Raw genomic sequence first — 71,941 nt, 5'->3', positions numbered from 1 at the left:
CATCACACATGAAAGGAGCCTTGATTTCCTTCATGGCACTCCAGAGAAACCCCAAGAACACTGTTTCAAGGCTAGAGGGATCCTGAGGTCACTGTAGCAACACGAAAGAGCTCCGTGGGCCAAAAATCAACTCGAGATGAGAGGTTAGTCCCTGGCTTCGACTCCAGAGGAATACCACCTTACCACAAGCACCTCAAGAGGAGGCTTCTCTCAGCTCTAGGTATGTGAGAGGGACCCTGAGTTTGCGGCCTCAAGTGGAATGGACACCGCAATGCCCTGACGCGAAATAAGGCTGGATATCCCTGCAGTGACTTGAATGCAGGCTCGTCTTGCATCTCCCAAGATGAAAGGATGTCTGAATCCCCTGTGGAGACCACAGAGAAAGACCTAGTTCCCCACCTCATCGCGACCGGAGGCCTCACATCCTTTGAAAACTCCAGAGGTACGCGGAGATCAGTGCCTCCAAAGGAGACGATCCCTGACTCCTCGTGAAACTTGATAGGAATCCCAGGATTCCTGTGGCACGTGGAAAGGGACCCTTGGTCTCCCGCCTCAGCTGGAGAGGCGTCCCAATTGCCTTGCCAAGCCTCGAGGAGAATCCCGAGTTGTCCCTCGCAACTAGGCAGGAGTCCTGACGTGGCTGAACAAACACATGTGTGGAAGGGCCATCCCCGTCGTAACTCGAGAATATACCCCAGGTTCCCACCGCAACTCGAGAAAAACCATGAGACTTCCCCCTCGCCACGAGATGAGGCCCGATTCCCCTGCACTGCATGCAGAGCAATTCTGTGTTGCACATCACACATGAAAGGAGCCTTGATTTCCTTCATGGCACTCCAGAGAAACCCCAAGAACACTGTTTCAAGGCTAGAGGGATCCTGAGGTCACTGTAGCAACACGAAAGAGCTCCGTGGACCAAAAATCAACTCGAGATGAGAGGTTAGTCCCTGGCTTCGACTCCAGAGGAATAACACCTTACCACAAGCACCTCAAGAGGAGGCTTCTCTCAGCTCTAGGTATGTGAGAGGGACCCTGAGTTTGCGGCCTCAAGTGGAATGGACACCGTGAAGCCCTGACTCGAAATAAGGTCGGATATCCCTGCAGTGACTGGAATGCAGGATCGTCTTGCATCTCCCAAGACGAAAGGGTGTCTGAATCCCCTGTGGAGACCACAGAGAAAGACGTAGTTCCCCACCTCATCGCGACAGGAGGCCTTAAATCCTTTGAAAACTCCAGAGGTACGCGGAGATCAGTGCCTCCAAAGGAGACGATGCCTGACTCCTCGTGAAACTTGATAGAAGACCCAGGATTCCTGTGGCACGTGGAAAGGGACCCTTGGTCTCCCGTCTCAGCTGGAGAGGCGTCCCAATTGCCCTGCCAAGCCTCGAGGAGAATCCCGAGTTGTCCCTCGCAACTAGGCAGGAGTCCTGACATGGCTGAACACACACGTGTGTGGAAGGGCCATCCCCGTCGTAACTCGAGAATATACCCCAGGTTCCCGCCGCAACTCGAGAAAAACCATGAGACTTCCCCCTCGCCGCGAGATGAGGCCCGATTCCCCTGCACTGCGTGCAGAGCAATTCCGTGTTGCACATCACACATGAAAGGAGCCTTGATTTCCTTGATGGCACTCCAGAGAAACCCCAAGAACACTGTTTCAAGGCTAGAGGGATCCTGAGGTCACTGTAGCAACACGAAAGAGCTCCGTGGACCAAGAATCAACACGAGATGAGAGGTTAGTCCCTGGCTTCGACTCCTGAGGAATACCACCTTACCACAAGCACCTCAAGAGGAGGCTTCTCTCAGCTCTAGGTATGTGAGAGGCATCCTGAGTTTGCGGCCTCAAGTGGAATGGACACCGCGATGCCCTGACTCGAAATAAGGTCGGATATCCCTGCAGTGACTTGAATGCAGGCTCGTCTTGCATCTCCCAAGAAGAAAGGATGTCTGAATCCCCTGTGGAGACCACAGAGAAACACCTAGTTCCCCACCTCATCGCGACCGGAGGCCTCACATCCTTTGAAAACTCCAGAGGTACGCGGAGATCAGTGCCTCCAAAGGAGACGATGCCTGACTCCTCGTGAAACTTGATAGGAGTCCCAGGATTCTTGTGGCACGTGGAAAGGGACCCTTGGTCTCCCGCCTCAGCTGGAGAGGCGTTCCAATTGCCCTGCCAAGCCTCGAGGAGAATCCCGAGTTGTCCCTCGCAACTAGGCAGGAATCCTGACGTGGCTGAACAAACACGTGGGTGGAAGGGCCATCCCCGTCGTAACTCGAGAATATACCCCAGGTTCCCGCCGCAACTCGAGAAAAACCATGAGACTTCCCCCTCGATGCGAGATGAGGCCCGATTCCCCTGTACTGCGTGCAGAGCAATTCCGTCTTGCACATCACACATGAAAGGAGCCTTGATTTCCTTGATGGCACTCCAGAGAAACCCCAAGAACACTGTTTCAAGGCTAGAGGGATCCTGAGGTCACTGTAGCAACACGAAAGAACTCTGTGGACCAAAAATCAACTCGAAAAGAGAGGTTAGTCCCTGGACTCGTCTCCAGAGGAATACCACCTTGCCACAAGCACCTCAAGAGGAGGCTTCTCTCAGCTCTAGGTATGTGAGAGGGACCCTGAGTTTGCGGCCTCAAGTGGAATGGACACCGCGATGCCCTGACTCGAAATAAGGCCGGATATCCCTGCAGTGACTTCAATGCAGGCTCGTCTTGCATCTCCCAGGACGAAAGGATGTCTGAATCCCCTGTGGAAAGCACAGAGAAAGACTTAGTTCCCCACCTCATCGCGACCGATAGCCTCACATCCTTTGAAAACTCCAGAGGTACGCGGAGATCAGTGCCTCCACAGGAGACGATGCCTGACTCCTCGTGAAACTTGATAGGAGTCCCAGGATTCCTGTGGCACTTGGAAAGGGACACTTGGTCTCCCGCCTCAGCTGGAGAGGCGTCCCAATTGCCCTGCCAAGCCTCGAGGAGAATCCAGAGTTGTCCCTCGCAACTAGGCAGGAGTCCTGACGTGGCTGAAGAAACACGTGGGTGGAAGGGCCATCCCCGTCGTAACTCGAGAATATACCCCAGGTTCCCGCCGCAACTCGAGAAAAACCATGAGACTTCCCCCTCGATGCGAGATGAGGCCCGATTCCCCTGCACTGCGTGCAGAGCAATTCCGTGTTGCACATCACACATGAAAGGAGCCTTGATTTCCTTCATGGCACTCCAGAGAAACCCCAAGAACACTGTTTCAAGGCTAGAGGGATCCTGAGGTCACTGTAGCAACACGAAAGAGCTCCGTGGGCCAAAAATCAACTCGAGATGAGAGGTTAGTCCCTGGCTTCGACTCCAGAGGAATACCACCTTACCACAAGCACCTCAAGAGGAGGCTTCTCTCAGCTCTAGGTATGTGAGAGGGACCCTGAGTTTGCGGCCTCAAGTGGAATGGACACCGCAATGCCCTGACGCGAAATAAGGCTGGATATCCCTGCAGTGACTTGAATGCAGGCTCGTCTTGCATCTCCCAAGATGAAAGGATGTCTGAATCCCCTGTGGAGACCACAGAGAAAGACCTAGTTCCCCACCTCATCGCGACCGGAGGCCTCACATCCTTTGAAAACTCCAGAGGTACGCGGAGATCAGTGCCTCCAAAGGAGACGATCCCTGACTCCTCGTGAAACTTGATAGGAATCCCAGGATTCCTGTGGCACGTGGAAAGGGACCCTTGGTCTCCCGCCTCAGCTGGAGAGGCGTCCCAATTGCCTTGCCAAGCCTCGAGGAGAATCCCGAGTTGTCCCTCGCAACTAGGCAGGAGTCCTGACGTGGCTGAACAAACACATGTGTGGAAGGGCCATCCCCGTCGTAACTCGAGAATATACCCCAGGTTCCCACCGCAACTCGAGAAAAACCATGAGACTTCCCCCTCGCCACGAGATGAGGCCCGATTCCCCTGCACTGCATGCAGAGCAATTCTGTGTTGCACATCACACATGAAAGGAGCCTTGATTTCCTTCATGGCACTCCAGAGAAACCCCAAGAACACTGTTTCAAGCCTAGAGGGATCCTGAGGTCACTGTAGCAACACGAAAGAGCTCCGTGGACCAAAAATCAACTCGAGATGAGAGGTTAGTCCCTGGCTTCGACTCCAGAGGAATAACACCTTACCACAAGCACCTCAAGAGGAGGCTTCTCTCAGCTCTAGGTATGTGAGAGGGACCCTGAGTTTGCGGCCTCAAGTGGAATGGACACCGCGAAGCCCTGACTCGAAATAAGGTCGGATATCCCTGCAGTGACTGGAATGCAGGATCGTCTTGCATCTCCCAAGACGAAAGGGTGTCTGAATCCCCTGTGGAGACCACAGAGAAAGACCTAGTTCCCCACCTCATCGCGACAGGAGGCCTTAAATCCTTTGAAAACTCCAGAGATATGCGGAGATCAGTGCCTCCAAAGGAGACGATGCCTGACTCCTCGTGAAACTTGATAGAAGACCCAGGATTCCTGTGGCACGTGGAAAGGGACCCTTGGTCTCCCGTCTCAGCTGGAGAGGCGTCCCAATTGCCCTGCCAAACCTCGAGGAGAATCCCGAGTTGTCCCTCGCAACTAGGCAGGAGTCCTGACATGGCTGAACACACACGTGTGTGGAAGGGCCATCCCCGTCGTAACTCGAGAATATACCCCAGGTTCCCGCCGCAACTCGAGAAAAACCATGAGACTTCCCCCTCGCCACGAGATGAGGCCCGATTCCCCTGCACTGCGTGCAGAGCAATTCCGTGTTGCACATCACACATGAAAGGAGCCTTGATTTCCTTGATGGCACTCCAGAGAAACCCCAAGAACACTGTTTCAAGGCTAGAGGGATCCTGAGGTCACTGTAGCAACACGAAAGAGCTCCGTGGACCAAGAATCAACACGAGATGAGAGGTTAGTCCCTGGCTTCGACTCCTGAGGAATACCACCTTACCACAAGCACCTCAAGAGGAGGCTTCTCTCAGCTCTAGGTATGTGAGAGGCATCCTGAGTTTGCGGCCTCAAGTGGAATGGACACCGCGATGCCCTGACTCGAAATAAGGTCGGATATCCCTGCAGTGACTTGAATGCAGGCTCGTCTTGCATCTCCCAAGAAGAAAGGATGTCTGAATCCCCTGTGGAGACCACAGAGAAACACCTAGTTCCCCACCTCATCGCGACCGGAGGCCTCACATCCTTTGAAAACTCCAGAGGTACGCGGAGATCAGTGCCTCCAAAGGAGACGATGCCTGACTCATCGTGAAACTTGATAGGAGTCCCAGGATTCTTGTGGCACGTGGAAAGGGACCCTTGGTCTCCCGCCTCAGCTGGAGAGGCGTTCCAATTGCCCTGCCAAGCCTCGAGGAGAATCCAGAGTTGTCCCTCGCAACTAGGCAGGAGTCCTGACGTGGCTGAACAAACACGTGGGTGGAAGGGCCATCCCCGTCGTAACTCGAGAATATACCCCAGGTTCCCGCCGCAACTCGAGAAAAACCATGAGACTTCCCCCTCGCCGCGAGATGAGGCCCGATTCCCCTGCACTGCGTGCAGAGCAATTCTGTGTTGCACATCACACATGAAAGGAGCCTTGATTTCCTTCATGGCACTCCAGAGAAAACCCAAGAACACTGTTTCAAGGCTAGAGGGATCCTGAGGTCACTGTAGCAACACGAAAGAGCTCCGTGGACCAAAAATCAACTCGAGATGAGAGGGTAGTCCCTGGCTTCGACTCCAGAGGAATACCACCTTACCACAAGCACCTCAAGAGGAGGCTTCTCTCAGCTCTAGGTATGTGAGAGGGACCCTGAGTTTGCGGCCTCAAGTGGAATGGACACCGCGATGCCCTGACTCGAAATAAGGCCGGATATCCCTGCAGTGACTGGAATGCAGGCTCGTCTTGCATCTCCCAAGACGAAAGGGTGTCTGAATCCCCTGTGGAGACCACAGAGAAAGACCTAGTTCCCCACCTCATCGCGACAGGAGGCCTCAAATCCTTTGAAAACTCCAGAGGTATGCGGAGATCAGTGCCTCCAAAGGAGACGATGCCTGACTCCTCGTGAAACTTGATAGGAGACCCAGGATTCCTGTGGCACGTGGAAAGGGACCCTTGGTCTCCCGTCTCAGCTGGAGAGGCGTCCCAATTGCCCTGCAAAGCCTCGAGGAGAATCCCGAGTTGTCCCTCGCAACTAGGCAGGAGTCCTGACATGGCTGAACACACACGTGTGGGGAAGGGCCATCCCCGTCGTAACTCGAGAATATACCCCAGGTTCCCGCCGCAACTCGAGAAAAACCATGAGACTTCCCCCTCGCCGCGAGATGAGGCCCGATTCCCCTGCACTGCATGCAGAGTAATTCCGTGTTGCACATCACACATGAAAGGAGCCTTGATTTCCTTGATGGCACTCCAGAGAAACCCCAAGAACACTGTTTCAAGGCTAGAGGGATCCTGAGGTCACTGTAGCAACACGAAAGAGCTCCGTGGACCAAGAATCAACACGAGATGAGAGGTTAGTCCCTGGCTTCGACTCCTGAGGAATACCACCTTACCACAAGCACCTCAAGAGGAGGCTTCTCTCAGCTCTAGGTATGTGAGAGGGATCCTGAGTTTGCGGCCTCAAGTGGAATGGACACCGCGATGCCCTGACTCGAAATAAGGCCGGATATCCCTGCAGTGACTTGAATGCAGGCTCGTCTTGCATCTCCCAAGAAGAAAGGATGTCTGAATCCCCTGTGGAGACCACAGAGAAACACCTAGTTCCCCACCTCATCGCGACCGGAGGCCTCACATCCTTTGAAAACTCCAGAGGTACGCGGAGATCAGTGCCTCCAAAGGAGACGATGCCTGACTCCTCGTGAAACTTGATAGGAGTCCCAGGATTCTTGTGGCACGTGGAAAGGGACCCTTGGTCTCCCGCCTCAGCTGGAGAGGCGTTCCAATTGCCCTGCCAAGCCTCGAGGAGAATCCCGAGTTGTCCCTCGCAACTAGGCAGGAATCCTGACGTGGCTGAACAAACACGTGGGTGGAAGGGCCATCCCCGTCGTAACTCGAGAATATACCCCAGGTTCCCGCCGCAACTTGAGAAAAACCATGAGACTTCCCCCTCGATGCGAGATGAGGCCCGATTCCCCTGTACTGCGTGCAGAGCAATTCCGTGTTGCACATCACACATGAAAGGAGCCTTGATTTCCTTGATGGCACTCCAGAGAAACCCCAAGAACACTGTTTCACGGATAGAGGGATCCTGAGGTCACTGTAGCAACACGAAAGAACTCTGTGGACCAAAAATCAACTCGAAAAGAGAGGTTAGTCCCTGGATTCGTCTCCAGAGGAATACCACCTTACCACAAGCACCTCAAGAGGAGGCTTCTCTCAGCTCTAGGTATGTGAGAGGCATCCTGAGTTTGCGGCCTCAAGTGGAATGGACACCGCGATGCCCTGACTCGAAATAAGGTCGGATATCCCTGCAGTGACTTGAATGCAGGCTCGTCTTGCATCTCCCAAGAAGAAAGGATGTCTGAATCCCCTGTGGAGACCACAGAGAAACACCTAGTTCCCCACCTCATCGCGACCGGAGGCCTCACATCCTTTGAAAACTCCAGAGGTACGCGGAGATCAGTGCCTCCAAAGGAGACGATGCCTGACTCATCGTGAAACTTGATAGGAGTCCCAGGATTCTTGTGGCACGTGGAAAGGGACCCTTGGTCTCCCGCCTCAGCTGGAGAGGCGTTCCAATTGCCCTGCCAAGCCTCGAGGAGAATCCAGAGTTGTCCCTCGCAACTAGGCAGGAGTCCTGACGTGGCTGAACAAACACGTGGGTGGAAGGGCCATCCCCGTCGTAACTCGAGAATATACCCCAGGTTCCCGCCGCAACTCGAGAAAAACCATGAGACTTCCCCCTCGCCGCGAGATGAGGCCCGATTCCCCTGCACTGCGTGCAGAGCAATTCTGTGTTGCACATCACACATGAAAGGAGCCTTGATTTCCTTCATGGCACTCCAGAGAAAACCCTAGAACACTGTTTCAAGGCTAGAGGGATCCTGAGGTCACTGTAGCAACACGAAAGAGCTCCGTGGACCAAAAATCAACTCGAGATGAGAGGGTAGTCCCTGGCTTCGACTCCAGAGGAATACCACCTTACCACAAGCACCTCAAGAGGAGGCTTCTCTCAGCTCTAGGTATGTGAGAGGGACCCTGAGTTTGCGGCCTCAAGTGGAATGGACACCGCGATGCCCTGACTCGAAATAAGGCCGGATATCCCTGCAGTGACTGGAATGCAGGCTCGTCTTGCATCTCCCAAGACGAAAGGGTGTCTGAATCCCCTGTGGAGACCACAGAGAAAGACCTAGTTCCCCACCTCATCGCGACAGGAGGCCTCAAATCCTTTGAAAACTCCAGAGGTATGCGGAGATCAGTGCCTCCAAAGGAGACGATGCCTGACTCCTCGTGAAACTTGATAGGAGACCCAGGATTCCTGTGGCACGTGGAAAGGGACCCTTGGTCTCCCGTCTCAGCTGGAGAGGCGTCCCAATTGCCCTGCAAAGCCTCGAGGAGAATCCCGAGTTGTCCCTCGCAACTAGGCAGGAGTCCTGACATGGCTGAACACACACGTGTGTGGAAGGGCCATCCCCGTCGTAACTCGAGAATATACCCCAGGTTCCCGCCGCAACTCGAGAAAAACCATGAGACTTCCCCCTCGCCGCGAGATGAGGCCCGATTCCCCTGCACTGCATGCAGAGTAATTCCGTGTTGCACATCACACATGAAAGGAGCCTTGATTTCCTTGATGGCACTCCAGAGAAACCCCAAGAACACTGTTTCAAGGCTAGAGGGATCCTGAGGTCACTGTAGCAACACGAAAGAGCTCCGTGGACCAAGAATCAACACGAGATGAGAGGTTAGTCCCTGGCTTCGACTCCTGAGGAATACCACCTTACCACAAGCACCTCAAGAGGAGGCTTCTCTCAGCTCTAGGTATGTGAGAGGGATCCTGAGTTTGCGGCCTCAAGTGGAATGGACACCGCGATGCCCTGACTCGAAATAAGGCCGGATATCCCTGCAGTGACTTGAATGCAGGCTCGTCTTGCATCTCCCAAGAAGAAAGGATGTCTGAATCCCCTGTGGAGACCACAGAGAAACACCTAGTTCTCCACCTCATCGCGACCGGAGGCCTCACATCCTTTGAAAACTCCAGAGGTACGCGGAGATCAGTGCCTCCAAAGGAGACGATGCCTGACTCCTCGTGAAACTTGATAGGAGTCCCAGGATTCTTGTGGCACGTGGAAAGGGACCCTTGGTCTCCCGCCTCAGCTGGAGAGGCGTTCCAATTGCCCTGCCAAGCCTCGAGGAGAATCCCGAGTTGTCCCTCGCAACTAGGCAGGAATCCTGACGTGGCTGAACAAACACGTGGGTGGAAGGGCCATCCCCGTCGTAACTCGAGAATATACCCCAGGTTCCCGCCGCAACTTGAGAAAAACCATGAGACTTCCCCCTCGATGCGAGATGAGGCCCGATTCCCCTGTACTGCGTGCAGAGCAATTCCGTGTTGCACATCACACATGAAAGGAGCCTTGATTTCCTTGATGGCACTCCAGAGAAACCCCAAGAACACTGTTTCACGGATAGAGGGATCCTGAGGTCACTGTAGCAACACGAAAGAACTCTGTGGACCAAAAATCAACTCGAAAAGAGAGGTTAGTCCCTGGATTCGTCTCCAGAGGAATACCACCTTACCACAAGCACCTCAAGAGGAGGCTTCTCTCAGCTCTAGGTATGTGAGAGGGACCCTGAGTTTGCGGCCTCAAGTGGAATGGACACCGCGATGCCCTGACTCGAAATAAGGCCGGATATCCCTGCAGTGACTTCAATGCAGGCTCGTCTTGCATCTCCCAGGACGAAAGGATGTCTGAATCCCCTGGGGAAAGCACAGAGAAAGACTTAGTTCCCCACCTCATCGCGACCGATAGCCTCACATCCTTTGAAAACTCCAGAGGTACGCGGAGATCAGTGCCTCCAAAGGAGACGATGCCTGACTCCTCGTGAAACTTGATAGGAGTCCCAGGATTCCTGTGGCACTTGGAAAGGGACACTTGGTCTCCCGCCTCAGCTGGAGAGGCGTCCCAATTGCCCTGCCAAGCCTCGAGGAGAATCCAGATTTGTCCCTCGCAACTAGGCAGGAGTCCTGACGTCGCTGAAGAAACACGTGGGTGGAAGGGCCATCCCCGTCGTAACTCGAGAATATACCCCAGGTTCCCGCCGCAACTCGAGAAAAACCATGAGACTTCCCCCTCGCCGCGAGATGAGGCCCGATTCCCCTGCACTGCGTGCAGAGCAATTCCGTGTTGCACATCACACATGAAAGGAGCCTTGATTTCCTTGATGGTACTCCAGAGAAACCCCAAGAACACTGTTTCAAGGCTAGAGGGATCCTGAGGTCACTGTAGCAACACGAAAGAGCTCCATGGGCCAAAAATCAACTCGAGATGAGAGGTTAGTCCCTGGCTTCGACTCCAGAGGAATACCACCTTACCACAAGCACCTCAAGAGGAGGCTTCTCTCAGCTCTAGGTATGTGAGAGGGACCCTGAGTTTGCGGCCTCAAGTGGAATGGACACCGCGATGCCCTGACTCGAAATAAGGCTGGATATCCCTGCAGTGACTTGAATGCAGGCTCGTCTTGCATCTCCCAAGATGAAAGGATGTCTGAATCCCCTGTGGAGACCACAGAGAAAGACCTAGTTCCCCACCTCATCGCGACCGGAGGCCTCACATCCTTTGAAAACTCCAGAGGTACGCGGAGATCAGTGCCTCCAAAGGAGACGATGCCTGACTCCTCGTGAAACTTGATAGGAGTCCCAGGATTCCTGTGGCACGTGGAAAGGGACCCTTGGTCTCCCGCCTCAGCTGGAGAGGCGTCCCAATTGCCTTGCCAAGCCTCGAGGAGAATCCCGAGTTGTGTCTCGCAACTAGGCAAGAGTCCTGACGTGGCTGAACAAACACATGTGTGGAAGGGCCATCCCCGTCGTAACTCGAGAATATACCCCAGGTTCCCGCCGCAACTCGAGAAAAACCATGAGACTTCCCCTTCGCCGCGAGATGAGGCCCGATTCCCCTGCACTGCGTGCAGAGCAATTCTGTGTTGCACATCACACATGAAAGGAGCCTTGATTTCCTTCATGGCACTCCAGAGAAAACCCAAGAACACTGTTTCAAGGCTAGAGGGATCCTGAGGTCACTGTAGCAACACGAAAGAACTCTGTGGACCAAAAATCAACTCGAAAAGAGAGGGTAGTCCCTGGCTTCGACTCCAGAGGAATACCACCTTACCACAAGCACCTCAAGAGGAGGCTTCTCTCAGCTCTAGGTATGTGAGAGGGACCCTGAGTTTGCGGCCTCAAGTGGAATGGACACCGCGATGCCCTGACTCGAAATAAGGCCGGATATCCCTGCAGTGACTGGAATGCAGGCTCGTCTTGCATCTCCCAAGACGAAAGGGTGTCTGAATCCCCTGTGGAGACCACAGAGAAAGACCTAGTTCCCCACCTCATCGCGACAGGAGGCCTCAAATCCTTTGAAAACTCCAGAGGTATGCGGAGATCAGTGCCTCCAAAGGAGACGATGCCTGACTCCTCGTGAAACTTGATAGGAGACCCAGGATTCCTGTGGCACGTGGAAAGGGACCCTTGGTCTCCCGTCTCAGCTGGAGAGGCGTCCCAATTGCCCTGCAAAGCCTCGAGGAGAATCCCGAGTTGTCCCTCGCAACTAGGCAGGAGTCCTGACATGGCTGAACACACACGTGTGGGGAAGGGCCATCCCCGTCGTAACTCGAGAATATACCCCAGGTTCCCGCCGCAACTCGAGAAAAACCATGAGACTTCCCCCTCGCCGCGAGATGAGGCCCGATTCCCCTGCACTGCATGCAGAGTAATTCCGTGTTGCACATCACACATGAAAGGAGCCTTGATTTCCTTGATGGCACTCCAGAGAAACCCCAAGAACACTGTTTCAAGGCTAGAGGGATCCTGAGGTCACTGTAGCAACACGAAAGAGCTCCGTGGACCAAGAATCAACACGAGATGAGAGGTTAGTCCCTGGCTTCGACTCCTGAGGAATACCACCTTACCACAAGCACCTCAAGAGGAGGCTTCTCTCAGCTCTAGGTATGTGAGAGGGATCCTGAGTTTGCGGCCTCAAGTGGAATGGACACCGCGATGCCCTGACTCGAAATAAGGCCGGATATCCCTGCAGTGACTTGAATGCAGGCTCGTCTTGCATCTCCCAAGAAGAAAGGATGTCTGAATCCCCTGTGGAGACCACAGAGAAACACCTAGTTCTCCACCTCATCGCGACCGGAGGCCTCACATCCTTTGAAAACTCCAGAGGTACGCGGAGATCAGTGCCTCCAAAGGAGACGATGCCTGACTCCTCGTGAAACTTGATAGGAGTCCCAGGATTCTTGTGGCACGTGGAAAGGGACCCTTGGTCTCCCGCCTCAGCTGGAGAGGCGTCCCAATTGCCTTGCCAAGCCTCGAGGAGAATCCCGAGTTGTGTCTCGTAACTAGGCAGGAATCCTGACGTGGCTGAACAAACACGTGGGTGGAAGGGCCATCCCCGTCGTAACTCGAGAATATACCCCAGGTTCCCGCCGCAACTCGAGAAAAACCATGAGACTTCCCCCTCGATGCGAGATGAGGCCCGATTCCCCTGTACTGCGTGCAGAGCAATTCCGTGTTGCACATCACACATGAAAGGAGCCTTGATTTCCTTGATGGCACTCCAGAGAAACCCCAAGAACACTGTTTCACGGATAGAGGGATCCTGAGGTCACTGTAGCAACACGAAAGAACTCTGTGGACCAAAAATCAACTCGAAAAGAGAGGTTAGTCCCTGGATTCGTCTCCAGAGGAATACCACCTTACCACAAGCACCTCAAGAGGAGGCTTCTCTCAGCTCTAGGTATGTGAGAGGGACCCTGAGTTTGCGGCCTCAAGTGGAATGGACACCGCGATGCCCTGACTCGAAATAAGGCCGGATATCCCTGCAGTGACTTCAATGCAGGCTCGTCTTGCATCTCCCAGGATGAAAGGATGTCTGAATCCCCTGGGGAAAGCACAGAGAAAGACTTAGTTCCCCACCTCATCGCGACCGATAGCCTCACATCCTTTGAAAACTCCAGAGGTACGCGGAGATCAGTGCCTCCAAAGGAGACGATGCCTGACTCCTCGTGAAACTTGATAGGAGTCCCAGGATTCCTGTGGCACTTGGAAAGGGACACTTGGTCTCCCGCCTCAGCTGGAGAGGCGTCCCAATTGCCCTGCCAAGCCTCGAGGAGAATCCAGATTTGTCCCTCGCAACTAGGCAGGAGTCCTGACGTCGCTGAAGAAACACGTGGGTGGAAGGGCCATCCCCGTCGTAACTCGAGAATATACCCCAGGTTCCCGCCGCAACTCGAGAAAAACCATGAGACTTCCCCCTCGCTGCGAGATGAGGCCCGATTCCCCTGCACTGCGTGCAGAGCAATTCCGTGTTGCACATCACACATGAAAGGAGCCTTGATTTCCTTGATGGCACTCCAGAGAAACCCCAAGAACACTGTTTCAAGGCTAGAGGGATCCTGAGGTCACTGTAGCAACACGAAAGAGCTCCGTGGGCCAAAAATCAACTCGAGATGAGAGGTTAGTCCCTGGCTTCGACTCCAGAGGAATACCACCTTACCACAAGCACCTCAAGAGGAGGCTTCTCTCAGCTCTAGGTATGTGAGAGGGACCCTGAGTTTGCGGCCTCAAGTGGAATGGACACCGCGATGCCCTGACTCGAAATAAGGCTGGATATCCCTGCAGTGACTTGAATGCAGGCTCGTCTTGCATCTCCCAAGATGAAAGGATGTCTGAATCCCCTGTGGAGACCACAGAGAAAGACCTAGTTCCCCACCTCATCGCGACCGGAGGCCTCACATCCTTTGAAAACTCCAGAGGTACGCGGAGATCAGTGCCTCCAAAGGAGACGATGCCTGACTCCTCGTGAAACTTGATAGGAGTCCCAGGATTCCTGTGGCACGTGGAAAGGGACCCTTGGTCTCCCGCCTCAGCTGGAGAGGCGTCCCAATTGCCTTGCCAAGCCTCGAGGAGAATCCCGAGTTGTGTCTCGCAACTAGCAAGAGTCCTGACGTGGCTGAACAAACACATGTGTGGAAGGGCCATCCCCGTCGTAACTCGAGAATATACCCCAGGTTCCCGCCGCAACTCGAGAAAAACCATGAGACTTCCCCGTCGCCGCGAGATGAGGCCCGATTCCCCTGCACTGCGTGCAGAGCAATTCTGTGTTGCACATCACACATGAAAGGAGCCTTGATTTCCTTGATGGCACTCCAGAGAAACCCCAAGAACACTGTTTCAAGGCTAGAGGGATCCTGAGGTCACTGTAGCAACAAGAAAGAGCTCCGTGGACCAAAAATCAACTCGAGATGAGAGGTTAGTCCCTGGCTTCGACTCCAGAGGAATACCACCTTACCACAAGCACCTCAAGAGGAGGCTTCTCTCAGCTCTAGGTATGTGAGAGGGACCCTGAGTTTGCGGCCTCAAGTGGAATGGACACCGCGATGCCCTGACTCGAAATAAGGCCGGATATCCCTGCAGTGACTGGAATGCAGGCTCGTCTTGCATCTCCCAAGACGAAAGGGTGTCTGAATCCCCTGTGGAGACCACAGAGAAAGACCTAGTTCCCCACCTCATCGCGACAGGAGGCCTCAAATCCTTTGAAAACTCCAGAGGTATGCGGAGATCAGTGCCTCCAAAGGAGAGGATGCCTGACTCCTCGTGAAACTTGATAGGAGACCCAGGATTCCTGTGGCACGTGGAAAGGGACCCTTGGTCTTCCGTCTCAGCTGGAGAGGCGTCCCAATTGCCCTGCAAAACCTCGAGGAGAATCCCGAGTTGTCCCTCGCAACTAGGCAGGAGGCCTGACATGGCTGAACACACACGTGTGTGGAAGGGCCATCCCCGTCGTAACTCGAGAATATACCCCAGGTTCCCGCCGCAACTCGAGAAAAACCATGAGACTTCCCCCTCGCCGCGAGATGAGGCCCGATTCCCCTGCACTGCGTGCAGAGCAATTCCGTGTTGCACATCACACATGAAAGGAGCCTTGATTTCCTTGATGGCACTCCAGAGAAACCCCAAGAACACTCTTTCAAGGCTAGAGGGATCCTGAAGTCACTGTAGCAACACGAAAGAGCTCCGTGGACCAAAAATCAACTCGAGATGAGAGGTTAGTCCCTGGCTTCGACTCCTGAGGAATACCACCTTACCACAAGCACCTCAAGAGGAGGCTTCTCTCAGCTCTAGGTATGTGAGAGGGATCCTGAGTTTGCGGCCTCAAGTGGAATGGACACCGCGATGCCCTGACTCGAAATAAGGCCGGATATCCCTGCAGTGATTGAATGCAGGCTCGTCTTGCATCTCCCAAGATGAAAGGATGTCTGAATCCCCTGTGGAGACCACAGAGAAAGACCTAGTTCCCCACCTCATCGCGACCGGAGGCCTCACATCCTTTGAAAACTCCAGAGGTACACGGAGATCAGTGCCTCCAAAGGAGACGATGCCTGACTCCTCGTGAAACTTGATAGGAGTCCCAGGATTCCTGTGGCACGTGGAAAGGGACCCTTGGTCTCCCGCCTCAGCTGGAGAGGCGTCCCAATTGCCTTGCCAAGCCTCGAGGAGAATCCCGAGTTGTGTCTCGCAACTAGGCAAGAGTCCTGACGTGGCTGAACAAACACGTGTGTGGAAGGGCCATCCCCGTCGTAACTCGAGAATATACCCCAGGTTCCCGCCGCAACTCGAGAAAAACCATGAGACTTCCCCCTCGCCGCGAGATGAGGCCCGATTCCCCTGCACTGCGTGCAGAGCAATTCCGTGTTGCACATCACACATGAAAGGAGCCTTGATTTCCTTGATGGCACTCCAGAGAAACCCCAAGAACACTGTTTCAAGGCTAGAGGGATCCTGAGGTCACTGTAGCAACACGAAAGAGCTCCGTGGACCCAAAATCAACTCGAGATGAGAGGTTAGTCCCTGGCTTCGACTCCAGAGGAATACCACCTTACCACAAGCACCTCAAGAGGAGGCTTCTCTCAGCTCTAGGTATGTGAGAGGGACCCTGAGTTTGCGGCCTCAAGTGGAATGGACACCGCGATGCCCTGACTCGAAATAAGGCTGGATATCCCTGCAGTGACTGGAATGCAGGCTCGTCTTGCATCTCCCAAGACGAAAGGGTGTCTGAATCCCCTGTGGAGACCACAGAGAAAGACCTAGTTCCCCACCTCATCGCGACAGGAGGCCTCATATTCTTGGAAAACTCCAGAGGTACGCGGAGATCAGTGCCTCCAAAGGAGACGATGCCTGACTCCTCGTGAAACTTGATAGGAGTCCCAGGATTCCTGTGGCACGTGGAAAGGGACCCTTGGTCTCCCGCCTCAGCTGGAGAGGCGTTCCAATTGCCCTGCCAAGCCTCGAGGAGAATCCCGAGTTGTCCCTCGCAACTAGGCAGGAGTCCTGACGTGGCTGAACAAACACGTGGGTGGAAGGGCCATCCCCGTCGAAACTCGAGAATATACCCCAGGTTCCCACCGCAACTCGAGAAAAACCATGAGACTTCCCCCTCGCCGCGAGATGAGGCCCGATTCCCCTGCACTGCGTGCAGAGCAATTCCGTGTTGCACATCACACATGAAAGGAGCCTTGATTTCCTTGATGGCACTCCAGAGAAACCCCAAGAACACTGTTTCAAGGATAGAGGGATCCTGAGGTCACTGTAGCAACACGAAAAAGCTCCGTGGGCCAAAAATCAACTCGAGATGAGAGGTTAGTCCCTGGCTTCGACTCCAGAGGAATACCACCTTATCACAAGCACCTCAAGAGGAGGCTTCTCTCAGCTCTAGGTATGTGAGAGGGACCCTGAGTTTGCGGCCTCAAGTGGAATGGACACCGCGATGCCCTGACGCGAAATAAGGATGGATATCCATGCAGTGACTTGAATGCAGGCTCGTCTTGCATCTCCCAAGATGAAAGGATGTCTGAATCCCCTGTGGAGACCACAGAGAAAGACCTAGTTCCCCACCTCATCGCGACCAGAGGCCTCACATCGTTTGAAAACTCCAGAGGTACGCGGAGATCAGTGCCTCCAAAGGAGACGATGCCTGACTCCTCGTGAAACTTGATAGGAGTGCCAGGATTCCTGTGGCACGTGGAAAGGGACCCTTGGTCTCCCGCCTCAGCTGGAGAGGCGTTCCAATTGCCGTGCCAAGCCTCGAGGAGAATCCCGAGTTGTCCCTCGCAACTAGGCAGGAGTCCTGACGTGGCTGAACAAACACGTGGGTGGAAGGGCCATCCCCGTCGTAACTCGAGAATATACCCCAGGTTCCCGCCGCAACTCGAGAAAAACCATGAGACTTCCCCCTCGATGCGAGATGAGGCCCGATTCCCCTGTACTGCGTGCAGAGCAATTCCGTCTTGCACATCACACATGAAAGGAGCCTTGATTTCCTTGATGGCACTCCAGAGAAACCCCAAGAACACTGTTTCAAGGATAGAGGGATCCTGAGGTCACTGTAGCAACACGAAAGAACTCTGTGGACCAAAAATCAACTCGAAAAGAGAGGTTAGTCCCTGGATTCGTCTCCAGAGGAATACCACCTTACCACAAGCACCTGAAGAGGAGGCTTCTCTCAGCTCTAGGTATGTGAGAGGGACCCTGAGTTTGCGGCCTCAAGTGGAATGGACACCGCGATGCCCTGACTCGAAATAAGGCCGGATATCCCTGCAGTGACTTCAATGCAGGCTCGTCTTGCATCTCCCAGGACGAAAGGATGTCTGAATCCCCTGTGGAAAGCACAGAGAAAGACTTAGTTCCCCACCTCATCGCGACCGATAGCCTCACATCCTTTGAAAACTCCAGAGGTACGCGGAGATCAGTGCCTCCAAAGGAGACGATGCCTGACTCCTCGTGAAACTTGATAGGAGTCCCAGGATTCCTGTGGCACTTGGAAAGGGACACTTGGTCTCCCGCCTCAGCTGGAGAGGCGTCCCAATTGCCCTGCCAAGCCTCGAGAAGAATCCAGAGTTGTCCCTCGCAACTAGGCAGGAGTCCTGACGTCGCTGAAGAAACACGTGGGTGGAAGGGCCATCCCCGTCGTAACTCGAGAATATACCCCAGGTTCCCGCCGCAACTCGAGAAAAACCATGAGACTTCCCCCTCGATGAGAGATGAGGCCCGATTCCCCTGCACTGCGTGCAGAGCAATTCCGTGTTGCACATCACACATGAAAGGAGCCTTGATTTCCTTGATGGCACTCCAGAGAAACCCCAAGAACACTGTTTCAAGGCTAGAGGGATCCTGAGGTCACTGTAGAAACACGAAAGAGCTCCTTGGGCCAAAAATCAACTCGAGATGCGAGGTTAGTCCCTGGCTTCGACTCCAGAGGAATACCACCTTACCACAAGCACCTCAAGAGGAGGCTTCTCTCAGCTCTAGGTATGTGAGAGGGACCCTGAGTTTGCGGCCTCAAGTGGAATGGACACCGCGATGCCCTGACTCGAAATAAGGCCGGATATCCCTGCAGTGACTGGAATGCAGGCTCGTCTTGCATCTCCCAAGACGAAAGGGTGTCTGAATCCCCTGTGGAGTCCACAGAGAAAGACCTAGTTCCCCACCTCATCGCGACAGGAGGCCTCAAATCCTTTGAAAACTCCAGAGGTATGCGGAGATCAGTGCCTCCAAAGGAGACGATGCCTGACTCCTCGTGAAACTTGATAGGAGACCCAGGATTCCTGTGGCACGTGGAAAGGTACACTTGGTCTCCCGTCTCAGCTGGAGAGGCGTCCCAATTGCCCTGCAAAGCCTCGAGGAGAATCCCGAGTTGTCCCTCCCAACTAGGCAGGAGTCCTGACATGGCTGAACACACACGTGTGTGGAAGGGCCATCCCCGTCGTAACTCGAGAATATACCCCAGGTTCCCGTCACAACTCGAGAAAAACCATGAGACTTCCCCCTCGCCGCGAGATGAGGCCCGATTCCCCTGCACTGCGTGCAGAGCAATTCCGTGTTGCACATCACACATGAAAGGAGCCTTGATTTCCTTGATGGCACTCCAGAGAAACCCCAAGAACACTGTTTCAAGGCTAGAGGGATCCTGAGGTCACTGTAGCAACACGAAAGAGCTCCGTGGACCAAGAATCAACACGAGATGAGAGGTTAGTCCCTGGCTTCGACTCCGTAGGAATACCACCTTACCACAAGCACCTCAAGAGGAGGCTTCTCTCAGCTCTAGGTATGTGAGAGGTATCCTGAGTTTGCGGGCTCAAGTGGAATGGACACCGCGATGCCCTGACTCGAAATAAGGCCGGATATCCCTGCAGTGACTGGAATGCAGGCTCGTCTTGCATCTCCCAAGACGAAAGGGTGTCTGAATCCCCTGTGGAGACCACAGAGAAAGACCTAGTTCCCCACCTCATCGCGACAGGAGGCCTCATATTCTTTGAAAACTCCAGAGGTACGCGGAGATCAGTGCCTCCAAAGGAGACGATGCCTGACTCCTCGTGAAACTTGATAGGAGTCCCAGGATTCTTGTGGCACGTGGAAAGGGACCCTTGGTCTCCCGCCTCAGCTGGAGAGGCGTTCCAATTGCCCTGCCAAGCCTCGAGGTGAATCCCGAGTTGTCCCTCGCAACTAGGCAGGAGTCCTGACGTGGCTGAACAAACACGTGGGTGGAAGGGCCATCCCCGTCGTAACTCGAGAATATACCCCAGGTTCCCACCGCAACTCGAGAAAAACCATGAGACTTCCCCCTCGCCGCGAGATGAGGCCCGATTCCCCTGCACTGCGTGCAGAGCAATTCCGTGTTGCACATCACACATGAAAGGAGCCTTGATTTCCTTGATGGCACTCCAGAGAAACCCCAAGAACACTGTTTCAAGGATAGAGGGATCCTGAGGTCACTGTAGCAACACGAAAAATCTCCGTGGGCCAAAAATCAACTCAAGATGAGAGGTTAGTCCCTGGCTTCGACTCCAGAGGAATACCACCTTACCACCAGCAGCTCAAGAGGAGGCTTCTCTCAGCTCTAGGTATGTGAGAGGGACCCTGAGTTTGCGGCCTCAAGTGGAATGGACACCGCGATGCCCTGACGCGAAATAAGGCTGGATATCCATGCAGTGACTTGAATGCAGGCTCGTCTTGCATCTCCCAAGATGAAAGGATGTCTGAATCCCCTGTAGAGACCACAGAGAAAGACCTAGTTCCCCACCTCATCGCGACAGGAGGCCTCACATCCTTTGAAAACTCCAGAGGTACGCGGAGATCAGTGCCTCCAAAGGAGACGATGCCTGACTCCTCGTGAAACTTGATAGGAGTCCCAGGATTCCTGTGGCACGTGGAAAGGGACCCTTGGTCTCCCGCCTCAGCTGGAGAGGCGTCCCAATTGCCTTGCCAAGCCTCGAGGAGAATCCCGAGTTGTGTCTCGCAACTAGGCAAGAGTCCTGACGTGGCTGAACAAACACGTGTGTGGAAGGGCCATCCCCGTCGGAACTCGAGAATATACCCCAGGTTCCCGCCGCAACTCGAGAAAAACCATGAGACTTCCCCCTCGCCGCGAGATGAGGCCCGATTCCCCTGCACTGCGTGCAGAGCAATTCTGTGTTGCACATCACACATGAAAGGAGCCTTGATTTCCTTCATGGCACTCCAGAGAAACCCCAAGAACACTGTTTCAAGGCTAGAGGGATCCTGAGGTCACTGTAGCAACACGAAAGAGCTCCGTGGACCAAAAATCAACTCGAGATGAGAGATTAGTCCCTGGCTTCGACTCCAGAGGAATACCACCTTACCACAAGCACCTCAAGAGGAGGCTTCTCTCAGCTCTAGGTATGTGAGAGGGACCCTGAGTTTGCGGCCTCAAGTGGAATGGACACCGCGATGCCCTGACTCGAAATAAGGCCGGATATCCCTGCAGTGACTGGAATGCAGCCTCGTCTTGCATCTCCCAAGACGAAAGGGTGTCTGAATCCCCTGTGGAGACCACAGAGAAAGACCTAGTTCCCCACCTCATCGCGACAGGAGGCCTCAAATCCTTTGAAAACTCCAGAGGTATGCGGAGATCAGTGCCTCCAAAGGAGACGATGCCTGACTCCTCGTGAAACTTGATAGGAGACCCAGGATTCCTGTGGCACGTGGAAAGGGACGCTTGGTCTCCCATCTCAGCTGGAGAGGCGTCCCAATTGCCCTGCAAAGCCTCGAGGAGAATCCCGAGTTGTCCCTCGCAACTAGGCAGGAGTCCTGACATGGCTGAACACACACGTGTGTGGAAGGGCCATCCCCGTCGTAACTCGAGAATATACCCCAGGTTCCCGCCGCAACTCGAGAAAAACCATGAGACTTCCCCCTCGCCGCGAGATGAGGCCCGATTCCCCTGCACTGCGTGCAGAGCAATTCCGTGTTGCACATCACACATGAAAGGAGCCTTGATTTCCTTGATGGCACTCCAGAGAAACCCCAAGAACACTGTTTCAAGGCTAGAGGGATCATGAGGTCACTGTAGCAACACGAAAGAGCTCGGTGGACGAAGAATCAACACGAGATGAGAGGTTAGTCCCTGGCTTCGACTCCAGAGGAATACCACCTTACCACAAGCACCTCAAGAGGAGGCTTCTCTCAGCTCTAGGTATGTGAGAGGGATCCTGAGTTTGCGGCCTCAAGTGGAATGGACACCGCGATGCCCTGACTCGAAATAAGGCCGGATATCCCTGCAGTGACTTGAATGCAGGCTCATCTTTCATCTCCCAAGAAGAAAGGATGTCTGAATCCCCTGTGGAGACCACAGAGAAACACCTAGTTCCCCACCTCATCGCGACCGGAGGCCTCACATCCTTTGAAAACTCCAGAGGTACGCGGGGATCAGTGCCTCCAAAGGAGACGATGCCTGACTCCTCGTGAAACTTGATAGGAGTCCCAGAATTCCTGTGGCACGTGGAAAGGGACCCTTGGTCTCCCGCCTCAGCTGGAGAGGCGTTCCAATTGCCCTGCCAAGCCTCGAGGAGAATCCAGAGTAGTCCCTCGCAACTAGGCAGGAGTCCTGACGTGGCTGAACAAACACGTGGGTGGAAGGGCCATCCTCGTCGTAACTCGAGAATATACCCCAGGTTCCCGCCGCAACTCGAGAAAAACCATGAGACTTCCCCCTCGATGCGAGATGAGGCCCGATTCCCCTGCACTGCGTGCAGAGCAATTCCGTGTTGCACATCACACATGAAAGGAGCCTTGATTTCCTTGATGGCACTCCAGAGAAACCCCAAGAACACTGTTTCAAGGCTAGAAGGATCCTGAGGTCACTGTAGCAACACGAAAGAGCTCCGTGGACCAAAAATCAACTCGAGATGAGAGGTTAGTCCCTGGCTTCGACTCCTGAGGAATACCACCTTACCACAAGCACCTCAAGAGGAGGCTTCTCTCAGCTCTAGGTATGTGAGAGGGACCCTGAGTTTGCGGCCTCAAGTGGAATGGACACCGCGATGCCCTGACTCGAAATAAGGCCGGATATCCCTGCAGTGACTGGAATGCAGCCTCGTCTTGCATCTCCCAAGACGAAAGGGTGTCTGAATCCCCTGTGGAGACCACAGAGAAAGACCTAGTTCCCCACCTCATCGCGACCGATAGCCTCACATTCTTTAAAAACTCCAGAGGTACGCGGAGATCAGTGCCTCCAAAGGAGACGATGCCTGACTCCTCGTGAAACTTGATAGGAGACCCAGGATTCCTGTGGCACGTGGAAAGGGACCCTTGGTCTCCCGTCTCAGCTGGAGAGGTGTCCCAATTGCCCTGCAAAGCCTCGAGGAGAATCCCGAGTTGTCCCTCGCAACTAGGCAGGAGTCCTGACATGGCTGAACACACACGTGTGTTTAAGGGCCATCCCCGTCGTAACTCGAGAATATACCCCAGGTTCCCGCCGTAACTCGAGAAAAACCATGAGACTTCCCCCTCGCCGCGAGATGAGGCCCGATTCCCCTGCACTGCGTGCAGAGCAATTCCGTGTTGCACATCACACATGAAAGGAGCCTTGATTTCCTTGATGGCACTCCAGAGAAACCCCAAGAACACTGTTTCAAGGCTAGAAGGATCCTGAGGTCAGTGTAGCAACACGAAAGAGCTCCGTGGACCAAAAATCAACTCGAGATGAGAGGTTAGTCCCTGGCTTCGACTCCTGAGGAATACCACCTTACCACAAGCACCTCAAGAGGAGGCTTCTCTCAGCTCTAGGTATGTGAGAGGGACCCTGAGTTTGCGGCCTCAAGTGGAATGGACACCGCGATGCCCTGACTCGAAATAAGGCCGGATATCCCTGCAGTGACTGGAATGCAGCCTCGTCTTGCATCTCCCAAGACGAAAGGGTGTCTGAATCCCCTGTGGAGACCACAGAGAAAGACCTAGTTCCCCACCTCATCGCGACAGGAGGCCTCAAATCCTTTGAAAACTCCAGAGGTATGCGGAGATCAGTGCCTCCAAAGGAGACGATGCCTGACTCCTCGTGAAACTTGATAGGAGACCCAGGATTCCTGTGGCACGTGGAAAGGGACCCTTGGTCTCCCGTCTCAGCTGGAGAGGTGTCCCAATTGCCCTGCAAAGCCTCGAGGAGAATCCCGAGTTGTCCCTCACAACTAGGCAGGAGTCCTGACATGGCTGAACACACACGTGTGTGGAAGGGCCATCCCCGTCGTAACTCGAGAATATACCCCAGGTTCCCGCCGCAACTCGAGAAAAACCATGAGACTTCCCCCTCGCCGCGAGATGAGGCCCGATTCCCCTGCACTGCGTGCAGAGCAATTCCGTGTTGCACATCACACATGAAAGGAGCCTTGATTTCCTTGATGTCACTCCATAGAAACCCCAAGAACACTGTTTCAAGGCTAGAGGGATCCTGAGGTCACTGTAGCAACACGAAAGAGCTCCGTGGACCAAGAATCAACATGAGATGAGAGGTTAGTCCCTGGGTTCGACTCCTGAGGAATACCACCTTACCACAAGCACCTCAAGAGGAGGCTTCTCTCAGCTCTAGGTATGTGAGAGGGACCCTGAGTTTGCGGCCTCAAGTGGAATGGACACCGCGATGTCCTGACTCGAAATAAGGCCGGATATCCCTGCAGTGACTGGAATGCAGGCTCGTCTTGCCTCTCCCAGGGCGAAAGGATGTCTGAATCCTCTGTGGAGACCACAGAGAAAGACTTAGTTCCCCACCTCATCGCGACCGATAGCCTCACATTCTTTAAAAACTCCAGAGGTACGCGGAGATCAGTGCCTCCAAAGGAGACGATGCCTGACTCCTCGTGAAACTTGATAGGAGTCCCAGGATTCCTGTGGCACGTGGAAAGGGACCCTTGGTCTCCCGCCTCAGCTGGAGAGGCGTTCCAATTGCCCTGCCAAGCCTCGAGGAGAATCCCGAGCTGTCCCTGGCAACTAGGCAGGAGTCCTGACGTGCCTGAACAAACACGTGTGTGGAAGGGCCATCCCCGTCGTAACTCGAGAATATACCCCAGGTTCCCGCCGCAACTCGAGAAAAACCATGAGACTTCCCCCTCGATGCGAGATGAGGCCCGATTCCCCTGTACTGCGTGCAGAGCAATTCCGTCTTGCACATCACACATGAAAGGAGCCTTGATTTCCTTGATGGCACTCCAGAGAAACCCCAAGAACACTGTTTCAAGGATAAAGGGATCCTGAGGTCACTGTAGCAACACGAAAGAACTCTGTGGACCAAAAATCAACTCGAAAAGAGAGGTTAGTCCCTGGATTCGTCTCCAGAGGAATACCACCTTACCACAAGCACCTCAAGAGGAGGCTTCTCTCAGCTCTAGGTATGTGAGAGGGACCCTGAGTTTGCGGCCTCAAGTGGAATGGACACCGCGATGCCCTGACTCGAAATAAGGCCGGATATCCCTGCAGTGACTGGAATGCAGGCTCGTCTTGCATCTCCCAGGACGAAAGGATGTCTGAATCCCCTGTGGAAAGCACAGAGAAAGACTTAGTTCCCCAACTCATCGCGACCGATAGCCTCACATCCTTTGAAAACTCCAGAGGTACACGGAGATCAGTGCCTCCAAAGGAGACGATGCCTGACTCCTCGTGAAACTTGATAGGAGTCCCAGGATTCCTGTGGCACGTGGAAAGGGACCCTTGGTCTCCCGCCTCAGCTGGAGAGGCGTCCCAATTGCCCTGCCAAGCCTCGAGGAGAATCCCGAGTTGTCCCTCGCAACTAGGCAGGAGTCCTGACGTCTCTGAAGAAATACGTGGGTGGAAGGGCCATCCCCGTCGTAACTCGAGAATATACCCCAGGTTCCCGCCGCAACTCGAGAAAAACCATGAGACTTCCCCCTCGCCGCGAGATGAGGCCCGATTCCCCTGCACTGCGTGCAGAGCAATTCCGTGTTGCACATCACACATGAAAGGAGCCTTGATTTCCTTGATGGCACTCCAGAGAAACCCCAAGAACACTGTTTCAAGGCTAGAGGGATCCTGAGGTCACTGTAGCAACAAGAAAGAGCTCCGTGGGCCAAAAATCAACTCGAGATGAGAGGTTAGTCCCTGGCTTCGACTCCAGAGGAATACCACCTTACCACAAGCACCTCAAGAGGAGGCTTCTCTCAGCTCTAGGTATGGGAGAGGGACCCTGAGTTTGCGGCCTCAAGTGGAATGGACACCGCGATGCCCTGACGCGAAATAAGGCTGGATATCCCTGCAGTGACTTGAATGCAGGCTCGTCTTGCATCTCCCAAGATGAAAGGATGTCTGAATCCCCTGTGGAGACCACAGAGAAAGACCTAGTTCCCCACCTCATCGCGACCGGAGGCCTCACATCCTTTGAAAACTCCAGAGGTACGCGGAGATCAGTGCCTCCAAAGGAGAGGATGCCTGACTCCTCGGGAAACTTGATAGGAGTCCCAGGATTCCTGTGGCACGTGGAAAGGGACCCTTGGTCTCCCGCCTCAGCTGGAGAGGCGTCCCAATTGCCTTGCCAAGCCTCGAGGAGAATCCCGAGTTGTGTCTCGCAACTAGGCAAGAGTCCTGACGTGGCTGGAGAAACACGTGTGTGGAAGGGCCATCCCAGTCGTAACTCGAGAATATACCCCAGGTTCCCGCCGCAACTCGAGAAAAACCATGAGACTTCCCCCTCGCCGCGAGATGAGGCCCGATTCCCCTGCACTGCGTGCAGAGCAATTCTGTGTTGCACATCACACATGAAAGGAGCCTTGATTTCCTTGATGGCACTCCAGAGAAACCCCAAGAACACTGTTTCAAGGCTAGAGGGATCCTGAGGTCACTGTAGCAACACGAAAGAGCTCCGTGGGCCAAAAATCAACTCGAGATGAGAGGTTAGTCCCTGGCTTCGACTCCTGAGGAATACCACCTTACCACAAGCACCTCAAGAGGAGGCTTCTCTCAGCTCTAGGTATGTGAGAGGGACCCTGAGTTTGCGGCCTCAAGTGGAATGGACACCGCGATGCCCTGACTCGAAATAAGGCCGAATATCCCTGCAGTGACTGGAATGCAGGCTCGTCTTGCATCTCCCAAGACGAAAGGGTGTCTGAATCCCCTGTGGAGACCACAGAGAAAGACCTAGTTCCCCACTTCATTGCGACAGGAGGCCTCAAATCCTTTGAAAACTCCAGAGGTATGCGGAGATCAGTGCCTCCAAAGGAGACGATGCCTGACTCCTCGTGAAACTTGATAGGAGACCCAGGATTCCTGTGGCACGTGGAAAGGGACCCTTGGTCTCCCGTCTCAGCTGGAGAGGCGTCCCAATTGCCCTGCAAAGCCTCGAGGAGAATCCCGAGTTGTCCCTCGCAACTAGGCAGGAGTCCTGACATGGCTGAACACACACGTGTGTTTAAGGGCCATCCCCGTCGTAACTCGAGAATATACCCCAGGTTCCCGCCGTAACTCGAGAAAAACCATGAGACTTCCCCCTCGCCGCGAGATGAGGCCCGATTCCCCTGCACTGCGTGCAGAGCAATTCCGTGTTGCACATCACACATGAAAGGAGCCTTGATTTCCTTGATGGCACTCCAGAGAAACCCCAAGAACACTGTTTCAAGGCTAGAGGGATCCTGAGGTCACTGTAGCAACACGAAAGAGCTCCGTGGACCAAGAATCAACACGAGATGAGAGGTTAGTCCCTGGCTTCGACTCCTGAGGAATACCACTTTACAACAAGCACTTCAAGAGGAGGCTTCTCTCAGCTCTAGGTATGTGAGAGGGATCCTGAGTTTGCGGCCTAAAGTGGAATGGACACCGCGATGCCCTGACTCGAAATAAGGCCGGATATCCCTGCAGTGACTTCAATGCAGGCTCGTCTTGCCTCTCCCAGCATGAAAAGATGTCTGAATCCCCTGTGGAAAGCACAGAGAAAGACTTAGTTCCCCACCTCATCGCGACCGGAGGCCTCACATCCTTTGAAAACTCCAGAGGTACGCGGAGATCAGTGCCTCCAAAGGAGACGATGCCTGACTCCTCGTGAAACTTGATAGGAGTCCCAGGATTCCTGTGGCACGTGGAAAGGGACCCTTGGTCTCCCGCCTCAGCTGGAGAGGCGTCCCAATTGCCCTGCCAAGCCTCGAGGAGAATCCAGAGTTGTCCCTCGCAACTAGGCAGGAGTCCTGACGTCGCTGAAGAAACACGTGGGTGGAAGGGCCATCCCCGTCGTAACTCGAGAATATACCCCAGGTTCCCGCCGCAACTCGAGAAAAACCATGAGACTTCCCCCTTGCCGCGAGATGAGGCCCGATTCCCCTGCACTGCGTGCAGAGCAATTCCGTGTTGCACATCACACATGAAAGGAGCCTTGATTTCTTTGATGGCACTCCAGAGAAACCCCAAGAACACTGTTTCAAGGCTAGAGGGATCCTGAGGTCGTAGCAACACGAAAGAGCTCCGTGGGCCAAAAATCAACTCGAGATGAGAGGTTAGTACCTGGCTTCGACTCCAGAGGAATACCACCTTACCACAAGCACCTCAAGAGGAGGCTTCTCTCAGCTCTAGGTATGTGAGAGGGACCCTGAGTTTGCGCCCTCAAGTGGAATGGACACCGCGATGCCCTGACGCGAAATAAGGCTGGATATCCCTGCAGTGACTTGAATGCAGGCTCGTCTTGCATCTCCCAAGATGAAAGGATGTCTGAATCCCCTGTGGAGACCACAGAGAAAGACCTAGTTCCCCACCTCATCGCGACCGGAGGCCTCACATCCTTTGAAAACTCCAGAGGTACGCGGAGATCAGTGCCTCCAAAGGAGACGATGCCTGACTCCTCGTGAAACTTGATAGGAGTCCCAGGATTCCTGTGGCACGTGGAAAGGGACCCTTGGTCTCCCGCCTCAGCTGGAGAGGCGTCCCAATTGCCTTGCCAAGCCTCGAGGAGAATCCCGAGTTGTCCCTCGCAACTAGGCAGGAGTCCTGACGTGGCTGAACAAACACGTGTGTGGAAGGGCCATCCCCGTCGTAACTCGAGAATATACCCCAGGTTCCCGCCGCAACTCGAGAAAAACCATGAGACTTCCCCCTCGATGCGAGATGAGGCCCGATTCCCCTGTACTGCGTGCAGAGCAATTCCGTCTTGCACATCACACATGAAAGGAGCCTTGATTTCCTTGATGGCACTCCAGAGAAACCCCAAGAACACTGTTTCAAGGATAGAGGGATCCTGAGGTCACTGTAGCAACACGAAAGAACTCTGTGGACCAAAAATCACCTCGAAATGAGAGGTTAGTCCCTGGATTCGTCTCCAGAGGAATACCACCTTACCACAAGCACCTCAAGAGGAGGCTTCTCTCAGCTCTAGGTATGTGAGAGGGACCCTGAGTTTGCGGCCTCAAGTGGAATGGACACCGCGATGCCCTGACTCGAAATAAGGCCGGATATCCCTGCAGTGACTTCAATGCAGGCTCGTCTTGCATCTCCCAGGATGAAAGGATGTCTGAATCCCCTGTGGAAAGCACAGAGAAAGACTTAGTTCCCCACCTCATTGCGACCGATAGCCTCACATCCTTTGAAAACTCCAGAGGTACGCGGAGATCAGTGCCTCCAAAGGAGACGATGCCTGACTCCTCGTGAAACTTGATAGGAGTCCCAGGATTCCTGTGGCACGTGGAAAGGGACACTTGGTCTCCCGCCTCAGCTGGAGAGGCGTCACAATTGCCCTGCCAAGCCTCGAGGAGAATCCAGAGTTGTCCCTCGCAACTAGGCAGGAGTCCTGACGTCGCTGAAGAAACACGTGGGTGGAAGGGCCATCCCCGTCGTAACTCGAGAATATACCCCAGGTTCCCGCCGCAACTCGAGAAAAACCATGAGACTTCCCCCTCGCCGCGAGATGAGGCCCCATTCCCCTGCACTGCGTGCAGAGCAATTCCGTGTTGCACATCACACATGAAAGGAGCCTTGATTTCCTTGATGGCACTCCAGAGAAACCCCAAGAACACTGTTTCAAGGCTAGAGGGATCCTGAGGTCACTGTAGCAACAAGAAAGAGCTCCGTGGGCCAAAAATCAACTCGAGATGAGAGGTTAGTCCCTGGCTTCGACTCCAGAGGAATACCACCTTACCACAAACACCTCAAGAGGAGGCTTCTCTCAGCTCTAGGTATGTGAGAGGGACCCTGAGTTTGCGGCCTCAAGTGGAATGGACACCGCGATGCCCTGACGCGAAATAAGGCTGGATATCCCTGCAGTGACTTGAATGCAGGCTCGTCTTGCATCTCCCAAGATGAAAGGATGTCTGAATCCCCTGTGGAGACCACAGAGAAAGACCTAGTTCCCCACCTCATCGCGACCGGAGGCCTCACATCCTTTGAAAACTCCAGAGGTACGCGGAGATCAGTGCCTCCAAAGGAGAGGATGCCTGACTCCTCTTGAAACTTGATAGGAGTCCCAGGATTCCTGTGGCACGTGGAAAGGGACCCTTGGTCTCCCGCCTCAGCTGGAGAGGCGTCCCAATTGCCTTGCCAAGCCTCGAGGAGAATCCCGAGTTGTGTCTCGCAACTAGGCAAGAGTCCTGACGTGGCTGAACAAACACGTGTGTGGAAGGGCCATCCCAGTCGTAACTCGAGAATATACCCCAGGTTCCCGCCGCAACTCGAGAAAAACCATGAGACTTCCCCCTCGCCGCGAGATGAGGCCCGATTCCCCTGCACTGCGTGCAGAGCAATTCTGTGTTGCACATCACACATGAAAGGAGCCTTGATTTCCTTGATGGCACTCCAGAGAAACCCCAAGAACACTGTTTCAAGGCTAGAGGGATCCTGAGGTCACTGTAGCAACACGAAAGAGCTCCGTGGGCCAAAAATCAACTCGAGATGAGAGGTTAGTCCCTGGCTTCGACTCCAGAGGAATACCACCTTACCACAAGCACCTCAAGAGGAGGCTTCTCTCAGCTCTAGGTATGTGAGAGGGACCCTGAGTTTGCGGCCTCAAGTGGAATGGACACCGCGATGCCCTGACTCGAAATAAGGCCGAATATCCCTGCAGTGACTAGAATGCAGGCTCGTCTTGCATTTCCCAAGACGAAAGGGTGTCTCAATCCCCTGTGGAGACCACAGAGAAAGACCTAGTTCCCCACTTCATTGCGACAGGAGGCCTCAAATCCTTTGAAAACTCCAGAGGTATGCGGAGATCAGTGCCTCCAAAGGAGACGATGCCTGACTCCTCGTGAAACTTGATAGGAGACCCAGGATTCCTGTGGCACGTGGAAAGGGACCCTTGGTCTCCCGTCTCAGCTGGAGAGGCGTCCCAATTGCCCTGCAAAGCCTCGAGGAGAATCCCGAGTTGTCCCTCGCAACTAGGCAGGAGTCCTGACATGGCTGAACACACACGTGTGTGGAAGGGCCATCCCCGTCGTAACTCGAGAATATACCCCAGGTTCCCGCCGCAACTCGAGAAAAACCATGAGACTTCCCCCTCGCCGCGAGATGAGGCCCGATTCCCCTGCACTGCGTGCAGAGCAATTCCGTGTTGCACATCACACATGAAAGGAGCCTTGATTTCCTTGATGGCACTCCAGAGAAACCCCAAGAACACTGTTTCAAGGCTAGAGGGATCCTGAGGTCACTGTAGCAACACGAAAGAGCTCCGTGGACCAAGAATCAACACGAGATGAGAGGTTAGTCCCTGGCTTCGACTCCTGAGGAATACCACTTTACAACAAGCACTTCAAGAGGAGGCTTCTCTCAGCTCTAGGTATGTGAGAGGGATCCTGAGTTTGCGGCCTCAAGTGGAATGGACACCGCGATGCCCTGACTCGAAATAAGGCCGGATATCCCTGCAGTGACTTCAATGCAGTCTGGTCTTGCATCTCCCAAGAAGAAAGGATGTCTGAATCCCCTGTGGAGACCACAGAGAAACACCTAGTTCCCCACCTCATCGCGATCGGAGGCCTCACATCCTTTGAAAACTCCAGAGGTACGCGGAGATCAGTGCCTCCAAAGGAGACGATGCCTGACTCCTCGTGAAACTTGATAGGAGTCCCAGGATTCTTGTGGCACGTGGAAAGGGACCCTTGGTCTCCCGCCTCAGCTGGAGAGGCGTTCCAATTGCCCTGCCAAGCCTCGAGGAGAATCCCGAGTTGTCCCTCGCAACTAGGCAGGAGTCCTGACGTGGCTGAAGAAACACGTGGGTGGAAGGGCCATCCCCCTCGTAACTCGAGAATATACCCCAGGTTCCCGCCGCAACTCGAGAAAAACCATGAGACTTCCCATTCGATGCGAGATGAGGCCCGATTCCCCTGTACTGCGTGCAGAGCAATTCCGTCTTGCACATCACACATGAAAGGAGCCTTGATTTCCTTGATGGCACTCCAGAGAAACCCCAAGAACACTGTTTCAAGGATAGAGGGATCCTGAGGTCACTGTAGCAACACCAAAGAACTCTGTGGACCAAAAATCAACTCGAAAAGAGAGGTTAGTCCCTGGATTCGTCTCCAGAGGAATACCACCTTACCACAAGCACCTCAAGAGGAGGCTTCTCTCAGCTCTAGGTATGTGAGAGGGACCCTGAGTTTGCGGCCTCAAGTGGAATGGACACCGCGATGCCCTGACTCGAAATAAGGCCGGATATCCCTGCAGTGACTTCAATGCAGGCTCGTCTTGCATCTCCCAGGACGAAAGGATGTCTGAATCCCCTGTGGAAAGCACAGAGAAAGACTTAGTTCCCCACCTCATCGCGACCGATAGCCTCACATCCTTTGAAAACTCCAGAGGTACGCGGAGATCAGTGCCTCCAAACGAGACGATGCCTGACTCCTCGTGAAACTTGATAGGAGTCCCAGGATTCCTGTGGCACTTGGAAAGGGACACTTGGTCTCCCGCCTCAGCGGGAGAGGCGTCCCAATTGCCTTGCCAAGCCTCGAGGAGAATCCCGAGTTGTCCCTCGCAACTAGGCAGGAGTCCTGACGTCGCTGAAGAAACACGTGGGTGGAAGGGCCATCCCCGTCGTAACTCGAGAATATACCCCAGGTTCCCGCCGCAACTCGAGAAAAACGATGAGACCACCCCCTCACCGCGAGATGAGGCGCGATTCCCCTGCACTGCGTGCAGAGCAATTCCGTGTTGCAAATCACACATGAAAGGAGCCTTGATTTCCTTGATGGCACTCCAGAGAAACCCCAAGAACACTGTTTCAAGGCTAGAGGGATCATGAGGTCACTGTAGCAACACGAAAGAGCTCCGTGGACCAAGAATCAACACGAGATGAGAGGTTAGTCCCTAGCTTCGACTCATGAGGAATACCACCTTACCACAAGCACCTCAAGAGGAGGCTTCTCTCAGCTCTAGGTATGTGAGAGGGATCCTGAGATTGCGGCCTCAAGTGGAATGGACACCGTGATGCCCTGACGCGAAATAAGGCCGGATATCCCTGCAGTGACTTGAATGCAGGCTCGTCTTGCATCTCCCAAGATGAAAGGATGTCTGAATCCCCTGTGGAGACCACAGAGAAAGACCTAGTTCCCCACCTCATCGCGACCGGAGGCCTCACATCCTTTGAAAACTCCAGAGGTACGCGGAGATCAGTGCCTCCAAAGGAGACGATGCCTGACTCCTCGTGAAACTTGATAGGAGTCCCAGGATTCCTGTGGCACGTGGAAAGGGACACTTGGTCTCCCGCCTCAGCTGGAGAGGCGTTCCAATTGCCCTGCCAAGCGTCGAGGAGAATCCCGAGTTGTCCCTCGCAACTAGGCAGGAGTCCTGACGTGGCTGAAGAAACACGTGTGTGGAAGGGCCATCCCCGTCGTAACTCGAGAATATACCCCAGGTTCCCGCCGCAACTCGAGAAAAACCATGAGACTTCCCCCTCGATGCGAGATGAGGCCCGATTCCCCTGTACTGCGTGCAGAGCAATTCCGTCTTGCACATCACACATGAAAGGAGCCTTGATTTCCTTGATGGCACTCCAGAGAAACCCCAAGAACACTGTTTCAAGGATAGAGGAATCCTGAGGTCACTGTAGCAATACGAAAGAACTCCGTGGACCAAAAATCAACTCGAAAAGAGAGGTTAGTCCCTGGATTCGTCTCCAGAGGAATACCACCTTACCGCAAGCACCTCAAGAGGAGGCTTCTCTCAGCTCTAGGTATGTGAGAGGGACCCTGAGTTTGCGGCCTCAAGTGGAATGGACACCGCGATGCCCTGACTCGAAATAAGGCCGGATATCCCTGCAGTGACTTCAATGCAGGCTCGTCTTGCATCTCCCAAGAAGAAAGGATGTCTGAACCCCCTGTGGAAAGCACAGAGAAAGACTTAGTTCCCCACCTCATCGCGACCGATAGCCTCACATCCTTTGAAAACTCCAGAGGTACGCGGAGATCAGTGCCTCCAAAGGAGACGATGCCTGACTCCTCGTGAAACTTGATAGGAGTCCCAGGATTCCTGTGGCACTTGGAAAGGGACACTTGGTCTCCCGCCTGAGCTGGAGAGGCGTCCCAATTGCCCTGCCAAGCCTCGAGGAGAATCCAGAGTTGTCCCTCGCAACTAGGCAGGAGTCCTGACGTCGCTGAAGAAACACGTGGGTGGAAGGGCCATCCCCGTCGTAACTCGAGAATATACCCCAGGTTCCCGCCGCAACTCGAGAAAAACCATGAGACTTCCCCCTCGCCGCGAGATGAGGCCCGATTCCCCTGCACTGCGTGCAGAGCAATTCCGTGTTGCACATCACACATGAAAGGAGCCTTGATTTCCTTGATGGCACTCCAGAGAAACACCAAGAACACTGTTTCAAGGCTAGAGGGATCCTGAGGTCACTGTAGCAACAGGAAAGTGCTCCGTGGACCAAGAATCAACACGAGATGAGAGGTTAGTCCCTGGCTTCGACTCCTGAGGAATACCACCTTACCACAAGCACCTCAAGAGGAGGCTTCTCTCAGCTCTCGGTATGTGAGAGGGATCCTGAGTTTGCGGCCTCAAGTGGAATGGACACCGCGATGCCCTGACGCGAAATAAGGCCGGATATCCCTGCAGTGACTTGAATGCAGGCTCGTCTTGCATCTCCCAAGAAGAAAGGATGTCTGAATCCCCTGTGGAGACCACAGAGAAAGACCTAGTTCCCCACCTCATCGCGACCGGAGGCCTCACATCCTTTGAAAACTCCAGAGGTACGTGGAGATCAGTGCCTCCAAAGGAGACGATGCCTGACTCCTCGTGAAACTTGATAGGAGTCCCAGGATTCTTGTGGCACGTGGAAAGGGACCCTTGGTCTCCCGCCTCAGCTGGAGAGGCGTCCCAATTGCCCTGCCAAGCCTCGAGGAGAATCCCGAGTTGTCCCTCGCAACTAGGCAGGAGTCCTGACGTGGCTGAAGAAACACGTGGGTGGAAGGGCCATCCCCGTCGTAACTCGAGAATATACCCCAGGATTCCGCCGCAACTCGAGAAAAACCATGAGACTTCCCCCTCGATGCGAGATGAGGCCCGATTCCCCTGTACTGCGTGCAGAGCAATTCCGTCTTGCACATCACACATGAAAGGAGCCTTGATTTCCTTGATGGCACTCCAGAGAAACCCCAAGAACACTGTTTCAAGGATAGAGGGATCCTGAGGTCACTGTAGCAACACGAAAGAACTCTGTGGACCAAAAATCAACTCGAAAAGAGAGGTTAGTCCCTGGCTTCGTCTCCAGAGGAATACCACCTTACCACAAGCACCTCAAGAGGAGGCTTCTCTCAGCTCTAGGTATGTGAGAGGGACCCTGAGTTTGCGGCCTCAAGTGGAATGGACACCGCGATGCCCTGACTCGAAATAATGCCGGATATCCCTGCAGTGACTTGAATGCAGGCTCGTCTTGCATCTCCCAGGACGAAAGGATGTCTGAATCCCCTGTGGAAAGCACAGAGAAAGACTTAGTTCCCCACCTCATCGCGACCGATAGCCTCACATCCTTTGAAAACTCCAGAGGTACGCGGACATCAGTGCCTCCAAAGGAGACGATGCCTGACTCCTCGTGAAACTTGATAGGAGTCCCAGGATTCCTGTGGCACTTGGAAAGGGACACTTGGTCTCCCGCCTCAGCTGGAGAGGCGTCCCAATTGCCCTGCCAAGCCTCGAGGAGAATCCAGAGTTGTCCCTCGCAACTAGGCAGGAGTCCTGACGTCGCTGAAGAAACACGTGGGTGGAAGGGCCATCCCCGTCGTAACTCGAGAATATACCCCAGGTTCCCGCCGCAACTCGAGAAAAACCATGAGACTTCCCCCTCGCCGCGAGATGAGGCCCGATTCCCCTGCACTGCGTGCAGAGCAATTCCGTGTTGCACATCACACATGAAAGGAGCCTTGATTTCCTTGATGGCACTCCAGAGAAACCCCAAGAACACTGCTTCAAGGCTAGAGGGATCCTGAGGTCACTGTAGCAACACGAAAGAGCTCCGTGGGCCAAAAATCAACTCGAGATGAGAGGTTAGTCCCTGGCTTTGACTCCAGAGGAATACCACCTTACCACAAGCATCTCAAGAGGAGGCTTCTCTCAGCTCTAGGTATGTGAGAGGGACCCTGAGTTTGCGGCCTCAAGTGGAATGGACACCGCGATGCCCTGACTCGAAATAAGGCCGAATATCCCTGCAGTGACTAGAATGCAGGCTCGTCTTGCATTTCCCAAGACGAAAGGGTGTCTGAATCCCCTGTGGAGACCACAGAGAAAGACCTAGTTCCCCACTTCATTGCGACAGGAGGCCTCAAATCCTTTGAAAACTCCAGAGGTATGCAGAGATCAGTGCCTCCAAAGGAGACGATGCCTGACTCCTCGTGAAACTTGATAGGAGTCCCAGGATTCTTGTGGCACGTGGAAAGGGACCCTTGGTCTCCCGCCTCAGCTGGAGAGGCGTCCCAATTGCCCTGCCAAGCCTCGAGGAGAATCCCGAGTTGTCCCTCGCAACTAGGCAGGAGTCCTGACGTGGCTGAAGAAACACGTGGGTGGAAGGGCCATCCCCATCGTAACTCGAGAATATACCCCAGGATTCCGCCGCAACTCGAGAAAAACCATGAGACTTCCCCCTCGATGCGAGATGAGGCCCGATTCCCCTGTACTGCGTGCAGAGCAATTCCGTCTTGCACATCACACATGAAAGGAGCCTTGATTTCCTTGATGGCACTCCAGAGAAACCCCAAGAACACTGTTTCAAGGATAGAGGGATCCTGAGGTCACTGTAGCAACACGAAAGAACTCTGTGGACCAAAAATCAACTCGAAAAGAGAGGTTAGTCCCTGGCTTCGTCTCCAGAGGAATACCACCTTACCACAAGCACCTCAAGAGGAGGCTTCTCTCAGCTCTAGGTATGTGAGAGGGACCCTGAGTTTGCGGCCTCAAGTGGAATGGACACCGCGATGCCCTGACTCGAAATAATGCCGGATATCCCTGCAGTGACTTGAATGCAGGCTCGTCTTGCATCTCCCAGGACGAAAGGATGTCTGAATCCCCTGTGGAAAGCACAGAGAAAGACTTAGTTCCCCACCTCATCGCGACCGATAGCCTCACATCCTTTGAAAACTCCAGAGGTACGCGGAGATCAGTGCCTCCAAAGGAGACGATGCCTGACTCCTCGTGAAACTTGATAGGAGTCCCAGGATTCCTGTGGCACTTGGAAAGGGACACTTGGTCTCCCGCCTCAGCTGGAGAGGCGTCCCAATTGCCCTGCCAAGCCTCGAGGAGAATCCAGAGTTGTCCCTCGCAACTAGGCAGGAGTCCTGACGTCGCTGAAGAAACACGTGGGTGGAAGGGCCATCCCCGTCGTAACTCGAGAATATACCCCAGGTTCCCGCCGCAACTCGAGAAAAACCATGAGACTTCCCCCTCGCCGCGAGATGAGGCCCGATTCCCCTGCACTGCGTGCAGAGCAATTCCGTGTTGCACATCACACATGAAAGGAGCCTTGATTTCCTTGATGGCACTCCAGAGAAACCCCAAGAACACTGCTTCAAGGCTAGAGGGATCCTGAGGTCACTGTAGCAACACGAAAGAGCTCCGTGGGCCAAAAATCAACTCGAGATGAGAGGTTAGTCCCTGGCTTTGACTCCAGAGGAATACCACCTTACCACAAGCATCTCAAGAGGAGGCTTCTCTCAGCTCTAGGTATGTGAGAGGGACCCTGAGTTTGCGGCCTCAAGTGGAATGGACACCGCGATGCCCTGACTCGAAATAAGGCCGAATATCCCTGCAGTGACTAGAATGCAGGCTCGTCTTGCATTTCCCAAGACGAAAGGGTGTCTGAATCCCCTGTGGAGACCACAGAGAAAGACCTAGTTCCCCACTTCATTGCGACAGGAGGCCTCAAATCCTTTGAAAACTCCAGAGGTATGCGGAGATCAGTGCCTCCAAAGGAGACGATGCCTGACTCCTCGTGAAACTTGATAGGAGACCCAGGATTCCTGTGGCACGTGGAAAGGGACCCTTGGTCTCCCGTCTCAGCTGGAGAGGCGTCCCAATTGCCCTGCAAAGCCTCGAGGAGAATCCCGAGTTGTCCCTCGCAACTAGGCAGGAGTCCTGACATGGCTGAACACACACGTGTGTGGAAGGGCCATCCCCGTCGTAACTCGAGAATATACCCCAGGTTCCCGCCGCAACTCGAGAAAAACCATGAGACTTCCCCCTCGCCGCGAGATGAGGCCCGATTCCCCTGCACTGCGTGCAGAGCAATTCCGTGTTGCACATCACACATGAAAGGAGCCTTGATTTCCTTGATGGCACTCCAGAGAAACCCCAAGAACACTGTTTCAAGGCTAGAGGGATCCTGAGGTCACTGTAGCAACACGAAAGAGCTCCGTGGACCAAGAATCAACACGAGATGAGAGGTTAGTCCCTGGCTTCGACTCCTGAGGAATACCACTTTACAACAAGCACTTCAAGAGGAGGCTTCTCTCAGCTCTAGGTATGTGAGAGGGATCCTGAGTTTGCGGGCTCAAGTGGAATGGACACCGCGATGCCCTGACTCGAAATAAGGCCGGATATCCCTGCAGTGACTTCAATGCAGTCTCGTCTTGCATCTCCCAAGAAGAAAGGATGTCTGAATCCCCTGTGGAGACCACAGAGAAACACCTAGTTCCCCACCTCATCGCGACCGGAGGCCTCACATCCTTTGAAAACTCCAGAGGTACGCGGAGATCAGTGCCTCCAAAGGAGACGATGCCTGACTCCTCGTGAAACTTGATAGGAGTCCCAGGATTCTTGTGGCACGTGGAAAGGGACCCTTGGTCTCCCGCCTCAGCTGGAGAGGCGTTCCAATTGCCCTGCAAAGCCTCGAGGAGAATCCCGAGTTGTCCCTCGCAACTAGGCAGGAGTCCTGACGTGGCTGAAGAAACACGTGGGTGGAAGGGCCATCCCCCTCGTAACTCGAGAATATACCCCAGGTTCCCGCCGCAACTCGAGAAAAACCATGAGACTTCCCCCTCGATGCGAGATGAGGCCCGATTCCCCTGTACTGCGTGCAGAGCAATTCCGTCTTGCACATCACACATGAAAGGAGCCTTGATTTCCTTGATGGCACTCCAGAGAAACCCCAAGAACACTGTTTCAAGGATAGAGGGATCCTGAGGTCACTGTAGCAACACGAAAGAACTCTGTGGACCAAAAATCAACTCGAAAAGAGAGGTTAGTCCCTGGATTCGTCTCCAGAGGAATACCACCTTACCACAAGCACCTCAAGAGGAGGCTTCTCTCAGCTCTAGGTATGTGAGAGGGACCCTGAGTTTGCGGCCTCAAGTGGAATGGACACCGCGATGCCCTGACTCGAAATAAGGCCGGATATCCCTGCAGTGACTTCAATGCAGGCTCGTCTTGCATCTCGCAGGACGAAAGGATGTCTGAATCCCCTGTGGAAAGCACAGAGAAAGACTTAGTTCCCCACCTCATCGCGACCGATAGCCTCACATCCTTTGAAAACTCCAGAGGTACGCGGAGATCAGTGCCTCCAAAGGAGACGATGCCTGACTCCTCGTGAAACTTGATAGGAGTCCCAGGATTCCTGTGGCACTTGGAAAGGGACACTTGGTCTCCCGCCTGAGCTGGAGAGGCGTCCCAATTGCCTTGCCAAGCCTCGAGGAGAATCCCGAGTTGTCCCTCGCAACTAGGCAGGAGTCCTGACGTCGCTGAAGAAACACGTGGGTGGAAGGGCCATCCCCGTCGTAACTCGAGAATATACCCCAGGTTCCCGCCGCAACTCGAGAAAAACGATGAGACCACCCCCTCACCGCGAGATGAGGCCCGATTCCCCTGCACTGCGTGCAGAGCAATTCCGTGTTGCACATCACACATGAAAGGAGCCTTGATTTCCTTGATGGCACTCCAGAGAAACCCCAAGAACACTGTTTCAAGGCTAGAGGGATCATGAGGTCACTGTAGCAACACGAAAGAGCTCCGTGGACCAAGAATTAACACGAGATGAGAGGTTAGTCCCTAGCTTCGACTCATGAGGAATACCACCTTACCACAAGCACCTCAAGAGGAGGCTTCTCTCAGCTCTAGGTATGTGAGAGGGATCCTGAGATTGCGGCCTCAAGTGGAATGGACACCGTGATGCCCTGACGCGAAATAAGGCCGGATATCCCTGCAGTGACTTGAATGCAGGCTCGTCTTGCATCTCCCAAGATGAAAGGATGTCTGAATCCCCTGTGGAGACCACAGAGAAAGACCTAGTTCCCCACCTCATCGCGACCGGAGGCCTCACATCCTTTGAAAACTCCAGAGGTACGCGGAGATCAGTGCCTCCAAAGGAGACGATGCCTGACTCCTCTTGAAACTTGATAGGAGTCCCAGGATTCCTGTGGCACGTGGAAAGGGACACTTGGTCTCCCGCCTCAGCTGGAGAGGCGTTCCAATTGCCCTGCCAAGCCTCGAGGAGAATCCCGAGTTGTCCCTCGCAACTAGGCAGGAGTCCTGACGTGGCTGAAGAAACACGTGTGTGGAAGGGCCATCCCCGTCGTAACTCGAGAATATACCCCAGGTTCCCGCCGCAACTCGAGAAAAACCATGAGACTTCCCCCTCGATGCGAGATGAGGCCCGATTCCCCTGTACTGCGTGCAGAGCAATTCCGTCTTGCACATCACACATGAAAGGAGCCTTGATTTCCTTGATGGCACTCCAGAGAAACCCCAAGAACACTGTTTCAAGGATAGAGGAATCCTGAGGTCACTGTAGCAATACGAAAGAACTCCGTGGACCAAAAATCAACTCGAAAAGAGAGGTTAGTCCCTGGATTCGTCTCCAGAGGAATACCACCTTACCACAAGCACCTCAAGAGGAGGCTTCTCTCAGCTCTAGGTATGTGAGAGGGACCCTGAGTTTGCGGCCTCAAGTGGAATGGACACCGCGATGCCCTGACTCGAAATAAGGCCGGATATCCCTGCAGTGACTTCAATGCAGGCTCGTCTTGCATCTCCCAAGAAGAAAGGATGTCTGAACCCCCTGTGGAAAGCACAGAGAAAGACTTAGTTCCCCACCTCATCGCGACCGGAGGCCTCACATCCTTTGAAAACTCCAGAGGTACGCGGAGATCAGTGCCTCCAAAGGAGACGATGCCTGACTCCTCGTGAAACTTGATAGGAGTCCCAGGATTCCTGTGGCACTTGGAAAGGGACACTTGGTCTCCGGCCTCAGCTGGAGAGGCATCCCAATTGCCCTGCCAAGCCTCGAGGAGAATCCAGAGTTGTCCCTCGCAACTAGGCAGGAGTCCTGACGTCGCTGAAGAAACACGTGGGTGGAAGGGCCATCCCCGTCGTAACTCGAGAATATACCCCAGGTTCCCGCCGCAACTCGAGAAAAACCATGAGACTTCCCCCTCGCCGCGAGATGAGGCCCGATTCCCCTGCACTGCGTGCAGAGCAATTCCGTGTTGCACATCACACATGAAAGGAGCCTTGATTTCCTTGATGGCACTCCAGAGAAACACCAAGAACACTGTTTCAAGGCTAGAGGGATCCTGAGGTCACTGTAGCAACACGAAAGTGCTCCGTGGACCAAGAATCAACACGAGATGAGAGGTTAGTCCCTGGCTTCGACTCCTGAGGAATACCACCTTACCACAAGCACCTCAAGAGGAGGCTTCTCTCAGCTCTAGGTATGTGAGAGGGATCCTGAGTTTGCGGCCTCAAGTGGAATGGACACCGCGATGCCCTGACGCGAAATAAGGCCGGATATCCCTGCAGTGACTTGAATGCAGGCTCGTCTTGCATCTCCCAAGAAGAAAGGATGTCTGAATCCCCTGTGGAGACCACAGAGAAAGACCTAGTTCCCCACCTCATCGCGACCGGAGGCCTCACATCCTTTGAAAACTCCAGAGGTACGTGGAGATCAGTGCCTCCAAAGGAGACGATGCCTGACTCCTCGTGAAACTTGATAGGAGTCCCAGGATTCTTGTGGCACGTGGAAAGGGACCCTTGGTCTCCCGCCTCAGCTGGAGAGGCGTCCCAATTGCCCTGCCAAGCCTCGAGGAGAATCCCGAGTTGTCCCTCGCAACTAGGCAGGAGTCCTGACGTGGCTGAAGAAACACGTGGGTGGAAGGGCCATCCCCGTCGTAACTCGAGAATATACCCCAGGTTTCCGCCGCAACTCGAGAAAAACCATGAGACTTCCCCCTCGATGCGAGATGAGGCCCGATTCCCCTGTACTGCGTGCAGAGCAATTCCGTCTTGCACATCACACATGAAAGGAGCCTTGATTTCCTTGATGGCACTCCAGAGAAACCCCAAGAACACTGTTTCAAGGATAGAGGGATCCTGAGGTCACTGTAGCAACACGAAAGAACTCTGTGGACCAAAAATCAACTCGAAAAGAGAGGTTAGTCCCTGGATTCGTCTCCAGAGGAATACCACCTTACCACAAGCACCTCAAGAGGAGGCTTCTCTCAGCTCTAGGTATGTGAGAGGGACCCTGAGTTTGCGGCCTCAAGTGGAATGGACACCGCGATGCCCTGACTCGAAATAAGGCCGGATATCCCTGCAGTGACTTGAATGCAGGCTCGTCTTGCATCTCCCAGGACGAAAGGATGTCTGAATCCCCTGTGGAAAGCACAGAGAAAGACTTAGTTCCCCACCTCATCGCGACCGGAGGCCTCACATCCTTTGAAAACTCCAGAGGTACGCGGAGATCAGTGCGTCCAAAGGAGACGATGCCTGACTCCTCGTGAAACTTGATAGGAGTCCCAGGATTCCTGTGGCACTTGGAAAGGGACACTTGGTCTCCCGCCTCAGCGGGAGAGGCGTCCCAATTGCCTTGCCAAGCCTCGAGGAGAATCCCGAGTTGTCCCTCGCAACTAGGCAGGAGTCCTGACGTCGCTGAAGAAACACGTGGGTGGAAGGGCCATCCCCGTCGTAACTCGAGAATATACCCCAGGTTCCCGCCGCAACTCGAGAAAAACGATGAGACCACCCCCTCACCGCGAGATGAGGCCCGATTCCCCTGCACTGCGTGCAGAGCAATTCCGTGTTGCACATCACACATGAAAGGAGCCTTGATTTCCTTGATGGCACTCCAGAGAAACCCCAAGAACACTGTTTCAAGGCTAGAGGGATCATGAGGTCACTGTAGCAACACGAAAGAGCTCTGTGGACCAAGAATCAACACGAGATGAGAGGTTAGTCCCTAGCTTCGACTCATGAGGAATACCACCTTACCACAAGCACCTCAAGAGGAGGCTTCTCTCAGCTCTAGGTATGTGAGAGGGATCCTGAGATTGCGGCCTCAAGTGGAATGGACACCGTGATGCCCTGACGCGAAATAAGGCCGGATATCCCTGCAGTGACTTGAATGCAGGCTCGTCTTGCATCTCCCAAGATGAAAGGATGTCTGAATCCCCTGTGGAGACCACAGAGAAAGACCTAGTTCCCCACCTCATCGCGACCGGAGGCCTCACATCCTTTGAAAACTCCAGAGGTACGCGGAGATCAGTGCCTCCAAAGGAGACGATGCCTGACTCCTCGTGAAACTTGATAGGAGTCCCAGGATTCCTGTGGCACGTGGAAAGGGACACTTGGTCTCCCGCCACAGCTGGAGAGGCGTTCCAATTGCCCTGCCAAGCCTCGAGGAGAATCCCGAGTTGTCCCTCGCAACTAGGCAGGAGTCCTGACGTGGCTGAAGAAACACGTGTGTGGAAGGGCCATCCCCGTCGTAACTCGAGAATATACCCCAGGTTCCCGCCGCAACTCGAGAAAAACCATGAGACTTCCCCCTCGATGCGAGATGAGGCCCGATTCCCCTGTACTGCGTGCAGAGCAATTCCGTCTTGCACATCACACATGAAAGGAGCCTTGATTTCCTTGATGGCACTCCAGAGAAACCCCAAGAACACTGTTTCAAGGATAGAGGAATCCTGAGGTCACTGTAGCAATACGAAAGAACTCCGTGGACCAAAAATCAACTCGAAAAGAGAGGTTAGTCCCTGGATTCGTCTCCAGAGGAATACCACCTTACCACAAGCACCTCAAGAGGAGGCTTCTCTCAGCTCTAGGTATGTGAGAGGGACCCTGAGTTTGCGGCCTCAAGTGGAATGGACACCGCGATGCCCTGACTCGAAATAAGGCCGGATATCCCTGCAGTGACTTCAATGCAGGCTCGTCTTGCATCTCCCAAGAAGAAAGGATGTCTGAACCCCCTGTGGAAAGCACAGAGAAAGACTTAGTTCCCCACCTCATCGCGACCGATAGCCTCACATCCTTTGAAAACTCCAGAGGTACGCGGAGATCAGTGCCTCCAAAGGAGACGATGCCTGACTCCTCGTGAAACTTGATAGGAGTCCCAGGATTCCTGTGGCACTTGGAAAGGGACACTTGGTCTCCCGCCTCAGCTGGAGAGGCGTCCCAATTGCCCTGCCAAGCCTCGAGGAGAATCCAGAGTTGTCCCTCGCAACTAGGCAGGAGTCCTTACGTCGCTGAAGAAACACGTGGGTGGAAGGGCCATCCCCGTCGTAACTCGAGAATATACCCCAGGTTCCCGCCGCAACTCGAGAAAAACCATGAGACTTCCCCCTCGCCGCGAGATGAGGCCCGATTCCCCTGCACTGCGTGCAGAGCAATTCCGTGTTGCACATCACACATGAAAGGAGCCTTGATTTCCTTGATGGCACTCCAGAGAAACCCCAAGAACACTGTTTCAAGGCTAGAGGGATCCTGAGGTCACTGTAGCAACACGAAAGAGCTCCGTGGACCAAGAATCAACACGAGATGAGAGGTTAGTCCCTGGCTTCGACTCCTGAGGAATACCACCTTACCAGAAGCACCTCACGAAGAGGCTTCTCTCAGCTCTAGGTATGTGAGAGGGATCCTGAGTTTGCGGCCTCAAGTGGAATGGACACCGCGATGCCCTGACTCGAAATAAGGCTGGATATCCCTGCAGTGACTTGAATGCAGGCTTGTCTTGCATCTCCCAAGAAGAAAGGATGTCTGAATCCCCTGTGGAGACCACAGAGAAAGACCTAGTTCCCCACCTCATCGCGACCGGAGGCCTCACATCCTTTGAAAACTCCAGAGGTACGTGGAGATCAGTGCCTCCAAAGGAGACGATGCCTGACTCCTCGTGAAACTTGATAGGAGTCCCAGGATTCTTGTGGCACGTGGAAAGGGACCCTTGGTCTCCCGCCTCAGCTGGAGAGGCGTCCCAATTGCCCTGCCAAGCCTCGAGGAGAATCCCGAGTTGTCCCTCGCAACTAGGCAGGAGTCCTGACGTGGCTGAAGAAACACGTGGGTGGAAGGGCCATCCCCGTCGTAACTCGAGAATATACCCCAGGTTTCCGCCGCAACTCGAGAAAAACCATGAGACTTCCCCCTCGATGCGAGATGAGGCCCGATTCCCCTGTACTGCGTGCAGAGCAATTCCGTCTTGCACATCACACATGAAAGGAGCCTTGATTTCCTTGATGGCACTCCAGAGAAACCCCAAGAACACTGTTTCAAGGATAGAGGGATCCTGAGGTCACTGTAGCAACACGAAAGAACTCTGTGGACCAAAAATCAACTCGAAAAGAGAGGTTAGTCCCTGGATTCGTCTCCAGAGGAATACCACCTTACCACAAGCACCTCAAGAGGAGGCTTCTCTCAGCTCTAGGTATGTGAGAGGGACCCTGAGTTTGCGGCCTCAAGTGGAATGGACACCGCGATGCCCTGACTCGAAATAACGCTGGATATCCCTGCAGTGACTTGAATGCAGGCTCGTCTTGTATCTCCCAAGAAGAAAGGATGTCTGAATCCCCTGTGGAGACCACAGAGAAACACCTAGTTCCCCACCTCATCGCGACAGGAGGCCTCACATCCTTTGAAAACTCCAGAGGTACGCGGAGATCAGTGCCTCCAAAGGAGACGATGAATGACTCCTCGTGAAACTTGATAGGAGTCCCAGGATTCCTGTGGCACGTGGAAAGGGACCCTTGCTCTCCCGCCTCAGCTGGAGAGGCGTTCCAATTGGCCTGCCAAGCCTCGAGGAGAATCCCGAGTTGTCCCTCGCAACTAGGCAGGAGTCCTGACGTGGCTGAACAAACACGTGGGTGGAAGGGCCATCCCCGTCGTAACTCGAGAATATACCCCAGGTTCCCGCCGCAACTCGAGAAAAACCATGAGACTTCCCCCTCGATGCGAGATGAGGCCCGATTCCCCTGTACTGCATGCAGAGCAATTCCGTCTTGCACATCACACATGAAAGGAGCCTTGATTTCCTTGATGGCACTCCAGAGAACCCCCAAGAACACTGTTTCAAGGATAGAGGGATCCTGAGGTCACTGTAGCAACACGAAAGAACTCTGTGGACCAAAAATCAACTCGAAAAGAGAGGTTAGTCCCTGGATTCGTCTCCAGAGGTATACCACCTTACCACAAGCACCTCAAGAGGAGGCTTCTCTCAGCTCTAGGTATGTGAGAGGGACCCTGAGTTTGCGGCCTCAAGTGGAATGGACACCGCGATGCCCTGACGCGAAATAAGGCCGGATATCCCTGCAGTGACTTGAATGCAGCCTCGTCTTGCATCTCCCAAGATGAAAGGATGTCTGAATCCCCTGTGGAGACCACAGAGAAAGACCTAGTTCCCCACCTCATCGCGACCGGAGGCCTCACATCCTTTGAAAACTCCAGAGGTACGCGGAGATCAGTGCCTCCAAAGAAGACGATGCCTGACTCCTCGTGAAACTTGATAGGAGTCCCAGGATTCCTGTGGCACGTGGAAAGGGACCCTTGGTCTCCCGCCTCAGCTGGAGAGGCGTCCCAATTGCCTTGCCAAGCCTCGAGGAGAATCCCGAGTTGTGTCTCGTAACTAGGCAAGAGTCCTGACGTGGCTGAACAAACACGTGTGTGGAAGGGCCATCCCCGTCGTAACTCGAGAATATACCCCAGGTTCCCGCCGCAACTCGAGAAAAACCATGAGACTTCCCCCTCGCCGCGAGATGAGGCCCGATTCCCCTGCACTGCGTGCACAGCAATTCTGTGTTGCACATCACACATGAAAGGAGCCTTGATTTCCTTCATGGCACTCCAGAGAAACCCCAAGAACACTGTTTCAAGGCTAGAGGGATCCTGAGGTCACTGTAGCAACACGAAAGAGCTCCGTGGACGAAAAATCAACTCGAAAAGAGAGGTTAGTCCCTGGCTTCGACTCCAGAGGAATACCACCTTACCACAAGCACCTCAAGAGGAGGCTTCTCTCAGCTCTAGGTATGTGAGAGGGACCCTGAGTTTGCGGTCTCAAGTGGAATGGACACCGCGATGCCCTGACTCGAAATAAGGCCGGATATCCCTGCAGTGACTTCAATGCAGGCTCGTCTTGCATCTCCCAAGACGAAAGGGTGTCTGAATCCCCTGTGGAGACCACAGAGAAAGACCTAGTTCCCCACCTCATCGCGACAGGAGGCCTCAAATCCTTTGAAAACTCCAGAGGTATGCGGAGATCAGTGCCTCCAAAGGAGACGATGCCTGACTCCTCGTGAAACTTGATAGGAGACCCAGGATTCCTGTGGCACGTGGAAAGGGACCCTTGGTCTCCCGCCTCAGCTGGAGAGGCGTCCCAATTGCCCTGCAAAGCCTCGAGGAGAATCCCGAGTTGTCCCTCGCAACTAGGCAGGAGTCCTGACATGGCTGAACACACACGTGTGTGGAAGGGCCATCCCCGTCGTAACTCGAGAATATACCCCAGGTTCCCGCCGCAACTCGAGAAAAACCATGAGACTTCCCCCTCGCCGCGAGATGAGGCCCGATTCCCTTGCACTGCGTGCAGAGCAATTCTGTGTTGCACATCACACATGAAAGAAGCCTTGATTTCCTTGATGGCACTCCAGAGAAACCCCAAGAACACTGTTTCAAGGCTAGAGGGATCCTGAGGTCACTGTAGCAAGACGAAAGAGCTCCGTGGACCAAAAATCAACTCGAAAAGAGAGGTTAGTCCCTGGATTCGTCTCCAGAGGAATACCACCTTACCACAAGCACCTCAAGAGGAGGCTTCTCTCAGCTCTAGGTATGTGAGAGGGACCCTGAGTTTGCGGCCTCAAGTGGAATGGACACCGCGATGCCCTGACTCGAAATAAGGCCGGATATCCCTGCAGTGACTTCAATGCAGGCTCGTCTTGCATCTCCCAAGAAGAAAGGATGTCTGAACCCCCTGTGGAAAGCACAGAGAAAGACTTAGTTCCCCACCTCATCGCGACCGGAGGCCTCACATCCTTTGAAAACTCCAGAGGTACGCGGAGATCAGTGCCTCCAAAGGAGACGATGCCTGACTCCTCGTGAAACTTGATAGGAGTCCCAGGATTCCTGTGGCACTTGGAAAGGGACACTTGGTCTCCGGCCTCAGCTGGAGAGGCATCCCAATTGCCCTGCCAAGCCTCGAGGAGAATCCAGAGTTGTCCCTCGCAACTAGGCAGGAGTCCTGACGTCGCTGAAGAAACACGTGGGTGGAAGGGCCATCCCCGTCGTAACTCGAGAATATACCCCAGGTTCCCGCCGCAACTCGAGAAAAACCATGAGACTTCCCCCTCGCCGCGAGATGAGGCCCGATTCCCCTGCACTGCGTGCAGAGCAATTCCGTGTTGCACATCACACATGAAAGGAGCCTTGATTTCCTTGATGGCACTCCAGAGAAACACCAAGAACACTGTTTCAAGGCTAGAGGGATCCTGAGGTCACTGTAGCAACACGAAAGTGCTCCGTGGACCAAGAATCAACACGAGATGAGAGGTTAGTCCCTGGCTTCGACTCCTGAGGAATACCACCTTACCACAAGCACCTCAAGAGGAGGCTTCTCTCAGCTCTAGGTATGTGAGAGGGATCCTGAGTTTGCGGCCTCAAGTGGAATGGACACCGCGATGCCCTGACGCGAAATAAGGCCGGATATCCCTGCAGTGACTTGAATGCAGGCTCGTCTTGCATCTCCCAAGAAGAAAGGATGTCTGAATCCCCTGTGGAGACCACAGAGAAAGACCTAGTTCCCCACCTCATCGCGACCGGAGGCCTCACATCCTTTGAAAACTCCAGAGGTACGTGGAGATCAGTGCCTCCAAAGGAGACGATGCCTGACTCCTCGTGAAACTTGATAGGAGTCCCAGGATTCTTGTGGCACGTGGAAAGGGACCCTTGGTCTCCCGCCTCAGCTGGAGAGGCGTCCCAATTGCCCTGCCAAGCCTCGAGGAGAATCCCGAGTTGTCCCTCGCAACTAGGCAGGAGTCCTGACGTGGCTGAAGAAACACGTGGGTGGAAGGGCCATCCCCGTCGTAACTCGAGAATATACCCCAGGTTTCCGCCGCAACTCGAGAAAAACCATGAGACTTCCCCCTCGATGCGAGATGAGGCCCGATTCCCCTGTACTGCGTGCAGAGCAATTCCGTCTTGCACATCACACATGAAAGGAGCCTTGATTTCCTTGATGGCACTCCAGAGAAACCCCAAGAACACTGTTTCAAGGATAGAGGGATCCTGAGGTCACTGTAGCAACACGAAAGAACTCTGTGGACCAAAAATCAACTCGAAAAGAGAGGTTAGTCCCTGGATTCGTCTCCAGAGGAATACCACCTTACCACAAGCACCTCAAGAGGAGGCTTCTCTCAGCTCTAGGTATGTGAGAGGGACCCTGAGTTTGCGGCCTCAAGTGGAATGGACACCGCGATGCCCTGACTCGAAATAAGGCCGGATATCCCTGCAGTGACTTGAATGCAGGCTCGTCTTGCATCTCCCAGGACGAAAGGATGTCTGAATCCCCTGTGGAAAGCACAGAGAAAGACTTAGTTCCCCACCTCATCGCGACCGATAGCCTCACATCCTTTGAAAACTCCAGAGGTACGCGGAGATCAGTGCGTCCAAAGGAGACGATGCCTGACTCCTCGTGAAACTTGATAGGAGTCCCAGGATTCCTGTGGCACTTGGAAAGGGACACTTGGTCTCCCGCCTCAGCGGGAGAGGCGTCCCAATTGCCTTGCCAAGCCTCGAGGAGAATCCCGAGTTGTCCCTCGCAACTAGGCAGGAGTCCTGACGTCGCTGAAGAAACACGTGGGTGGAAGGGCCATCCCCGTCGTAACTCGAGAATATACCCCAGGTTCCCGCCGCAACTCGAGAAAAACGATGAGACCACCCCCTCACCGCGAGATGAGGCCCGATTCCCCTGCACTGCGTGCAGAGCAATTCCGTGTTGCACATCACACATGAAAGGAGCCTTGATTTCCTTGATGGCACTCCAGAGAAACCCCAAGAACACTGTTTCAAGGCTAGAGGGATCATGAGGTCACTGTAGCAACACGAAAGAGCTCCGTGGACCAAGAATCAACACGAGATGAGAGGTTAGTCCCTAGCTTCGACTCATGAGGAATACCACCTTACCACAAGCACCTCAAGAGGAGGCTTCTCTCAGCTCTAGGTATGTGAGAGGGATCCTGAGATTGCGGCCTCAAGTGGAATGGACACCGTGATGCCCTGACGCGAAATAAGGCCGGATATCCCTGCAGTGACTTGAATGCAGGCTCGTCTTGCATCTCCCAAGATGAAAGGATGTCTGAATCCCCTGTGGAGACCACAGAGAAAGACCTAGTTCCCCACCTCATCGCGACCGGAGGCCTCACATCCTTTGAAAACTCCAGAGGTACGCGGAGATCAGTGCCTCCAAAGGAGACGATGCCTGACTCCTCGTGAAACTTGATAGGAGTCCCAGGATTCCTGTGGCACGTGGAAAGGGACACTTGGTCTCCCGCCACAGCTGGAGAGGCGTTCCAATTGCCCTGCCAAGCCTCGAGGAGAATCCCGAGTTGTCCCTCGCAACTAGGCAGGAGTCCTGACGTGGCTGAAGAAACACGTGTGTGGAAGGGCCATCCCCGTCGTAACTCGAGAATATACCCCAGGTTCCCGCCGCAACTCGAGAAAAACCATGAGACTTCCCCCTCGATGCGAGATGAGGCCCGATTCCCCTGTACTGCGTGCAGAGCAATTCCGTCTTGCACATCACACATGAAAGGAGCCTTGATTTCCTTGATGGCACTCCAGAGAAACCCCAAGAACACTGTTTCAAGGATAGAGGAATCCTGAGGTCACTGTAGCAATACGAAAGAACTCCGTGGACCAAAAATCAACTCGAAAAGAGAGGTTAGTCCCTGGATTCGTCTCCAGAGGAATACCACCTTACCACAAGCACCTCAAGAGGAGGCTTCTCTCAGCTCTAGGTATGTGAGAGGGACCCTGAGTTTGCGGCCTCAAGTGGAATGGACACCGCGATGCCCTGACTCGAAATAAGGCCGGATATCCCTGCAGTGACTTCAATGCAGGCTCGTCTTGCATCTCCCAAGAAGAAAGGATGTCTGAACCCCCTGTGGAAAGCACAGAGAAAGACTTAGTTCCCCACCTCATCGCGACCGATAGCCTCACATCCTTTGAAAACTCCAGAGGTACGCGGAGATCAGTGCCTCCAAAGGAGACGATGAATGACTCCTCGTGAAACTTGATAGGAGTCCCAGGATTCCTGTGGCACGTGGAAAGGGACCCTTGCTCTCCCACCTCTGCTGGAGAGGCGTTCCAATTGGCCTGCCAAGCCTCGAGGAGAATCCCGAGTTGTCCCTCGCAACTAGGCAGGAGTCCTGACGTGGCTGAACAAACACGTGGGTGGAAGGGCCATCCCCGTCGTAACTCGAGAATATACCCCAGGTTCCCGCCGCAACTCGAGAAAAACCATGAGACTTCCCCCTCGATGCGAGATGAGGCCCGATTCCCCTGTACTGCATGCAGAGCAATTCCGTCTTGCACATCACACATGAAAGGAGCCTTGATTTCCTTGATGGCACTCCAGAGAACCCCCAAGAACACTGTTTCAAGGATAGAGGGATCCTGAGGTCACTGTAGCAACACGAAAGAACTCTGTGGACCAAAAATCAACTCGAAAAGAGAGGTTAGTCCCTGGATTCGTCTCCAGAGGTATACCACCTTACCACAAGCACCTCAAGAGGAGGCTTCTCTCAGCTCTAGGTATGTGAGAGGGACCCTGAGTTTGCGGCCTCAAGTGGAATGGACACCGCGATGCCCTGACGCGAAATAAGGCCGGATATCCCTGCAGTGACTTGAATGCAGCCTCGTCTTGCATCTCCCAAGATGAAAGGATGTCTGAATCCCCTGTGGAGACCACAGAGAAAGACCTAGTTCCCCACCTCATCGCGACCGGAGGCCTCACATCCTTTGAAAACTCCAGAGGTACGCGGAGATCAGTGCCTCCAAAGAAGACGATGCCTGACTCCTCGTGAAACTTGATAGGAGTCCCAGGATTCCTGTGGCACGTGGAAAGGGACCATTGGTCTCCCGCCTCAGCTGGAGAGGCGTCCCAATTGCCTTGCCAAGCCTCGAGGAGAATCCCGAGTTGTGTCTCGTAACTAGGCAAGAGTCCTGACGTCGCTGAAGAAACACGTGTGTGGAAGGGCCATCCCCGTCGTAACTCGAGAATATACCCCAGGTTCCCGCCGCAACTCGAGAAAAACCATGAGACTTCCCCCTCGCCGCGAGATGAGGCCCGATTCCCCTGCACTGCGTGCACAGCAATTCTGTGTTGCACATCACACATGAAAGGAGCCTTGATTTCCTTCATGGCACTCCAGAGAAACCCCAAGAACACTGTTTCAAGGCTAGAGGGATCCTGAGGTCACTGTAGCAACACGAAAGAGCTCCGTGGACGAAAAATCAACTCGAAAAGAGAGGTTAGTCCCTGGCTTCGACTCCAGAGGAATACCACCTTACCACAAGCACCTCAAGAGGAGGCTTCTCTCAGCTCTAGGTATGTGAGAGGGACCCTGAGTTTGCGGTCTCAAGTGGAATGGACACCGCGATGCCCTGACTCGAAATAAGGCCGGATATCCCTGCAGTGACTTCAATGCAGGCTCGTCTTGCATCTCCCAAGACGAAAGGGTGTCTGAATCCCCTGTGGAGACCACAGAGAAAGACCTAGTTCCCCACCTCATCGCGACAGGAGGCCTCAAATCCTTTGAAAACTCCAGAGGTATGCGGAGATCAGTGCCTCCAAAGGAGACGATGCCTGACTCCTCGTGAAACTTGATAGGAGACCCAGGATTCCTGTGGCACGTGGAAAGGGACCCTTGGTCTCCCGCCTCAGCTGGAGAGGCGTCCCAATTGCCCTGCAAAGCCTCGAGGAGAATCCCGAGTTGTCCCTCGCAACTAGGCAGGAGTCCTGACATGGCTGAACACACACGTGTGTGGAAGGGCCATCCCCGTCGTAACTCGAGAATATACCCCAGGTTCCCGCCGCAACTCGAGAAAAACCATGAGACTTCCCCCTCGCCGCGAGATGAGGCCCGATTCCCTTGCACTGCGTGCAGAGCAATTCTGTGTTGCACATCACACATGAAAGAAGCCTTGATTTCCTTGATGGCACTCCAGAGAAACCCCAAGAACACTGTTTCAAGGCTAGAGGGATCCTGAGGTCACTGTAGCAAGAGGAAAGAGCTCCGTGGACCAAAAATCAACTCGAAAAGAGAGGTTAGTCCCTGGATTCGTCTCCAGAGGAATACCACCTTACCACAAGCACCTCAAGAGGAGGCTTCTCTCAGCTCTAGGTATGTGAGAGGGACCCTGAGTTTGCGGCCTCAAGTGGAATGGACACCGCGATGCCCTGACTCGAAATAAGGCCGGATATCCCTGCAGTGACTTCAATGCAGGCTCGTCTTGCATCTCCCAAGAAGAAAGGATGTCTGAACCCCCTGTGGAAAGCACAGAGAAAGACTTAGTTCCCCACCTCATCGCGACCGGAGGCCTCACATCCTTTGAAAACTCCAGAGGTACGCGGAGATCAGTGCCTCCAAAGGAGACGATGCCTGACTCCTCGTGAAACTTGATAGGAGTCCCAGGATTCCTGTGGCACTTGGAAAGGGACACTTGGTCTCCGGCCTCAGCTGGAGAGGCATCCCAATTGCCCTGCCAAGCCTCGAGGAGAATCCAGAGTTGTCCCTCGCAACTAGGCAGGAGTCCTGACGTCGCTGAAGAAACACGTGGGTGGAAGGGCCATCCCCGTCGTAACTCGAGAATATACCCCAGGTTCCCGCCGCAACTCGAGAAAAACCATGAGACTTCCCCCTCGCCGCGAGATGAGGCCCGATTCCCCTGCACTGCGTGCAGAGCAATTCCGTGTTGCACATCACACATGAAAGGAGCCTTGATTTCCTTGATGGCACTCCAGAGAAACACCAAGAACACTGTTTCAAGGCTAGAGGGATCCTGAGGTCACTGTAGCAACACGAAAGTGCTCCGTGGACCAAGAATCAACACGAGATGAGAGGTTAGTCCCTGGCTTCGACTCCTGAGGAATACCACCTTACCACAAGCACCTCAAGAGGAGGCTTCTCTCAGCTCTAGGTATGTGAGAGGGATCCTGAGTTTGCGGCCTCAAGTGGAATGGACACCGCGATGCCCTGACGCGAAATAAGGCCGGATATCCCTGCAGTGACTTGAATGCAGGCTCGTCTTGCATCTCCCAAGAAGAAAGGATGTCTGAATCCCCTGTGGAGACCACAGAGAAAGACCTAGTTCCCCACCTCATCGCGACCGGAGGCCTCACATCCTTTGAAAACTCCAGAGGTACGTGGAGATCAGTGCCTCCAAAGGAGACGATGCCTGACTCCTCGTGAAACTTGATAGGAGTCCCAGGATTCTTGTGGCACGTGGAAAGGGACCCTTGGTCTCCCGCCTCAGCTGGAGAGGCGTCCCAATTGCCCTGCCAAGCCTCGAGGAGAATCCCGAGTTGTCCCTCGCAACTAGGCAGGAGTCCTGACGTGGCTGAAGAAACACGTGGGTGGAAGGGCCATCCCCGTCGTAACTCGAGAATATACCCCAGGTTTCCGCCGCAACTCGAGAAAAACCATGAGACTTCCCCCTCGATGCGAGATGAGGCCCGATTCCCCTGTACTGCGTGCAGAGCAATTCCGTCTTGCACATCACACATGAAAGGAGCCTTGATTTCCTTGATGGCACTCCAGAGAAACCCCAAGAACACTGTTTCAAGGATAGAGGGATCCTGAGGTCACTGTAGCAACACGAAAGAACTCTGTGGACCAAAAATCAACTCGAAAAGAGAGGTTAGTCCCTGGATTCGTCTCCAGAGGAATACCACCTTACCACAAGCACCTCAAGAGGAGGCTTCTCTCAGCTCTAGGTATGTGAGAGGGACCCTGAGTTTGCGGCCTCAAGTGGAATGGACACCGCGATGCCCTGACTCGAAATAAGGCCGGATATCCCTGCAGTGACTTGAATGCAGGCTCGTCTTGCATCTCCCAGGACGAAAGGATGTCTGAATCCCCTGTGGAAAGCACAGAGAAAGACTTAGTTCCCCACCTCATCCCGACCGATAGCCTCACATCCTTTGAAAACTCCAGAGGTACGCGGAGATCAGTGCGTCCAAAGGAGACGATGCCTGACTCCTCGTGAAACTTGATAGGAGTCCCAGGATTCCTGTGGCACTTGGAAAGGGACACTTGGTCTCCCGCCTCAGCGGGAGAGGCGTCCCAATTGCCTTGCCAAGCCTCGAGGAGAATCCCGAGTTGTCCCTCGCAACTAGGCAGGAGTCCTGACGTCGCTGAAGAAACACGTGGGTGGAAGGGCCATCCCCGTCGTAACTCGAGAATATACCCCAGGTTCCCGCCGCAACGCGAGAAAAACCATGAGACTTCCCCCTCGCCGCGAGATGAGGCCCGATTCCCCTGCACTGCGTGCAGAGCAATTCCGTGTTGCACATCACACATGAAAGGAGCCTTGATTTCCTTGATGGCACTCCAGAGAAACACCAAGAACACTGTTTCAAGGCTAGAGGGATCCTGAGGTCACTGTAGCAACACGAAAGTGCTCCGTGGACCAAGAATCAACACGAGATGAGAGGTTAGTCCCTGGCTTCGACTCCTGAGGAATACCACCTTACCACAAGCACCTCAAGAGGAGGCTTCTCTCAGCTCTAGGTATGTGAGAGGGATCCTGAGTTTGCGGCCTCAAGTGGAATGGACACCGCGATGCCCTGACGCGAAATAAGGCCGGATATCCCTGCAGTGACTTGAATGCAGGCTCGTCTTGCATCTCCCAAGAAGAAAGGATGTCTGAATCCCCTGTGGAGACCACAGAGAAAGACCTAGTTCCCCACCTCATCGCGACCGGAGGCCTCACATCCTTTGAAAACTCCAGAGGTACGCGGAGATCAGTGCCTCCAAAGGAGACGATGCCTGACTCCTCGTGAAACTTGATAGGAGTCCCAGGATTCTTGTGGCACGTGGAAAGGGACCCTTGGTCTCCCGCCTCAGCTGGAGAGGCGTCCCAATTGCCCTGCCAAGCCTCGAGGAGAATCCCGAGTTGTCCCTCGCAACTAGGCAGGAGTCCTGACGTGGCTGAAGAAACACGTGGGTGGAAGGGCCATCCCCGTCGTAACTCGAGAATATACCCCAGGTTTCCGCCGCAACTCGAGAAAAACCATGAGACTTCCCCCTCGATGCGAGATGAGGCCCGATTCCCCTGTACTGCGTGCAGAGCAATTCCGTCTTGCACATCACACATGAAAGGAGCCTTGATTTCCTTGATGGCACTCCAGAGAAACCCCAAGAACACTGTTTCAAGGATAGAGGGATCCTGAGGTCACTGTAGCAACACGAAAGAACTCTGTGGACCAAAAATCAACTCGAAAAGAGAGGTTAGTCCCTGGATTCGTCTCCAGAGGAATACCACCTTACCACAAGCACCTCAAGAGGAGGCTTCTCTCAGCTCTAGGTATGTGAGAGGGACCCTGAGTTTGCGGCCTCAAGTGGAATGGACACCGCGATGCCCTGACTCGAAATAACGCTGGATATCCCTGCAGTGACTTGAATGCAGGCTCGTCTTGTATCTCCCAAGAAGAAAGGATGTCTGAATCCCCTGTGGAGACCACAGAGAAACACCTAGTTCCCCACCTCATCGCGACAGGAGGCCTCACATCCTTTGAAAACTCCAGAGGTACGCGGAGATCAGTGCCTCCAAAGGAGACGATGAATGACTCCTCGTGAAACTTGATAGGAGTCCCAGGATTCCTGTGGCACGTGGAAAGGGACCCTTGCTCTCCCGCCTCAGCTGGAGAGGCGTTCCAATTGGCCTGCCAAGCCTCGAGGAGAATCCCGAGTTGTCCCTCGCAACTAGGCAGGAGTCCTGACGTGGCTGAACAAACACGTGGGTGGAAGGGCCATCCCCGTCGTAACTCGAGAATATACCCCAGGTTCCCGCCGCAACTCGAGAAAAACCATGAGACTTCCCCCTCGATGCGAGATGAGGCCCGATTCCCCTGTACTGCATGCAGAGCAATTCCGTCTTGCACATCACACATGAAAGGAGCCTTGATTTCCTTGATGGCACTCCAGAGAACCCCCAAGAACACTGTTTCAAGGATAGAGGGATCCTGAGGTCACTGTAGCAACACGAAAGAACTCTGTGGACCAAAAATCAACTCGAAAAGAGAGGTTAGTCCCTGGATTCGTCTCCAGAGGAATACCACCTTACCACAAGCACCTCAAGAGGAGGCTTCTCTCAGCTCTAGGTATGTGAGAGGGACCCTGAGTTTGCGGCCTCAAGTGGAATGGACACCGCGATGCCCTGACGCGAAATAAGGTTGGATATCCCTGCAGTGACTTGAATGCAGCCTCGTCTTGCATCTCCCAAGATGAAAGGATGTCTGAATCCCCTGTGGAGACCACAGAGAAAGACCTAGTTCCCCACCTCATCGCGACCGGAGGCCTCACATCCTTTGAAAACTCCAGAGGTACGCGGAGATCAGTGCCTCCAAAGAAGACGATGCCTGACTCCTCGTGAAACTTGATAGGAGTCCCAGGATTCCTGTGGCACGTGGAAAGGGACCATTGGTCTCCCGCCTCAGCTGGAGAGGCGTCCCAATTGCCTTGCCAAGCCTCGAGGAGAATCCCGAGTTGTGTCTCGCAACTAGGCAAGAGTCCTGACGTCGCTGAACAAACACGTGTGTGGAAGGGCCATCCCCGTCGTAACTCGAGAATATACCCCAGGTTCCCGCCGCAACTCGAGAAAAACCATGAGACTTCCCCCTCGCCGCGAGATGAGGCCCGATTCCCCTGCACTGCGTGCAGAGCAATTCTGTGTTGCACATCACACATGAAAGGAGCCTTGATTTCCTTCATGGCACTCCAGAGAAACCCCAAGAACACTGTTTCAAGGCTAGAGGGATCCTGAGGTCACTGTAGCAACATGAAAGAGCTCCGTGGACGAAAAATCAACTCGAAAAGAGAGGTTAGTCCCTGGCTTCGACTCCAGAGGAATACCACCTTACCACAAGCACCTCAAGAGGAGGCTTCTCTCAGCTCTAGGTATGTGAGAGGGACCCTGAGTTTGCGGTCTCAAGTGGAATGGACACCGCGATGCCCTGACTCGAAATAAGGCCGGATATCCCTGCAGTGACTTCAATGCAGGCTCGTCTTGCATCTCCCAAGACGAAAGGGTGTCTGAATCCCCTGTGGAGACCACAGAGAAAGACCTAGTTCCCCACCTCATCGCGACAGGAGGCCTCAAATCCTTTGAAAACTCCAGAGGTATGCGGAGATCAGTGCCTCCAAAGGAGACGATGCCTGACTCCTCGTGAAACTTGATAGGAGACCCAGGATTCCTGTGGCACGTGGAAAGGGACCCTTGGTCTCCCGCCTCAGCTGGAGAGGCGTCCCAATTGCCCTGCAAAGCCTCGAGGAGAATCCCGAGTTGTCCCTCGCAACTAGGCAGGAGTCCTGACATGGCTGAACACACACGTGTGTGGAAGGGCCATCCCCGTCGTAACTCGAGAATATACCCCAGGTTCCCGCCGCAACTCGAGAAAAACCATGTGACTTCCCCCTCGCCGCGAGATGAGGCCCGATTCCCTTGCACTGCGTGCAGAGCAATTCTGTGTTGCACATCACACATGAAAGAAGCCTTGATTTCCTTGATGGCACTCCAGAGAAACCCCAAGAACACTGTTTCAAGGCTAGAGGGATCCTGAGGTCACTGTAGCAAGACGAAAGAGCTCCGTGGACCAAAAATCAACTCGAGATGAGAGGTTAGTCCCTGGCTTCGACTCCAGAGGAATACCACCTTACCACAAGCACCTCAAGAGGAGGCTTCTCTCACCTCTAGGTATGTGAGAGGGACCCTGAGTTTGCGGCCTCAAGTGGAATGGACACCACGATGCCCTGACTCGAAATAAGGCCGGATATCCCTGCAGTGACTGGAATGCAGGCTCGTCTTGCATCTCCCAAGACGAAAGGGTGTCTGAATCCCCTGTGGAGACCACAGAGAAAGACCTAGTTCCCCACCTCATTGCGACAGGAGGCCTCAAAACCTTTGAAAAGTCCAGAGGTATGCGGAGATCAGTGCCTCCAAAGGAGACGATGCCTGACTCCTCATGAAACTTGATAGGAGACCCAGGATTCCTGTGGCACGTGGAAAGGGACCCTTGGTCTCCCGTCTCAGCTGGAGAGGCGTCCCAATTACCCTGCAAAGCCTCGAGGAGAATCCCGAGTTGTCCCTCGCAACTAGGCAGGAGTCCTGACATGGCTGAACACACACGTGTGTGGAAGGGCCATCCCCGTCGTAACTCGAGAATATACCCCAGGTTCCCGCCGCAACTCGAGAAAAACCATGAGACTTCCCCCTCGCCGCGAGATGAGGCCCGATTCCCCTGCACTGCGTGCAGAGCAATTCCGTGTTGCACATCACACATGAAAGGAGCCTTGATTTCCTTGATGGCACTCCAGAGAAACCCCAAGAACACTGTTTCAAGGCTAGAGGGATCCTGAGGTCACTGTAGCAACACGAAAGAGCTCCGTGGACCAAGAATCAACACGAGATGAGAGGTTAGTCCCTGGCTTCGACTCCTGAGGAATACCACCTTACCACAAGCACCTCAAGAGGAGGCTTCTCTCAGCTCTAGGTATGTGAGAGGGATCCTGAGTTTGCGGCCTCAAGTGGAATGGACACCGCGATGCCCTGACTCGAAATGAGGCCGGATATCCCTGCAGTGACTGGAATGCAGGCTTGTCTTGCATCTCCCAAGATGAAAGGATGTCTGAATCCCTTGTGGAGACCACAGAGAAACACCTAGTTCCCCATCTCATCGCGACTGGAGGCCTCACATCCTTTGAAAACTCCAGAGGTACGTGGAGATCAGTGCCTCCAAAGGAGACGATGCCTGACTCCTCGTGAAACTTGATAGGAGTCCCAGGATTCTTGTGGCACGTGGAAAGGGACCCTTGGTCTCCCGCCTCAGCTGGAGAGGCGTCCCAATTGCCCTGCCAAGCCTCGAGGAGAATCCCGAGTTGTCCCTCGCAACTAGGCAGGAGTCCTGACGTGGCTGAAGAAACACGTGGGTGGAAGGGCCATCCCCGTCGTAACTCGAGAATATACCCCAGATTTCCGCCGCAACTCGAGAAAAACCATGAGACTTCCCCCTCGATGCGAGATGAGGCCCGATTCCCCTGTACTGCGTGCAGAGCAATTCCGTCTTGCACATCACACATGAAAGGAGCCTTGATTTCCTTGATGGCACTCCAGAGAAACCCCAAGAACACTGTTTCAAGGATAGAGGGATCCTGAGGTCACTGTAGCAACACGAAAGAACTCTGTGGACCAAAAATCAACTCGAAAAGAGAGGTTAGTTCCTGGATTCGTCTCCAGAGGAATACCACCTTACCACAAGCACCTCAAGAGGAGGCTTCTCTCAGCTCTAGGTATGTGAGAGGGACCCTGAGTTTGCGGCCTCAAGTGGAATGGACACCGCGATGCCCTGACTCGAAATAACGCTGGATATCCCTGCAGTGACTTGAATGCAGGCTCGTCTTGTATCTCCCAAGAAGAAAGGATGTCTGAATCCCCTGTGAAGACCACAGAGAAACACCTAGTTCCCCACCTCATCGCGACAGGAGGCCTCACATCCTTTGAAAACTCCAGAGGTACGCGGAGATCAGTGCCTCCAAAGGAGACGATGAATGACTCCTCGTGAAACTTGATAGGAGTCCCAGGATTCCTGTGGCACGTGGAAAGGGACCCTTGCTCTCCCGCCTCAGCTGGAGAGGCGTTCCAATTGGCCTGCCAAGCCTCGAGGAGAATCCCGAGTTGTCCCTCGCAACTAGGCAGGAGTCCTGACGTGGCTGAACAAACACGTGGGTGGAAGGGCCATCCCCGTCGTAACTCGAGAATATACCCCAGGTTCCCGCCGCAACTCGAGAAAAACCATGAGACTTCCCCCTCGATGCGAGATGAGGCCCGATTCCCCTGTACTGCGTGCAGAGCAATTCCGTCTTGCACATCACACATGAAAGGAGCCTTGATTTCCTTGATGGCACTCCAGAGAACCCCCAAGAACACTGTTTCAAGGATAGAGGGATCCTGAGGTCACTGTAGCAACACGAAAGAACTCTGTGGACCAGAAATCAACTCGAAAAGAGAGGTTAGTCCCTGGATTCGTCTCCAGAGGAATACCACCTTACCACAAGCACCTCAAGAGGAGGCTTCTCTCAGCTCTAGGTATGTGAGAGGGACCCTGAGTTTGCGGCCTCAAGTGGAATGGACACCGCGATGCCCTGACTCGAAATAAGGCTGGATATCCCTGCAGTGACTTGAATGCAGCCTCGTCTTGCATCTCCCAAGATGAAAGGATGTCTGAATCCCCTGTGGAGACCACAGAGAAAGACCTAGTTCCCCACCTCATCGCGACCGGAGGCCTCACATCCTTTGAAAACTCCAGAGGTACGCGGAGATCAGTGCCTCCAAAGAAGACGATGCCTGACTCCTCGTGAAACTTGATATTAGTCCCAGGATTCCTGTGGCACGTGGAAAGGGACCATTGGTCTCCCGCCTCAGCTGGAGAGGCGTCCCAATTGCCTTGCCAAACCTCGAGGAGAATCCCGAGTTGTGTCTCGCAACTAGGCAAGAGTCCTGACGTCGCTGAACAAACACGTGTGTGGAAGGGCCATCCCCGTGGTAACTCGAGAATATACCCCAGGTTCCCGCCGCAACTCGAGAAAAACCATGAGACTTCCCCCTCGCCGCGAGATGAGGCCCGATTCCCCTGCACTGCGTGCACAGCAATTCTGTGTTGCACATCACACATGAAAGGAGCCTTGATTTCCTTCATGGCACTCCAGAGAAACCCCAAGAACACTGTTTCAAGGCTAGAGGGATCCTGAGGTCACTGTAGCAACACGAAAGAGCTCCGTGGACGAAAAATCAACTCGAAAAGAGAGGTTAGTCCCTGGCTTCGACTCCAGAGGAATACCACCTTACCACAAGCACCTCAAGAGGAGGCTTCTCTCAGCTCTAGGTATGTGAGAGGGACCCTGAGTTTGCGGTCTCAAGTGGAATGGACACCGCGATGCCCTGACTCGAAATAAGGCCGGATATCCCTGCAGTGACTTCAATGCAGGCTCGTCTTGCATCTCCCAAGACGAAAGGGTGTCTGAATCCCCTGTGGAGACCACAGAGAAAGACCTAGTTCCCCACCTCATCGCGACAGGAGGCCTCAAATCCTTTGAAAACTCCAGAGGTATGCGGAGATCAGTGCCTCCAAAGGAGACGATGCCTGACTCCTCGTGAAACTTGATAGGAGACCCAGGATTCCTGTGGCACGTGGAAAGGGACCCTTGGTCTCCCGTCTCAGCTGGAGAGGCGTCCCAATTGCCCTGCAAAACCTCGAGGAGAATCCCGAGTTGTCCCTCGCAAGTAGGCAGGAGTCCTGACATGGCTGAACACACACGTGTGTGGAAGGGCCATCCCCGTCGTAACTCGAGAATATACCCCAGGTTCCCGCCGCAACTCGAGAAAAACCATGAGACTTCCCCCTCGATGCGAGATGAGGCCCGATTCCCCTGTACTGCGTGCAGAGCAACTCCGTGTTGCACATCACACATGAAAGGAGCCTTGATTTCCTTGATGGCACTCCAGAGAAACCCCAAGAACACTGTTTCAAGGCTAGAGGGATCCTGAGGTCACTGTAGCAACACGAAAGAACTCTGTGGACCAAAAATCAACACGAGATGAGAGGTTAGTCCCTGGCTTCGACTCCTGAGGAATACCACCTTACCACAAACACCTCAAGAGGAGGCTTCTCTCAGCTCTAGGTATGTGAGAGGGATCCTGAGTTTGCGGCCTCAAGTGGAATGGACACCGCGATGCCCTCACGCGAAATAAGGCCGGATATCCCTGCAGTGACTTGAATGCAGGCTCGTCTTGCATCTCCCAAGAAGAAAGGATGTCTGAATCCCCTGTGGAGACCACAGAGAAACACCTAGTTCCCCACCTCATCGCGACCGGAGGCCTCACATCCTTTGAAAACTCCAGAGGTACGCGGAGATCAGTGCCTCCAAAGGAGACGATGCCTGACTCCTCGTGAAACTTGATAGGAGTCCCAGGATTCTTGTGGCACGTGGAAAGGGACCCTTGGTCTCCCGCCTCAGCTGGAGAGGCGTTCCAATTGCCCTGCCAAGCCTCGAGGAGAATCCCGAGTTGTCCCTCGCAACTAGGCAGGAGTCCTGACGTGGCTGAACAAACACGTGGGTGGAAGGGCCATCCCCGTCGTAACTCGAGAATATACCCCAGGTTCCCGCCGCAACTCGAGAAAAACCATGAGACTTCCCCCTCGATCCGAGATGAGGCCCGATTCCCCTGTACTGCGTGCAGAGCAATTCCGTGTTGCACATCACACATGAAAGGAGCCTTGATTTCCTTGATGGCACTCCAGAGAAACCCCAAGAACACTGTTTCAAGGATAGAGGGATCCTGAGGTCACTGTAGCAACACGAAAGAACTCTGTGGACCAAAAATCAACTCGAAAAGGGAGGTTAGTCCCTGGATTCGTCTCCAGAGGAATACCACCTTACCACAAGCACCTCAAGAGGAGGCTTCTCTCAGCTCTAGGTATGTGAGAGGGACCCTGAGTTTGCGGTCTCAAGTGGAATGGACACCGCGATGCCCTGACTCGAAATAAGGCCGGATATCCCTGCAGTGACTTCAATGCAGGCTCGTCTTGCATCTCCCAAGACGAAAGGGTGTCTGAATCCCCTGTGGAGACCACAGAGAAAGACCTAGTTCCCCACCTCATCGCGACAGGAGGCCTCAAATCCTTTGAAAACTCCAGAGGTATGCGGAGATCAGTGCCTCCAAAGGAGACGATGCCTGACTCCTCGTGAAACTTGATAGGAGACCCAGGATTCCTGTGGCACGTGGAAAGGGACCCTTGGTCTCCCGCCTCAGCTGGAGAGGCGTCCCAATTGCCCTGCAAAGCCTCGAGGAGAATCCCGAGTTGTCCCTCGCAACTAGGCAGGAGTCCTGACATGGCTGAACACACACGTGTGTGGAAGGGCCATCCCCGTCGTAACTCGAGAATATACCCCAGGTTCCCGCCGCAACTCGAGAAAAACCATGAGACTTCCCCCTCGCCGCGAGATGAGGCCCGATTCCCTTGCACTGCGTGCAGAGCAATTCTGTGTTGCACATCACACATGAAAGAAGCCTTGATTTCCTTGATGGCACTCCAGAGAAACCCCAAGAACACTGTTTCAAGGCTAGAGGGATCCTGAGGTCACTGTAGCAAGACGAAAGAGCTCCGTGGACCAAAAATCAACTCGAAAAGAGAGGTTAGTCCCTGGATTCGTCTCCAGAGGAATACCACCTTACCACAAGCACCTCAAGAGGAGGCTTCTCTCAGCTCTAGGTATGTGAGAGGGACCCTGAGTTTGCGGCCTCAAGTGGAATGGACACCGCGATGCCCTGACTCGAAATAAGGCCGGATATCCCTGCAGTGACTTGAATGCAGGCTCGTCTTGCATCTCCCAAGAAGAAAGGATGTCTGAACCCCCTGTGGAAAGCACAGAGAAAGACTTAGTTCCCCACCTCATCGCGACCGGAGGCCTCACATCCTTTGAAAACTCCAGAGGTACGCGGAGATCAGTGCCTCCAAAGGAGACGATGCCTGACTCCTCGTGAAACTTGATAGGAGTCCCAGGATTCCTGTGGCACTTGGAAAGGGACACTTGGTCTCCGGCCTCAGCTGGAGAGGCATCCCAATTGCCCTGCCAAGCCTCGAGGAGAATCCAGAGTTGTCCCTCGCAACTAGGCAGGAGTCCTGACGTCGCTGAAGAAACACGTGGGTGGAAGGGCCATCCCCGTCGTAACTCGAGAATATACCCCAGGTTCCCGCCGCAACTCGAGAAAAACCATGAGACTTCCCCCTCGCCGCGAGATGAGGCCCGATTCCCCTGCACTGCGTGCAGAGCAATTCCGTGTTGCACATCACACATGAAAGGAGCCTTGATTTCCTTGATGGCACTCCAGAGAAACACCAAGAACACTGTTTCAAGGCTAGAGGGATCCTGAGGTCACTGTAGCAACACGAAAGTGCTCCGTGGACCAAGAATCAACACGAGATGAGAGGTTAGTCCCTGGCTTCGACTCCTGAGGAATACCACCTTACCACAAGCACCTCAAGAGGAGGCTTCTCTCAGCTCTAGGTATGTGAGAGGGATCCTGAGTTTGCGGCCTCAAGTGGAATGGACACCGCGATGCCCTGACGCGAAATAAGGCCGGATATCCCTGCAGTGACTTGAATGCAGGCTCGTCTTGCATCTCCCAAGAAGAAAGGATGTCTGAATCCCCTGTGGAGACCACAGAGAAAGACCTAGTTCCCCACCTCATCGCGACCGGAGGCCTCACATCCTTTGAAAACTCCAGAGGTACGTGGAGATCAGTGCCTCCAAAGGAGACGATGCCTGACTCCTCGTGAAACTTGATAGGAGTCCCAGGATTCTTGTGGCACGTGGAAAGGGACCCTTGGTCTCCCGCCTCAGCTGGAGAGGCGTCCCAATTGCCCTGCCAAGCCTCGAGGAGAATCCCGAGTTGTCCCTCGCAACTAGGCAGGAGTCCTGACGTGGCTGAAGAAACACGTGGGTGGAAGGGCCATCCCCGTCGTAACTCGAGAATATACCCCAGGTTTCCGCCGCAACTCGAGAAAAACCATGAGACTTCCCCCTCGATGCGAGATGAGGCCCGATTCCCCTGTACTGCGTGCAGAGCAATTCCGTCTTGCACATCACACATGAAAGGAGCCTTGATTTCCTTGATGGCACTCCAGAGAAACCCCAAGAACACTGTTTCAAGGATAGAGGGATCCTGAGGTCACTGTAGCAACACGAAAGAACTCTGTGGACCAAAAATCAACTCGAAAAGAGAGGTTAGTCCCTGGATTCGTCTCCAGAGGAATACCACCTTACCACAAGCACCTCAAGAGGAGGCTTCTCTCAGCTCTAGGTATGTGAGAGGGACCCTGAGTTTGCGGCCTCAAGTGGAATGGACACCGCGATGCCCTGACTCGAAATAAGGCCGGATATCCCTGCAGTGACTTGAATGCAGGCTCGTCTTGCATCTCCCAGGACGAAAGGATGTCTGAATCCCCTGTGGAAAGCACAGAGAAAGACTTAGTTCCCCACCTCATCGCGACCGATAGCCTCACATCCTTTGAAAACTCCAGAGGTACGCGGAGATCAGTGCGTCCAAAGGAGACGATGCCTGACTCCTCGTGAAACTTGATAGGAGTCCCAGGATTCCTGTGGCACTTGGAAAGGGACACTTGGTCTCCCGCCTCAGCGGGAGAGGCGTCCCAATTGCCTTGCCAAGCCTCGAGGAGAATCCCGAGTTGTCCCTCGCAACTAGGCAGGAGTCCTGACGTCGCTGAAGAAACACGTGGGTGGAAGGGCCATCCCCGTCGTAACTCGAGAATATACCCCAGGTTCCCGCCGCAACGCGAGAAAAACCATGAGACTTCCCCCTCGCCGCGAGATGAGGCCCGATTCCCCTGCACTGCGTGCAGAGCAATTCCGTGTTGCACATCACACATGAAAGGAGCCTTGATTTCCTTGATGGCACTCCAGAGAAACACCAAGAACACTGTTTCAAGGCTAGAGGGATCCTGAGGTCACTGTAGCAACACGAAAGTGCTCCGTGGACCAAGAATCAACACGAGATGAGAGGTTAGTCCCTGGCTTCGACTCCTGAGGAATACCACCTTACCACAAGCACCTCAAGAGGAGGCTTCTCTCAGCTCTAGGTATGTGAGAGGGATCCTGAGTTTGCGGCCTCAAGTGGAATGGACACCGCGATGCCCTGACTCGAAATAAGGCCGGATATCCCTGCAGTGACTTGAATGCAGGCTCGTCTTGCATCTCCCAAGAAGAAAGGATGTCTGAATCCCCTGTGGAGACCACAGAGAAAGACCTAGTTCCCCACCTCATCGCGACCGGAGGCCTCACATCCTTTGAAAACTCCAGAGGTACGCGGAGATCAGTGCCTCCAAAGGAGACGATGCCTGACTCCTCGTGAAACTTGATAGGAGTCCCAGGATTCTTGTGGCACGTGGAAAGGGACCCTTGGTCTCCCGCCTCAGCTGGAGAGGCGTCCCAATTGCCCTGCCAAGCCTCGAGGAGAATCCCGAGTTGTCCCTCGCAACTAGGCAGGAGTCCTGACGTGGCTGAAGAAACACGTGGGTGGAAGGGCCATCCCCGTCGTAACTCGAGAATATACCCCAGGTTTCCGCCGCAACTCGAGAAAAACCATGAGACTTCCCCCTCGATGCGAGATGAGGCCCGATTCCCCTGTACTGCGTGCAGAGCAATTCCGTCTTGCACATCACACATGAAAGGAGCCTTGATTTCCTTGATGGCACTCCAGAGAAACCCCAAGAACACTGTTTCAAGGATAGAGGGATCCTGAGGTCACTGTAGCAACACGAAAGAACTCTGTGGACCAAAAATCAACTCGAAAAGAGAGGTTAGTCCCTGGATTCGTCTCCAGAGGAATACCACCTTACCACAAGCACCTCAAGAGGAGGCTTCTCTCAGCTCTAGGTATGTGAGAGGGACCCTGAGTTTGCGGCCTCAAGTGGAATGGACACCGCGATGCCCTGACTCGAAATAACGCTGGATATCCCTGCAGTGACTTGAATGCAGGCTCGTCTTGTATCTCCCAAGAAGAAAGGATGTCTGAATCCCCTGTGGAGACCACAGAGAAACACCTAGTTCCCCACCTCATCGCGACAGGAGGCCTCACATCCTTTGAAAACTCCAGAGGTACGCGGAGATCAGTGCCTCCAAAGGAGACGATGAATGACTCCTCGTGAAACTTGATAGGAGTCCCAGGATTCCTGTGGCACGTGGAAAGGGACCCTTGCTCTCCCGCCTCAGCTGGAGAGGCGTTCCAATTGGCCTGCCAAGCCTCGAGGAGAATCCCGAGTTGTCCCTCGCAACTAGGCAGGAGTCCTGTCGTGGCTGAACAAACACGTGGGTGGAAGGGCCATCCCCGTCGTAACTCGAGAATATACCCCAGGTTCCCGCCGCAACTCGAGAAAAACCATGAGACTTCCCCCTCGATGCGAGATGAGGCCCGATTCCCCTGTACTGCATGCAGAGCAATTCCGTCTTGCACATCACACATGAAAGGAGCCTTGATTTCCTTGATGGCACTCCAGAGAACCCCCAAGAACACTGTTTCAAGGATAGAGGGATCCTGAGGTCACTGTAGCAACACGAAAGAACTCTGTGGACCAAAAATCAACTCGAAAAGAGAGGTTAGTCCCTGGATTCGTCTCCAGAGGAATACCACCTTACCACAAGCACCTCAAGAGGAGGCTTCTCTCAGCTCTAGGTATGTGAGAGGGACCCTGAGTTTGCGGCCTCAAGTGGAATGGACACCGCGATGCCCTGACGCGAAATAAGGTTGGATATCCCTGCAGTGACTTGAATGCAGCCTCGTCTTGCATCTCCCAAGATGAAAGGATGTCTGAATCCCCTGTGGAGACCACAGAGAAAGACCTAGTTCCCCACCTCATCGCGACCGGAGGCCTCACATCCTTTGAAAACTCCAGAGGTACGCGGAGATCAGTGCCTCCAAAGAAGACGATGCCTGACTCCTCGTGAAACTTGATATTAGTCCCAGGATTCCTGTGGCACGTGGAAAGGGACCATTGGTCTCCCGCCTCAGCTGGAGAGGCGTCCCAATTGCCTTGCCAAACCTCGAGGAGAATCCCGAGTTGTGTCTCGCAACTAGGCAAGAGTCCTGACGTCGCTGAACAAACACGTGTGTGGAAGGGCCATCCCCGTCGTAACTCGAGAATATACCCCAGGTTCCCGCCGCAACTCGAGAAAAACCATGAGACTTCCCCCTCGCCGCGAGATGAGGCCCGATTCCCCTGCACTGCGTGCACAGCAATTCTGTGTTGCACATCACACATGAAAGGAGCCTTGATTTCCTTCATGGCACTCCAGAGAAACCCCAAGAACACTGTTTCAAGGCTAGAGGGATCCTGAGGTCACTGTAGCAACACGAAAGAGCTCCGTGGACGAAAAATCAACTCGAAAAGAGAGGTTAGTCCCTGGCTTCGACTCCAGAGGAATACCACCTTACCACAAGCACCTCAAGAGGAGGCTTCTCTCAGCTCTAGGTATGTGAGAGGGACCCTGAGTTTGCGGTCTCAAGTGGAATGGACACCGCGATGCCCTGACTCGAAATAAGGCCGGATATCCCTGCAGTGACTTCAATGCAGGCTCGTCTTGCATCTCCCAAGACGAAAGGGTGTCTGAATCCCCTGTGGAGACCACAGAGAAAGACCTAGTTCCCCACCTCATCGCGACAGGAGGCCTCAAATCCTTTGAAAACTCCAGAGGTATGCGGAGATCAGTGCCTCCAAAGGAGACGATGCCTGACTCCTCGTGAAACTTGATAGGAGACCCAGGATTCCTGTGGCACGTGGAAAGGGACCCTTGGTCTCCCGCCTCAGCTGGAGAGGCGTCCCAATTGCCCTGCAAAGCCTCGAGGAGAATCCCGAGTTGTCCCTCGCAACTAGGCAGGAGTCCTGACATGGCTGAACACACACGTGTGTGGAAGGGCCATCCCCGTCGTAACTCGAGAATATACCCCAGGTTCCCGCCGCAACTCGAGAAAAGCCATGAGACTTCCCCCTCGCCGCGAGATGAGGCCCGATTCCCCTGTACTGCGTGCAGAGCAATTCCGTGTTGCACATCACACATGAAAGGAGCCTTGATTTCCTTGATGGCACTCCAGAGAAACCCCAAGAACACTGTTTCAAGGATAGAGGGATCCTGAGGTCACTGTAGCAACACGAAAGAACTCTGTGGACCAAAAATCAACTCGAAAAGAGAGGTTAGTCCCTGGATTCGTCTCCAGAGGAATACCACCTTACCACAAGCACCTCAAGAGGAGGCTTCTCTCAGCTCTAGGTATGTGAGAGGGACCCTGAGTTTGCGGCCTCAAGTGGAATGGACACCGCGATGCCCTGACTCGAAATAAGGCCGGATATCCCTGCAGTGACTTCAATGCAGGCTCGTCTTGCATCTCCCAGGACGAAAGGATGTCTGAATCCCCTGTGGAAAGCACAGAGAAAGACTTAGTTCCCCACCTCATCGCGACCGATAGCCTCACATACTTTGAAAACTCCAGAGGTACGCGGAGATCAGTGCCTCCAAAGGAGACGATGCCTGACTCCTCGTGAAACTTGATAGGAGACCCAGGATTCCTGTGGCACGTGGAAAGGGACCCTTGGTCTCCCGTCTCAGCTGGAGAGGCGTCCCAATTGCCCTGCAAAACCTCGAGGAGAATCCCGAGTTGTCCCTCGCAAGTAGGCAGGAGTCCTGACATGGCTGAACACACACGTGTGTGGAAGGGCCATCCCCGTCGTAACTCGAGAATATACCCCAGGTTCCCGCCGCAACTCGAGAAAAACCATGAGACTTCCCCCTCGATGCGAGATGAGGCCCGATTCCCCTGTACTGCGTGCAGAGCAACTCCGTGTTGCACATCACACATGAAAGGAGCCTTGATTTCCTTGATGGCACTCCAGAGAAACCCCAAGAACACTGTTTCAAGGCTAGAGGGATCCTGAGGTCACTGTAGCAACACGAAAGAACTCTGTGGACCAAAAATCAACACGAGATGAGAGGTTAGTCCCTGGCTTCGACTCCTGAGGAATACCACCTTACCACAAACACCTCAAGAGGAGGCTTCTCTCAGCTCTAGGTATGTGAGAGGGATCCTGAGTTTGCGGCCTCAAGTGGAATGGACACCGCGATGCCCTCACGCGAAATAAGGCCGGATATCCCTGCAGTGACTTGAATGCAGGCTCGTCTTGCATCTCCCAAGAAGAAAGGATGTCTGAATCCCCTGTGGAGACCACAGAGAAACACCTAGTTCCCCACCTCATCGCGACCGGAGGCCTCACATCCTTTGAAAACTCCAGAGGTACGCGGAGATCAGTGCCTCCAAAGGAGACGATGCCTGACTCCTCGTGAAACTTGATAGGAGTCCCAGGATTCTTGTGGCACGTGGAAAGGGACCCTTGGTCTCCCGCCTCAGCTGGAGAGGCGTTCCAATTGCCCTGCGAAGCCTCGAGGAGAATCCCGAGTTGTCCCTCGCAACTAGGCAGGAGTCCTGACGTGGCTGAACAAACACGTGGGTGGAAGGGCCATCCCCGTCGTAACTCGAGAATATACCCCAGGTTCCCGCCGCAACTCGAGAAAAACCATGAGACTTCCCCCTCGATCCGAGATGAGGCCCGATTCCCCTGTACTGCGTGCAGAGCAATTCCGTGTTGCACATCACACATGAAAGGAGCCTTGATTTCCTTGATGGCACTCCAGAGAAACCCCAAGAACACTGTTTCAAGGATAGAGGGATCCTGAGGTCACTGTAGCAACACGAAAGAACTCTGTGGACCAAAAATCAACTCGAAAAGAGAGGTTAGTCCCTGGATTCGTCTCCAGAGGAATACCACCTTACCACAAGCACCTCAAGAGGAGGCTTCTCTCAGCTCTAGGTATGTGAGAGGGACCCTGAGTTTGCGGCCTCAAGTGGAATGGACACCACGATGCCCTGACTCGAAATAAGGCCGGATATCCCTGC

Source organism: Cervus elaphus, chromosome 22, assembly GCF_910594005.1.
Source record: "Cervus elaphus chromosome 22, mCerEla1.1, whole genome shotgun sequence".
Lineage (NCBI taxonomy): Eukaryota > Metazoa > Chordata > Mammalia > Artiodactyla > Cervidae > Cervus > Cervus elaphus.
The sequence above is the reverse complement of the archived record's forward strand: the minus strand, read 5'-3'. Positions refer to the sequence as shown.